This window comes from Artibeus jamaicensis, unplaced genomic scaffold (assembly GCF_021234435.1).
Source record: "Artibeus jamaicensis isolate MK-2021 breed Jamaican fruit bat unplaced genomic scaffold, CSHL_Jam_final scaffold_847, whole genome shotgun sequence".
Lineage (NCBI taxonomy): Eukaryota > Metazoa > Chordata > Mammalia > Chiroptera > Phyllostomidae > Artibeus > Artibeus jamaicensis.
In genome coordinates, this window is record NW_026522057.1 from 17,550,121 (window position 1) to 17,600,828 (window position 50,708).

Genomic DNA, 50,708 nt, shown 5'->3' on the forward strand with positions numbered 1-50,708 from the left:
TTTAAGCTTCTGGGTCTCTCCCTGTTACCACATCCCTCCTAGACTGTTCTTAAATTTATATTCATCATTTTATATTATTTTTACTTAAAGATCCCATCATTTGTGTAACTTTCACACTTCATAATGCAAAACTTGGATCCACCGAGACATCTAGTTCGGTACTGGCACCTAGATGTTCAATAATTTTTGGTTGGTAGGGTCTGAGAAATTTCAGCGTTGCCCGAGTGCAGCTGGAAATGCTGCAGACCATTGCTGGACCTTCTCCACTCCCTCGAGGGGCGGGCTCTGGAGGGTGGGACGTTGGGGTGGCGGTTGGGAAGGACGGCTGTGCCGTAGTGAGATTGGAGGGCCGTGGGATGAAATGGGTTGGGACTGAGGCGAGGACAGGGAACACCACTAGTGAGGGACGGGTACAAGGTGAGAAACAGGTGTAGAGATAATGCGAAATTAGTCTCCGTGGGGAATAAGCCCCTTTCCCAGCATGGAAAAGGCTTCATCAATGTATGTATCTGCCCTACGCTGTAAATACTGTGTCTCCAAACCCTGTGGGAAAAAAAAGTCCCTGCGCTATCATTTGTGTCACATAGCTTTTGAGTGTTCCCATTTGAGTGATTTCTCTCACATTCCGAGACGCTCCTAACGATAAGTGGAAGGGAGCCTGAGTCGGAGGGGCGGTGTTCCAATCGTTCCTAGGGACGATTTTTCAACTCTAAAGACGAGCCCAGTCATCCCAAAATCGTGTTCTAACTAGAGTCCAGACGTGACCGAGAGGGAGGCCCCACCGCCTGGCGGTGGGCGTGCCTGGGGCGAACGCCGGCGGCGGCGGCGCCTCTAAGGGGAATTCGGGACGCTGCGGCATCAGCTAGGGGGTGGGAAGGCCGCGGCGGAGCGGGGTCCGCGCGGACCGTAGGGGGCGGGGTTCCGGAGGTGGCCACGCGGCGCGAGGCCTAGCTTTCCGACCTCGCGTTCGCCGCGGGCAAGAAGGGAGGAGCCTTAGCCCCCCAAGGACTCGGTGCCCCGCTGACTCGCCTTCACCCCGGGCTTCACCATAGACCCCTTTGTGTTCCTGCCCCCGCCCCGGAGGCACCACAGCCAGCGGCGCTGAGTTCCCTCATTGGCTCAACCGGTGGCTTTCTCGATTGGCTCCCGGTTGTTTAGCGTGGTACGGCTTTTCTTGCTCCCATTGGTCGCACAAGCTGCCTCTCAGGCCTTTGCGCGAAGTGATTGCCTGGCCGCTCCAAGTCCCTGGAAGCAGTTCCGGGAAACCCCGCGTGCTGCCGGGATCGCATCTCTGTCCATGACGGGGGGAGGGGGTGGCGCGCGCGCCATTTCTAGTCGTTTTCAAAGCGCCTCGCGCTGATTCTCACGGGCCTGGCCACCGGCCCCTGCTCTTCCCTGGTGAGTCTCGCCCAGGCCCGTGGGGGGAGGGGCCGGGAGCCCCGATTCCACCCGACCCGCGCTCTGCGCCTGGTCCCCAGTTCGTTTTCTCATCGAGGTCCCGGGGTGCGGGTGGGGGTGGGGATGGGCTGGGGGCGGCTGCTGCTTCGTCCAGCAGCACTATAGAGGGCCTGTCCTCGCCGAGGCGCCTCCTCGCCCTTACTCATTTACCCCCTCCCCGGTCCGCGGTGAGGTCCGCCGGGCGCTCTCCCCGCGGCCTGTAGCGGTTGGCAGTGCTTTTCCCGCCTCCGTCCGCTGCTCCACGCGGCCGGCCCCAGCCGGCGGCCTAAGGCGCCCGCGGCCCCATCGCTTCTCCCTGTCTGAGCCGCCTCGCTTCCCGTCTCAGCTGGCGTAGCCTCGAGTGGGATGTGCTGATGGTCGGGTCTGGCGTGAGGGGGTGGGGTGGGCAGAGGGCGGGATGTAAACCCCGGGTTATTTGAGCCGGGAGAAAACTTTTGTGGGGGGCAGGAGACGAAGGGCCGACGTGTTTGGAAAGCCTCCCTCCCCCATTTTGCATGCTGCGAGCCGAGATTTGAAGGAAAAAATGACTACTAGAGGCCATGAAACTTAGGCTTCAAGCAGCGCCCGAGACACATAATTCTAAGAATGTCTTAGGCGCACTAACCCGGAAAGGCGACTTAAAAACAAATATGGTAGTGAGCGTATTATTAGCATTTAAAAAACTTACAGCCACGGGGTTCTTGAAAGGTCCCATCCTTTCACACTGCCTGTTTGAGTTTTTCGCTGTCCTGAAGAGGCTGAATTTATGTTTCATGAGTCAGTCGTAGGATAAGGGCTTGACACTCTTAAACCTTGAGATAACCGTTAGTTTTCATGTCGTTGGTTTTTTTTACAACTTGTCTCTTAATGTGAATAATTTGCATAGAGATGTTTAGAAACAGTCAGGAAGGGGCTACTCTGACTTCCAAATCTCCCAGCAGCCCTTTTAAATCTTAATGAAATTTCTACTTTTTGCAAAAATGCTTAGATCGAATGACTCCAGTCATATTAGTATATTTGCTGCATCAGAAATATGGTTTGGCTGTGTGGCATTGTGTTGAATTGACACGAGTTTTAAGTCTCATGTGACCTAAAAGTCTTTTCTTTTTTTTTAAATGAGCACATTGTATTTGGCTTGAAGAGACATTTTTCCTTGATCTGAACGTTTTGTTTTTCTAGGATTTAATTCTTTTACATTTTTTGGTTAAAATTTACAATTAAAAAAATTCAGTATCCAAATCAACTTGCAAAGAGCCTTTGCAATAAAATAGTCATGAATATTTCTATCTTGTTCTTAATATGCAACTTGTCATTTTGCTTTACACATACTTTAAAAAACATACCACCTTGACAGATGTTCATTGAACTTTTCTGTTAAAAATTTGCTTTCTTTCTGTGACTAATAGTTATTTCCAGCTGCAATACTGAAAGGGTCTTGTGATACTGACAACTTTCGACTTCTGATGATCTTATTTGGTCGTATTTTGGGGTGGTGGGAGCTTGGGAAAACAGATCTCTGTGTTAGGAGACTTTGGACTTAGGATGCATCTTTATACAAATAGGTTGTACTAATCAGTAAACATATTCACTGTAAGTAGTTTTTTTGATCAAAAGTGTGCCAGTTACGAATGTTAATCAAAAGATTTAAACAAATTTCCAGTTCATCAGAATTAAGGCTTGCCTTGAAAACATTTATCAATCCAGAGTTTAACTGCAGTCTGTGTCTGTAGACACATTAGTGGACTATCAAGTCTTAATGATTTGTAATTCTAAGAAGTCATGATACTATCTCATTTCAGAGTAATCTTTTCTGCATTTTCCTCTGTTCCTACTCTGTTATCTCCTTCCTCTCAGTTTTTCTCCATTAACTTCAACTAAATATTAGTGGACTTCGAAATGAAAAGAAGTTGTTTTAAGTCAGAAAACTGCTCCTGGTGCATTTGCACAGTGTTTGATAAGCAGTCTGGAAGTGTGGTTATCTTATGGGTTTTAGTGCTTTTTAGGAAACTTGTATTTTCTTTATGGGTGGCTAGGTATCTTGAGTTTCATCAAGAAAGTAGGCTTTTCTTGATCACCTTCATGTCCTTTATTTCAGTATTCGTTGCAATGTCTTTATTCTGTTGCTTATTGTCTTCATTACATTGTAATTTCACCACAGACAAATGCACTTTAATTCTGTCTTTTGAGGAAGGATAGAGACTGGCCTTGTATGGTTTTACTATTTAATCTGTTCAGGGAGTTGGTTCATTTCAATATTATACATACAGGTTGAACATACAAAATGATTTTGTAAAATGATTAGGTTAATCTGAGACAGCTGATCTAAGTTAATCCTAATTAATATTTGCTGAAACTATTTGGAAGAAGTTAGGTGTCCATTTTTTACTGTTTGGTTTTTTTTCCAGCTTTATTTTACTGATGTGAAAAATTCAGTATGTACTCATTTTTTTAAAATGAAGCAACCTCAACTCTAGCTCACTTTTTATTTTATGTGAACTTAAGACAACCTTTTTAACTTTTAAACTTAGTCATTTTTTCTTTTAAATCTGTGAATGGGAATAGCAAAATAATTTTAGAACAAAAAATAATGTCAAGTTTTGATTTTTTTGTTTTGTGTGAGGCGAAGAAAACCTAAACCACCAGTGTGTTAAACTGGAGACAACAGGACATTTATTTCTCACTGATCTTGGATTTGAAGCAGAGTTAGGAAGATTTGAATGTTCTTAAACCTTGGTTAAGTGGACTGTGGGTGTTCATTATGTTTTTAAACCGAACTTTTAAAAATTGTATAAGAATTGAGTGCTGAAGGACTTTTTAGGATTTTCTGGTGATTTGTTTGATATACTCATCAGGACACAACAGCTACTTTTGTTAATCAGCAATTCTACCTTAAGTAAATTCAAGCCTTTATTTGACCTAGTGTACATGAAGTTCCTTAAAGATCTAATGCTTCCATGTACATTTTTTATGGTTTTACAGGATTGTTACTGCAATTTTAGGTCAGATACATCACAAAAGGCATAAAATAATGCTAGAGGTTATTAGCAGCATGTATACAAATTAGTTCAGCTAAATCATGCATTGTCCTACAAACTAGTTATTTTTGGCTTAATGTAATATAGCTCCTGAATTTTTTCCAGCAGCATAATAAAATGGCTAATCAGGTGAATGGTAATGCGGTACAGTTAAAAGAAGAGGAAGAACCAATGGATACTTCCAGTGTAACTCACACAGAACACTACAAGACACTGATAGAGGCAGGCCTCCCACAGAAGGTGGCAGAAAGACTTGATGAAATATTTCAGACAGGTATAATATGCATTTCTTGTTTCTGACTGGTTATGAAAGTGAGGGCGCAAACCACTATAAATTTTATAGATTTTTTAAGGTTAAATAATACTTATTGTTTCTGATCTATGTAGAGCTGAATGTTTGTTACTTTCCCTTCATTGAAGGCATATTGGGTTTGACTTTGATATTCTTTTCTCATTATTTTGAAGCCTTCTTAGTGTTGAATATGCAGTCTTAGTTGTTTCAGAATAGTACATCAATTTGCATTAGGTTTACCACCAATTAAAATGTATGTTTCAGCATACCAAATTTTACTTTTTTCCTTAATCTAAATCAGTCATCATTTTTCTTTTACTTTTCTACTTTTAGCTTCTTAAAGTGATTGTTAAATCAGCTTAGATCTGATTAGGTGGCATAATAAGAGGACTGGTTAGACTGTATCATCTGAAATGATAATAAATGTTAGACTCCTTGAGAGTTTGTGCCTGTCTACTTTCTGTTAGACAGAAATCCACATCTCTCAGTAATATGGAAGTGTTTGGTTTGTAACAGCTGCTTTAAAAAAAAATCTAGAAGTCCCATGGTTAAGTGCTTAAGCAAATTTGAACATCTTAATATGGTTGGTTGTAAGTGGTTTGAAGTTTAAAGAGGGAGAGATATAATTACCCTTAGGGAGTGCTGTTCATAAATAAATGTGTCCTCCCCCTTTGGGACCATGAATGGAAACTTTCTTCCTCAGTGTTTTGTGGGCCTGTCCAGATTTTGGGAGAGAGAATTGAATTATTTCATAAACGTGTCTTAAGTACCATAGTAACATATATTGGTTATTTTGTCCTTAAATTTTTTTAAATTTGAAAAACTCAGGATAATTTCAGATACTAAGATGATGTCTAAAAATGACTCCTAAGTGATGGTCCCATTTGAAAATCAGCCCTTAGGAACTTTGACATTTCTGCCACAGAGAATTGGCAGTGATCTGCTTAGAGATGCTCTCTTGTAGAGTGTTTTTGTTATTTATAAAAGGCTGATGGTTTAAGTGTAGGGTTGGATTGATAGAATGGATTGATAAGTGTCCTGAGTTGTGGCTTTGGGTGGTGGTATGGAATATTCAAGTAAGGAAACTCCAGTTATTTAGACATGCTCATTTTGAGCTTTTAAAACAAATCATGACAGCATTTTTTAAAGGTAACTTTGCAAGTGGCATTACATTTACTGTATGGAATAAAGTTCTTTTGGCTTTACCAAAATGGAGTCACTTTTGATGTTAGTTCATATGGAGTTGGGGGTTTTAATGTGCCAAATATTTCCATTTTATGTAGGATCAATTCTGAAATTCATTTCTTATATACTATATGGAGATAAATATAACACTTAACAGACTTAAGTAATTATATTTTAAACTTAGTAGATGTTCTGTGTGCAGTTAAATATACTACATATATGGAATGCAGTGTATATTTTTTGTATAGTTTACTTGTGAGTCCATAGTAAAGTCCTTAATGCCATTTGAAAAAAATTGCCATTCTTGACAGTGTTGCAAATGCCACCGCATCTTTTAAATCTCAGCTTGACGCTTCAGAAGAACACAAAATGCCTTAAAATACGACTTTCAGAATTGATTGATCAAGCTGCACTTGCATTTGTAAAAAAGTTTAAAATTATGCCTTTCCACATTCTGACTGCAGCAAAGTAGATGCTTCAATAAACACGTATTTCATATTATCTTTGGTGCTAAGGAGGAAAAGCTGTTGACACTTTTTGGAGAGCAGGAAGGATTAAGTTAGTAAAAATAGTTCTCTCTTTTTTCCCCACCACCTATTGTGTGGTTAGCAACAACTGTAACAGTCCATATAATTTGAAGGTTGATCCTTGGGAAATACAGTGTATTTCTTACCACTCTAACATGGTTCTTACCACTCTAACATGAATCAGAAGTTGTTATATTAATGCTTAATCTGTAGTACAGCGTGTTCATCAGATTTAATTGCCAAGATTTAAACCTTTTGAGGAGTGAGAAATGGGGTTAGGATTTTTATGTTTTCTTGTGGGATATGGGGATTGAAATTCATGTTTATAATTATTGACATTTTAGCTTTTATTTTCATATTTGTACTCTTGACCTGTCTATATAGTAATTGTATACCTGTCTGTTGCAAATAGTTAAGTGAAAATGTAGTTTGTTAGTGATAGTACTGAATGTAACTGTTCTAGATTAATCATTGGTAACACAATGTACATTATCCCTTTTGTTGCAATAATGTTACTCCTTTTCAATTTCCTTTGTAGGGTTGGTAGCTTATGTCGATCTTGATGAAAGAGCAATTGATGCTCTCAGGGAATTTAATGAAGAAGGAGCTCTATCTGTACTACAACAGTTCAAGGAAAGTGACTTATCACATGTTCAGGTAAGGCTATTACTCAGAAATGTCTTTGAACAACTAGTGACCTGAAATTAGTTACTATAATTTTTTTCCTGTGGAGAAGTGGTATTTTTTGTTTGTGATTACCTCTACTTCTTTTAGAAAATTAGTTTTAAGGGAAATGAAGATCTGTTATGGCAGAATTTTCAGAACCACAGTATAAAGTAAAAGTCTCCCCCATTCCTTGTATGCAGTAAGTTACTTTCAAAACTTAAAATCATCCCTGACCAGTGTGGCTCAGTTGGTTGAGTATCATCCTGTAAAGTGAAAGATCACCAGTTCAATTCCTGGTCATGGAACATGTACCTGGGTTGTGGATTAGGTCCTGGGACAGGGCATATATGAGAGGCAACCCATAGATTTTTCTCTTTTCACATTGGTGTTTCTTTCCCTCTCTTTTTCCTTCCCTTTCCTCTTTCTAAAAGTAAAAAAAGCTTTTTAAAAAAATTTAAAATCGAAGTTGGCTAATTGTTACTGGTTTTACATGTTTAAATTACTCACATTTTGGGGTCATTTGATTCTTTCTTACTGTCTTGAAGGGAAGTAATGTAGGTGGGAGAAATAGTTCAGAACATGCGGCAAAGATAGCCCAGTCAACAAATGGAAGACTGTCTTGCTGCTTTTGCTCCATTCTCTGGCACATAGTGACCACTCAGCAAATATTGAGTAAATTCATGAGTAAATGTTTTGTTAAAATTCTGTGAATTTATGTATTTGACCCTTCAACGATTCCTGGTAATTCTTTTTCGTTGAATAACTCGCCTGTTCTAGAACAAAAGTGCATTTTTATGTGGAGTTATGAAGACCTACAGGCAAAGGGAGAAACAGGGGAGCAAGGTGCAAGAGTCTACAAAGGGACCCGATGAAGCAAAGATCAAGGTAAAACATGACTTGTAATGAAATTAAATTTAATCAAATGAAATCAGAGTTTATAGTTTCACTTTTTAAAATTAGTGTTTAGAAATGAAATTATTTAGAGAAAATTAGAAGAATTTTGGAGGCGAACATTTAATTCTATATTTGGTGAAAAAACCCAATTTAGACTCTCCCTCATTCCTTGTTCTTCAGGCGGTCAATGAGATCCATTTATTGATGCTTCTTACAACAGTTTTTTGAATTGATCCAGTCATATCTCTGGTTCATTTTCAAGCACTTTGTTTTGTTTTTTCTCTTGGTAAAAAGTGTTTTTATAACTACTTTGCTTTCTTTGAAGTTTTTTTATTTACCTCAGTTTATTTATAAACTGAGAGTAGTAGTAGTGTCTGCCTCATAGGAGTTGTGAGGATTAAAAGAAGATACAGAAAGTGCTTAAAATAATGCCTGGAATGTAGCAAAAACTGTGTAACTATGAACCATTATTGTTACTATTTAGATAAACTTCTCTGAAAGGTAAATATAGGGCATTTAGTGAAAGACTAGTGAGCCTAATTTCTTAGTTAACTGGACATTGCTGTTTGCTACGGTGATACACTTTTCAATTTGAAATACTTTATTTAACATTGCAGTTCATAGTTTTATGTAGATATGAAATATAAATTATAGTTTCTGCCATATAACTAGTTTATGTAGAGCTCTTTTGTACCTTTTCCCCTTATGCGTAAAATGGCATAACCTCATTCTTACATTTAAAAACAAATTAAATTCATGAAAATTCTTTTTGATGTAATGTATGCATGTTTTTTAACTTACTACTATTCACTGAATAGGCCTGTGTTACTTTCCTAAAGCTATTTACTCTTGATAAGATACATGCTATAGATGTAATATGTGTATATTACATTATGCAGGTATCATGTGTAAATATGTAAATGCATATTAATGTATATTTTATGTATTGCATGTATTTTTATGTTTAAAAGTTGAGTCAAAGGTAAAGGAATGGAGGGTCTAAGGTAACTGTGGTATCCAGGGTTCCTCCGAAGATGTTTTTGAAAACCACTGAACTTGGTGGTATCTAAACAAGATAGCTTGTTGCCCTGACATTGTATAATTTTAAAAACCTGAAGTGCCAGACTCCCCTTCTAGGTAGATTGCATTTCTTTTTCTCCCATTGTGTCTTCGTTCTCTAGGCCTTTTATATGAGCACAGACCTTTGAGGACAAGGACATTATCTTTTTTCCTGTAATTCCCCTTCATATCTAATATAGTCTTGTGAGAAAGTTGGAAATTGGGAAATATTTCATTTGGTAATTGCCAAATATTTTGAGTCTGCTGTATGAGAAATTATCTGGTTCTTAAAAAGCTTGTGGTGTAACAGTACAAAACAGAAGGATCAAATAAAACGGTAAAATTATTTGAGTACAATAGAAGGAGTAGGAAGATGTGAGAAATAAAATGAGGGAAAGCTGCATGAGAGGTAGGACTGTTGATTTTTTTAATGATGGCAAACAGTTTATTTGACAAGTGTCACTGGTGGCTATCAGTATGGTATGTAAAGGGAACAAATAAGGAAACTGGTCTAATTGAGGTAGAAGAGGTATAAAATGAGGAGCTGTGGTACATAAGTATGAATTGGTAGCCTCAGATCAGCTTATGTTGAATTTTGAATAATTCTTGCCTCTATTTTGTTTTCATAACAAAAAAGTGGTATGTCTTTAGAGACTTAATTTGACCACGACGTTTCCATTAAATGTATGGAAAGAAGTAAAATAAAGTGGGAGCAATGTCTGAGAGGAACCAGTGTGAATTTTGATTGATTTTACCTAATTATAAACTACATAGCCTAAGAGGTTGGGGTGCCTTTTAGCAAATATTAATATACTGATTTGTGTGTGATATTTAAGTATAAACAGATGTGTAATCACTTTTAGGCCTTGCTTGAGAGGACTGGTTATACTCTGGATGTGACCACAGGACAGAGGAAGTACGGTGGTCCTCCGCCAGATAGTGTGTACTCTGGCACGCAACCTGGAATTGGAACAGAAGTAAGTGTTCTTCGGCTGTTTGCCAAAATCTTTCCAGTTTGTAGATTATTCTATCTATTGCGTGATTAGGAAAAATACTTGATTCTTTTTAGAGTTTCAGTTACTATTTTTTGGATATCCATCTGTGTTTTGTTGCATCGTAAGCAGAGATAGTCATGTGACTGATAGGTGCTGAATACTTGGTAAAGGAATGTAGAATTCTTGGAACTGGTTGCTAAAACGATGCAAGAAGCAATACACCATTTTAGGTGCTTGAGGTGAGGTTATTTATTTATTTATTTTAAAGATTTAATTTATTTAGTCCTGGCTGGTGTAGCTCAAGTGGATTGAATGCCACACAGGCTGAGAACCAGAGGGTAGCCAGTTCGATTCCTGGTCAGGGCATATGCCTGGGTTGTGAACCAGGTCCTCAGTAGGTACGTACAAGAGGCAACCCACACATTGATGTTTTTCTCCCTCTCTTTCTCCTTCCCTCTCCCCTCTCTTTAAAAATAAAATTTAAAAAAACTCTCAAAACAGCCTGCTATAAATTTTATTGGTTGTATATATTTCATAATTAAGGATATGAACTTTTTTAGCCCATTAGATTGGTTTCATTAATGGAGACTTATTTTATCTTTGCTTTCTATAGATAAGAAATGGGTTTGCTAGTACTCTTAAGATTTCACTGGAAGCATTTGATTAATTTAATAGGAAACTATTTTGAGTAGTTAGAAACATGGTTGATATGCTGACTGTAAAACATGTATCATCCTCTTATATTGCATTGCCTCTTTAGGACAAAGTTACTTTTTTCTATATATTAGATATTATTACGTACAGCAGATACTGTTGTAGCAAAGTCCTTTATATGAGATCACCAGCTTAAGCCACTCTTGTCGAGGAATTTGTTACAAGTAAAATCTGCAGTGTAAAGTTTTGGATTCCTCCCATAACTAAATTTCATAAGATTTGGCCTATACTTGTACCAAATTAAAGTTTTGGAAGTTAGAAAAAATAGATTTTTTCAATTGACAGTATTTTATATTAGTTTCCAGTGTATAGCAAGGAAAATAGGTTTTTAATATATTAGGTGGCTAGTAGATTTAATAAATTGGTTTTGTTTGGTGTCGTTTTTGATGTGGTGAGCTCTAGTGCTTTTGTTCTTTTATGTTTCATCGGAGTCATTAAAACTTTTTAGCTCTTGCCCTGCTGGGTAACTCAGTTGGTTAGAGTGTTGTCCTTATATGCCAAAGTTGTGGGTTTGATCCCTGGTCAGGACACGTATAAGAATCAGCCATTGAATACATAAATAAGTGGAACAACAAATTGATGTTTCTCATCTCCCCTGCCATTCCTCTTGCTCTAAAATTGATGTTAATTTTTTTAAAAAACACTTTGAGCTCTTTTGTTTAAAAAGACTTTATTTATTTTTGGAAAAAGGGAGGGAGAAAGAAAGGGAGAGAAGTATCAGTGTGTGGTTGCCTTTCATGTGCCCTCAACTAGGGACCTGGCCTGTAACCCAGGCATGTGTCCTGACTGGGAGTCAAACCAGTGACACCTTGGTTCTCAGGCTGACACTCAGTCCACTGAGCCACATCAGCCAGGGCTAAAAAATTTTAAGCCTTCAATTGAGGAAGTTGAAATTAGGGTCAGTGCCTGAAACTGATGATGTTAAGAACTTCAGTTACGTGAATGAAAGCTATGATGTTTTATCTTTGCATAAAATTACTGTAAATTCTATAAATGAGCACTTATTAACAGATGCTGTTACTAAGCAAGAGAGAGACAGAGAAACATTGATGTGAGAGAAAGATTGATTGGTTGCATCCCATATGCACTGAAACTGGAGATCAAACCCGTAACCTAGGTATGTGCTCTGACCGGGGATGGAACTGACAACCTTTCTTTGTACTAGGCAGCTGCTCCAACCCACTTAGCCACCCAGCCAGAGCTAATTTGGTTTTGAATACTGTTTAGTTTTAGACTTTTAAAGTTCTTTTAATGTCCTAAGGTAAACTGATCTTGAAACAAGGCCACCTCTTATTTCTTATATAAATCATTATTTATGGCCTGTTTCTTTATGGACCCCAATGATTTATAATATTGGGTACCTTATTGACCACAGATTTGTAGATGTTTGTTCTAAAATAAAGCTGCATTGTCTTAGAAAATATGTAAGTTGGACTTCTAAGATTCAAATGGGTACAATGAGCTCATTCTTATGAATCCTTTCTATAAAGTGATTATTCAGTCATTAAATTATATTACTGAAAATACAGGTTTTTCACTTCAGGTATGCTCAGGAGGCAAACTTGTCTGGTTCGAAAAATACAGGTACATGTGTTATATAAATAGTAGTATAATCTGACATTCAGCTTCCTCACTTAGTTGTGTGTCAGATATATTAAATATTTTCATAGTGCCACTGCATGTACTCTTTGTTTGCTTTTGCATGTACTTGTAATGGGTAGGGAGAAAATTTGGTTGGTGAGTAATGTAATTATGAAGCACTATTGGATTATGGTAATAAAACAATATAGAGGTGAATTTACTTCCCAGAATGGTTTTAAAATATTTTCAAATATAAAAATACTTTAACCAAAGTAGGCTAGAGAGCCTAGCCACATTAAAAATGCATTTCAGCCCTGGCTGGTATGGCTCAGTCTATTACCAGCCTGCGAAGCAGAAGGTCACAGGTCAGTTCCTGGTAGGGCACATCCCTAGGTTTGGGCCAAGACTTCAGTTGGGGTTGTGTGAGAGGCAACTGATCAATCTTTTTCTTGCACATGATTCTTTCTCTCTTTTTCCTCTTTCTAGAAATAAATAAAATAAGTAAAAAATGTATTTCAAAGTTAATATCGTTTCTTGTATATTTCTTATCTCAGGATACCTTTTATCAGTAGTTTTTTTCAGTGCTGTGCCTTAAAAAGATTTTAGAGTTGATATGTTTATTGAATGATGATGCATGTTGATATAGCGGAAGCTAGTGAGAAGAGGTCAGACTCTGGATATTTATTGATGGGTTGGACGTAGGGATATGAGAGAAAGGAGCTAAGGATGACTTCAAGGCTTCTGACCCTGAGTACCTGGGAGGATGGAGTGCCATTTACTGAAGTAAGGCTGTATGGAAGAGCAGATTAGCAGGACTGAAATGTAGCAGTAGTGCTGTCCTCGACACATCTCAGATGTTTCAGACCTCTGACTCTGGCTGTTGTGTGATCAGTTGATCATAGGAGTTTGGAATTCAGGGGATAGTTTTGGCTGGAGATTGTAAATATGGGAAGACAAAAGCATCTATGTGGTATTTAAAAACCATGAGTTTGGGTGTGGTCACCAAGAAAGTTGTGCGGAGCTTAGAGAAAAGGTCTAAGGTCCGAGACCTGAGCCCTTCAACGTTTAGAGTTTGGGGAGATGAGGAACTAACAAAGAGGACTGAGAAGAGCAAGCCAGTGACATGAGAGAAAAACCAGGAGTATGATGTCTCAGAAGTCAAGTTAAAGTTTTCACAGAAGGAATGATATATCAAACTTTCCAAGTAAGATGAGGACTGTGAATTGATATTTGATTGTAGTTGACTTTGATAGGAATGGTGGTAAAAGTCAGATTTGGAGAACATTGGAGAAAGTAGGAGATGAGGAATTTGAGATAGCAAGTAGATACAATTTTGTTTTGGGGTTTTTTTGGAGGAATTTTGCTATAGAGGCTAGCAGAGAAATGGGAAAATAGCTGGAAGGCATTTGCAGTCAAGATATACTCGTATTTTTGTTTAAATTTCAAGGGAGAAATTATACTTGTGCTGATGGAAGTGATTGATATATGAAAGGGGAAATTGATAAAATTGTTACTGGTCTGTGTGTCCTTGAGTAGGAAAGAAAGGATGGGATCTAGTTAGTGTAGAAGTTAATGGTATGAGGTAGATGCTCACTCATACATTTGTTCAAAGGTGAGCAACCACTGTGTCCAGTGCTGGGAATAAAATGAAGAACAGGTTATGAGCTCTCCACTGACATACAGATTGAACCCTCTTGCTGGTGTCACTCCCAGATGAGGATATGGAGATTCACTGATTAAGAAACTTGATCAAGGGACTTCCGCCAAGATGGAGGCGTAGGTGGGAACACTTTTCATCCTCACATGACCAAATCTAAAAACAACAAAGTTTTAACAACAATAAACACAACCAAACGAAAATCGAATAACGAGTCTGGAAACAATGAACTACTCAGCTAAACCAGTGAGAGGGGCAAAACCAGCAGCGGAGCCAGTCAGGCAAAAAAGATCCGGGCGGTGCACTGGGCCAGGATCCCAGGTGCGGGCTAGTTACGGGCAGAACCCAGGGAAGAGGCGCTGCTGGCTGTCTGCAGTCAGTTGCGCACTTGCATGCAGATAAACCAGTGAAGACGTGAGCTTTGAGATAGATCTCGCAGGCCCCAGCGACTGACGCAGGGCGGTAGACTCACACATTTGCACTCGGATAAGCAGGTGGGGGCGAGTGGTGAGGTGGACTGGGCCAGCGGAGAGGACCTCCATCGCTCCCTCTCTGACTCCGCCCCCACATACAGTGTCACAAACCTGCAACCTGGGTGGCCCCGCCCCGGTAAATGCCAAGGCGCCTCTACTCCTATGTAACAGGTACGAACAGATCAAAACATGACTCAAGAACAACTCAGAGCCCCAGAGCCGATAAATCTAAGCGATGAAGAAATAGCCAAACTTTCAGATGCACAGTTCAAAACACTGGTGATCAGGATGCTCACACAACTGGTTGATTTTAGTCACAAATTAGAGGAACATATGAAGGCTAAACCAATTGAAATAAATGGAAATGCACAGGAAACCAATAGTAATGGAAAGGAAACTGGGACTCAAATCAAAGGAGTGGACCAGAAGGAGGAAAAAAATGACCAAACAGAAAGGGATGAAGAAACAAGAATTCAAAAAAAGGAGGAGAGGCTTAGGAACCTCCAGGACATCTTTAAACGTTCCAACATCTGAATTATAGGGGTACCAGAAGGGGAAGAGGAACAGCCACCAGTGGAAAACTTATTTGAACAAATAATAAAGGAGAGTTTCCCCAATCTGGCAAAGGAAATAGACTTCCAGGAAATCCAGGAAGCTCAGAGAGTCCCAAAGAAGTTGGACCCAAGAAGGAACACACCAAAGCACATCATAATTACATTAGCCAAGATTAAAATGAAAGAGAGAATCCTAGAAGCAGCAAGAGATAAGGGGACTGTCACCTACAAAGGAGTGCCCATCAGACTGTCAGCAGATGTCTCAAAAGAGACCTTACAGGCAAGAAGGGGCTGGAAAGAAGTATTCCAAGTCATGAAAACCAAAGACCTACAACCAAGATTGCTTTATCCAGCGAAGTTTTCATTAGAATAGAAGGACAGATAAAATGCTTCTCAGATAAGATCAAATTCAAGGAGTTCATCATCACCAAGCCCTTATTATATGAAATGTTAAAGGGACTTACCTAAGAAAAAGAAGTTAAAAAATATGAGCAGTGAAAGGACAGCAAACTCACAGTTATTAAGAACCACACCTAAAACAAAAGCAAACTAAGAGGACAGCTAGATCAGGAGTGAACCATAGAAATGGAGATCACATGGAGGGTTAGCAACAGGGGAGTGGGAGAAGGAGAAAGGGGGAGAAGGTACAGAAAATAAGTAGCATAGACAGTAGATAGAAAATAAGGGGGAGGGTAAAAATAGTAGGGGAAATATAGAATCTAAAGAACTTGAGACACGTGTTCATGAACTAAAGGGGGGAGAATGGTGGGGGAGGGGTGTGCAGGGTGGAGGGGAACGGAGGAGGGGAAATAGAACAACTGTAATGGCATAATCAATAAAAAAGTTAAAAAAAAAGGAACTTGATCAAGGGAACGAAAATGTAGGTTTTGAAATCAATGTAATTTGAAACTCACTGTTGCCCTGTTAGCTGGGCCAGTCAGCCTGTTTTTCTCTGTACAATCCATTTTCTACTGAGTTACCAGAATATTCCTTATAGAACATAAGTCATACCTAGTCACTTGTCTGCTGAAAACTCTGATATATTTCCAACACATTTGGAATAAAACTCAAACTCTTAACCATGGTTTAACTTAATCTGGATCCTGTTCTCTCTTTCTCAATACTGTGTCCTATGTGGACGTTGGATTCCAGTCACTGGCTTGTTTGCTATGATTCAGTTGTGGTGGTTGTACTCTACCATCTTTTTGTACTTGTTCCCTCACTCTGGAATGTTCTCTCCTCAGATTTTTACTTGATTTTCTCTCTTAAGAGAAATTTAACCATCTGTTAAAATTTAACCATCTTAGGGAGGCCCTCCTAATTTAAAATACAATCTCTTCCTCATCATTTTTACCCCCTTCTGTTGCTTTTATTTTGTTAGCCTTTAACACCTAAAATCATAGTGTTTATATTTTTATTTTCATTGGTGATATAAGCTTCATGAATACCTGGGTCTTTGTTCACTGTATCTCTAGAACTTAGAAAAATACTAGGCACATGGGTCCAAGGTACATGCGTTTCCATGTCTTATGCAGGGTTTGTTGATTAGAGAAAGCCAGTTGTCTGTATAGGTTAGGCACGCATTAGAGCGACTTGAAGCTGATAGTTAAAAAACATTAATTGGATATGAATGGGAATGAGATTCAAAGTATTCGAAATTTTTTTGTTTATGAGAGTAATGTTTTCTCAGTAAATTGTATCTTTATTGTAGAATATGTAGAAACTATAACAAGGAAAAAGAATAAAATTAAGAGCACGTTTTTCATGTATTGATAACTACTATTAGTATTATTCTAATAGTCATTCTTATCTATACATACATCTATAGTCAACAAACAAAAGTTGGCACCGCTAGCCTTATTGGTGATTTGAGGTAAAATCAGGACAATCAAGAGGAAATTTTTAATTCTTACCTGAGGACATTTTTTTCCCCATTGCTCTTTGTTTTTGGATGAGGGGAGAGAGAAAAACATCAATCAGTTGCCTTCTCTTCTGTGCCTCAATCCAGGATCAAATGTGCAACCTGAGTATGTGCCTGATGGGTAATCAAACCTATGACCTTTTGGTCCACAGGATAATGAAGTTGAAACCAACTGAGTCATATGGGCCAGGGCAAGAGGAAGTGATTAAAACTAGGCAATTGGGCCCTGGCTGGTGTAGGTCAGTGGACTGAACGTGGGCCTTGGAACCAAAGGATAGTGGTTTGACTCCCAGTCAGGGCATATGCCTGGGTTGCAAGCCAGTTCCCAGCAGGGGACACACAAGAGGCAGCCATACATTGATATTTATCTCGCTTTCTCCCCTTCCCCTCTAAAGATAAATAAATAAGACCTTAAAAAAAAAGTAGGCAGTTGGAGATACAGAATTCCGTTTGGGATAGGGATCTGACAGATGACTATAGAGTTGTAGGTTTGGGGGTGGAGAAAATACAGTGAAGAATAGTAGAGCCATAATTTTGGGAAACACAGATTATTGTTGGTGGATAGAAGAATCACCATGGAAAGGATAGGAAAATAATTAAAGGTAAGAAGACCAGGTTAGTGGAGGGTTCTAAAGGCGTAAGAGGATTTTCAGAAGGTAGCATCACCACTGCTCATGCTTGTTGAGAAGGCAAGGATGATGAGACTGAGGAAAGAAAATCTGGTCATTAGAAGTTAGTGACATTTGGGCATATGGTTTAGTGTTAGAGGAAGAAGTCAATTTTAGAGAGAGTATAGGTGCCCAGGGTTTTTCGCAGTGGGTTTTCATTAGAAAGATGGGTCTGTAGGGATACTATTCAGATGATGCCTTAAATGTCTTATTTTTACTTCTCTGTAGCTGCATATTACTAAGCATACAGATGTGTTGAAAAGAAAAACGGCATGAGTAAAACAAAAGATGAGGCATATGTTCAGAGCACATACCATATTTCGCTGTGTATGGTCACACTTTTTAGCACCAATTTTTGAGGGAAAAATAAAGGCATGCATTATACATGCATATATAAGGATTACATGCCATGGGTATAACAGTGGGTAGAATAATCCTGTGTATAATGTGCACGAACACATTAGCGTGCATCATACACGGCAAAATACAGTAAATATGAAAGGAAAGATATATAAGCTAAGGTAAAGGATTTTTGTTTGTATTTTTGTTTTGTCGTGGGAGATTTAGCTAGTTTGAAGACAGGAAGGAACCAGTTGACAGGAAGGGATGTACTGAGCAAAATACAAGAGTTTAAGAAATAAAGGTTTGTGATTATTTCCAAAAGAAATTGGTGAACCAAAAAATGTGTGTATGTATTAGTGTTAAGAAGTTAACCTTGAGCCCTGACTGGTGTGACTCAGTGGGCTGGGCGCAGTTCTGCAAACTGAAAGGTTCCTGGTTCGTCGATTCCCAGTCAGGGCACATGTCGGGGTTGCAGGCCAGGTCCCCAGTACGAGGGGTGTGAGAGGCATCTGATGTTTCTCCCTCATAGATGCTTCTCTCTCTTTCTCCCTCCCTTCCTCTCTCACTAAAAGTAAGTAAATAAAGTATTTTCCTAAAAAAAGTTAACCTTGGAAAGGAAATAAATCTCTTTCTCTGAGGTATAAGGAAAGAAGTGAATATAGATATTGAGAAAGGTTGTTAAGGTTCAGAGGAAAAAATATGAGGAAACCAGCAGCTTTCCCAGATGACCTTAAAATAACATTTAGTGAACAAGAATTGGAGGCTTCAAGGAGGTGGAAGATTTGAAATGCTAGAGATTCAGTACACCTCAAGTTTTATCTGACAGCAGTGAAGGGGAATCTGAGGTTTTTTTTGTTTTTTTTTTAAGATTTTATGTATTTACTTCTAGAGAGAGAGGGAGAGAGAGAGAGAAACATCGATGTGTGAGAGATACTTCAATCTGTTGAAGTATCCAACCAGGATACTTGGTCACTAACCAGGAACTTTGCCCACAACCCAGGCGTGTGCACTGACTAGGAATAGAACCTGCAACCTCTCGGTTTGCAGGGCAGCACTCAATCCACTGAGCCACACCAGCCAGGGTGAATCTTGAGTTTTTTGAAAAGGAACTGTTGTAGAGCTCAACATCAGAAACTTATCACCTGGTATAACTTTGACATCTTTTGGATTACTATTATTAATTAATCATGTCATTTTTCAGAATATGAGGTGTTGATGTAGAAGAATTTCACTAGAAAATTCGCGTTATACAAATGCTAGTTTACTGTTTAAGACTGTGTGGATTGCAAATGTCTTAACAAAAGAATGTTTTTAATGCTGCTGACATGGAAACTTGAAGGAAATTGTGGTATGAAATGCTGAGGGTTTCTGGTTATTCTAATTTGTTATGGTGTATTATAATTGAATTCTAGTATATAATTTTAATTAAAATAGAACACTCAATCTTCATATGGTGAAGCATTTTTTCATTCCTTAAAATGTAATTTAAAAAAAAGATTTGTATTTACTTATTATTTAAAGGTGAAGGGAGGGAGAAAGAGAGGAAGAGAAACATGAGTGTGTGGTTGCCTCTCACATGGCCCCCATGGGGACCTGGCCCACAACACAGGAATGTGCCCTGACTGGGAATTGGACTGGCGATCCTTTGGTTAGCAGCCGGCGCTCAGTCCACTCAGCCAGGGCACACCAGACAGGGCAAAAATGTAATATTTTGATAGGGATCGATTGACACCCTAGAGTTAGAGTTAAGAAGACTTGAGGAAGACCATATTAATCTTGTATTCAATTATTGTTTTATAAAAATGCAGACATATTTCCATGAAGATACATATGTGTCCTTTATTCCATTTCTTACAAAATGGAATACAGATTATAAATATTCAAATTTTAGTACAAAATTTGCACACTTCTTAAAAAATTTTTACTTATTTTTTAGAGAGGGGAGGGGAGGGAGAAAGGAAGAAAAACATCAATCATTTTCCTCTCTTGTGCTCCCAACTGGGGACCTGACCTGCAGCCCAGACATGTACCCTGACTGGGAATCAAACAGACAACCCTTTGATTCTCAGGCCAGCACTCAATTCACTGAGCCACATCAGGTAGGGCCAAAATTTGCACTCTTATTAATATATTAATCAGTTTCCATATTTCAGTACAGAATATTGTTTTATGTTGATGACTCTTAAGTCATTGTTATAAAAATTAGGGTTAGTTTCATAAGATTCATATTGTCCCCATTCCTGCTTAACCACCTTTTGGTCTCTACTCCCTTAAAGAAAAGGCACTTAGCCCTGACTGGGGTTGCTCAGTTTTGTCCCCAGAAAACAAAAGGTTGACAGTTAGATTCTGGTGAGGGCATGAGCCTGGGGTTGCTGGTTTGGTTCCTGATGAACAGATCAATGTTTCTCTCTTTCTCCCTCTCTTCCCCTCTCTCCAAATAAATAAATAAATAAAACTTTTTTTTTAAGGCAGTTAGGCTTTATAGCTCTAAAATCAAATGTTTACATTGGATTCTAATATGGAGGTTTTCTTTCAGGTCTTTGTAGGTAAAATACCAAGAGATTTATATGAGGATGAGTTGGTGCCCCTTTTTGAGAAGGCTGGTCCCATTTGGGATCTACGTCTTATGATGGATCCACTGTCTGGTCAGAACAGAGGGTATGCGTTTATCACCTTCTGTGGAAAGGAAGCTGCACAGGAAGCTGTTAAACTGGTATGTGATAACAAACATATCTACTGTGTAGCAAGTTGTTAGTCGAGAGAATTACATCAATTAAAAATGTTGGCAGTTAACATTGTTTCATTTTCCTTAGTTTTTGCTTTGAATGTTTTTATATTGACTGAGTTGGTATGTGGCCTTTGCTCTAACAAATAACCAAGAATTGCTATGCTTGAGAAAGTCTCCCATTATTTAAAAAAATTATTAGAGTGATTAGTATCTATATTTCATTTGAATATTTGTCTTCTGCAGCTCTCTTTTGATTTTAGACAAAAAAGGGTGTCAGTTCTTGCCGTCAGACTTGATGATAGGATTCTTAAAGTAATGAAGGCTTAGGACACTGTTGCCAATTCAGGAAATGGTTCTGAATCTGTTTTGTTTTTTGTCATAGCCTAATCATGCAATTTATTTACTTTCTAAGTGTATTCTTGTTTTTTATAGTTTTGTTTCCAGGTCATTTAGTCTTCTCTGTCTTTAATCTTTCACTTTTTTACTATTTTATAACAAATATTCCGTTAATTTCTTTTTATAGGGCCTTTTACTCTTTGTATTTATGAGTTGTAATAGTAACATTACTGCAAATTAAATATATCTTTACTCCTACTGAAGTAAGATACTACCATCTCTATAACTTTAAATAACAGTATCATTGTTTTTTTGACATAATCTTTTGCCAGACATCTATCTAAAGGCGTCATTTAGATTCTAGTCCTAGAACAGTAGCCCCTTTCACCAAGGTTTTTGTTCCATTGGTTGCCTTTATATTAGTTCCACCTCTAGCTTGAAGTTTTTAAAGCTTTATTTCCATTTTCTAGCAACATATGGATGATTTCATGTAATAATAACATGTCTTTTAGTAAATAAATGGGTAGGTAATGTTAAAACACGAGAAGCTAAAGTTTATTGAGGAAACCATATAGTGATTTAAATAAAACATTTTTTATGTCTATCATTTTATATAACTTTGAAAGTATTGTGTTTGGTAAGCAGTTTAAAACCTTGTATGTATGTATATGTAGAATTCTGTGTTTTGTGTAGAATGTGAAGTTCTAAAATACTTTTGCATTAATTAAACATAGTTGTTACTCTTTATATATACAATTATTTTGCCAATGGCTTGTTGATATCTAACTTTATCCCCAAGGTACTTTTTATGAAATATCTCTGGAAAAAAATTTTAGATAAAGTTGAAATATGAAATAAGATAATTTAAAAAATATAGTGAGAGTAGCTTTTGGTCATTTATAATATGGAGGAACAGTGAAGGTTAACAAAACCAAACTGAAATGAGAGACTGACTATGACAAATTTAAGAATACATGTTTACATTGTGGCAAGCCTGAGGGAACTCGTGAGTTCATGAAGCCTGGAGTGTTTGACCTTAAAGTGTTGAATTGTTTAAGTTAAGATCACTTGTCCTGAGTTTGGGGTGGTTGTGGGGTGTCTGGTTCTTTTCTTCCTTGCAGTGTGACAGCTATGAAATTCGTCCTGGAAAACACCTCGGAGTGTGCATTTCTGTGGCAAACAACAGGCTGTTTGTTGGATCAATTCCGAAGAATAAGACTAAAGAAAACATTCTGGAAGAATTCAGTAAAGTCACAGGTAAAACAAAAATGTATTTAGAAGTTAATTTGGGGAAATCTGTGGTAGTGTTTATAAGTACAAAAAAAGGAGGTGTCAGTTTAAGAGTTCAGATGTGTGTCCGCTGTCACAGTTGCCTCCTTTCTGCTTTATAGTGGTTTTGACTAAGCAAGTTCCCTCATCTTCTTAATATCTTAGAATGTCCCCTTTACTTCTTTACCTTTATTGAAGTTTAGCTTTGTACCAGAGCTTTTGCCCTGTGCTCCTCAGGTGTGAGGGCTCTTTCCCCTCCAACATTCAGTGAAGAGCCTAACATTGATTTAAGGCCAAGGGGATGAGAGTTCTTGTCCTCTTCCTGTTGCCTATCTAGATCATATTTTTCAAAATTTCCAATTCTAAACTCATGGAATTGATTGAGAAGTACCTTTTATTCACAGGTCTGTATACATTTATATATAACTGAAATAAAATTCAATGAAACCATATTTTCACTATTACTCGTGATTTAGTCAGATAGTTCCTATTCCATTTCATTTTTTTAAAGTGCTATTGGAGATCTACTAAATGCCAGCTGTGATTCTAAAAACACTGTTTTAGACTATTACTTTGTACCCTTAAAAAATAGACCACTATTCCTTTACATTTTTGTCATCCAGTTATACTGTCTTTCCCCTTCCCTCATGCTGTCATGTATTGTTCTTCGGGTTTCAATTTCAGTCTTTTATTAATGGAAGATTTGCTATTGGCTCACAGTCATCCTTTTCCGCCCTAAATTGACTTACTCTTAGTCCTTTTTATACATGTACATGGTCGAACCATCCAAAGCCTAGCGTCCGAGTTTTATGACCATCTCATCTCCTGTCCTTTAGCTCCTCAACATCCAGCTCACATTCTGGATCTTGTTGCCACAAATTCTAACCACTCTGGAATTTTGGACTTCTAGCACCCCGTGTTGTAATCCCTGTCCCTATTCACCATAATTGTGTGGATCTAATACCCCTACTGGTGCTGTTTTTTTTACCTCATCAGTTTATTACCTGCCAGCTTATTTCTGGCTTTATGTCCATTTATTCATTCATTCAAAGTGTTTATCTAGTGCCTATTAAGTTCTGGTATTGTACTACTTGCTAGGGTACAGTGGTGAGTAAGAGAGAACTATTCTCTGCCCTTGTAGAGTTTCATTCTGGGAAAGGAGAGAAGACTAAAAAAATACCTTTACACATTATAGTAAGCACCGTGTGTAAAGAGAGAAATAAAGGATATTTTATTAGAAAATAGCTACTATCCTGGTTTTGCTGGTTATGGAAGGCTTTTCAGATAGAGACATTTCATCTACAACATTAACAATAAGGAGAATGTATTAGTGTGCAAAGAGCCAAGGGATGTCATTCTGAGACTGCAGCACATGTCAGTATTCTAAGGCAAGAAAGAACTTGGGTATAGTAAAGTAAAAGAAGGCCATTGTTTTTATTTTTTATTCTTTTAAAGATTTTATTTATTTATTTTTAGAGAGGGGAAGGGAGGGAGAAAGAGAGGGAGAGGAAAATAATCAGTGTGTGATTGCTTCTCATGTGCCCCCTACCAGGGACCCAGCCTGTAACCCAGGCATGTGCCCTGACTGGGAATAACTGGTGGCCTTTTGGTTTGCAGGCCAGCACTCCATCCACTGAGCCACACCAGCCAGGGCAAAGGCCATTGTTTTTACAAAGTAGAATTATATGAAATGAAATAGGCAGGGCTTTTGTACACCATGTAAGGAGTTTGGATTAGTGTATGTACAAAGTCTGTCCAGCATGTATCCAACCATGTAATATGAAAAAGACATTTCTTGAAGAAGGCACAAGAAACATTATACATAGTACAGTGGTACCTCAGTCCCCTTCAAAGTAGGCACCTTAGGACCTCACACAGTTCTCCTAGTCGCCATCAGCTGCCCTGTTGTATTTTCCTGAATCTCATTGACAGTCTGAAATCTCTTCCCTTTCAAAGGTGATTTTGGTTTTTCAAATCTGGGGTGTAGGGTGGCTGAGTCACCTGGTTGATTTGATGTTTTCTCAAAAAAAATTGCAGGAGATACAATGCATGAGCAGGAGCATTGTCTGTCTTTTTTTTTTTAAGTATATTAATTGGATAGACTTTTAAAATATTTTATTTATTTTTAGAGGGAGGGGAAGGGAGGGAGAAAGACAGGGAGAAAAACATCAGTGTGTGGTTGCCTCTCACTTGGCCTCCTACTGGGGACCTGGCCTGCAACCCAGGCACGTGCCCTGACTGGGAATTGAACTGGTGACCCTTTGGTTTGCAGCCTGTACTCAATCCACTGAGCTATACCAGCCAGGACAAACATTGTCTTGAAGAAGCTACCAATCACTAGTTGTCTATAGCTGCAGCCTTCTGAACCATTGGAATAGTTTCTGTGGAGGAATGTGCAACCTTAACACAAAAGTAAATACAGATTTGTTGCCATACTTGCTCGGTCACTTTGAATGTGATGCCACACACTACATATGCTCACTCAAGGGCATCTACCGCCCCCAGTGACTGGTACAGTGAAGTCATCATTGGGCATGTGCATTCCAGTCCACTCTCCTTGGCTGCCAGGTTACACTGATGTGCAAACCATTCTTGTTATGTTAACAATGGTTGGACTTTTCCTGGACAGACCTCTTATAATGAGAAGTATTTGAAGGTCGTAACTAGGGAATAACATCTGTTTTATGTTTATAGATTATTATTATTTCTACTGCTATATGGATAATGGCTTAGAGGAGGTAAAGAGTAGAAAGCTTTCATAGTGTTCTGGTTGAAGGTTGAGCAATGGAGATGTAAAAAATAGATTGGCTTGGAATTGGAAAGGGAAGGTGAAGTAAAGGAGGAAATCAAGCATGAGTCTCTAATTTCTGGCTTGAGAAACCCAGGAGATGGTACTGTTTATTAAATAGGGAAGTCTAGAAAAGAAACCACTGGGAGTGGTGGTGCAGTTTTGGACATGTTAAATTTAAATGTCTTTAAGTCTGGGCTAGAAATAAAATCTAGACATTCTTAAGAATATAGATAGTATTTTTATTTTTTAAAGATTTTATTTACTTTTAGAGAGAGGGGAAGGGAAGGTAGAAAGGAGAGAAACATAAGTGTGTGAGAGATACATTGATCGGCTGCCTCTCACGGGTGTCCAGCTGGGGACCTGGCCTGAAACCCAAGCATGTGCCCTGACCAGAAATCAAACCAGCGACCTTTTGGTTCACAGGCCGGCGGCACTCAGCCCACCAAGCCACACCAGCCAGGCCAAGGATAAGGATACTATTTAAGAGTAGAAATTAGCTGGTGTTACCAAGAAAGAACATAAATGGAAAGATGAGGGTATAGAACTAAGACCAGAAAAATCTATATTTAGCAGTTATTTTCATTCTTGGTAAAACAAACTTTTAAGTTACCTCCAAGGAAACTTTTTGTTCATGATTATTAGTCTAATGTTAGCTTTCTTGCATTTATATCAATAATTTGATTTTTTAAGTTCCTTGGTAGTGTTTTCATAAATCATAAGGTTATGTCAAACACTGAAACACTGTAGAATGTTATGTCAAAATGCAGTAGTTATACCTGTTTATTTATGGTTGTATCTTTACAACCCCTAAAATTAACAGGGAACATTAAAATACTGTCTTAAACCTCATATCTAATAATGCTGATTTAATTGTCTTAGGTAATTAAAGAATCATTTGGAAGCTTCCTCAGTTATTTATTTATTTATTTATTTTGGGCCTTTTGGCAAGTGGGTTTAGGTCTGCCTAATCACTAGATGTGTGGTGGATGCTTTTGGCTTATATATCTGGCTGTTGGTTTAACAGAGGGTTTGGTGGACGTTATTCTCTATCATCAACCCGATGACAAAAAGAAGAATCGGGGGTTCTGCTTCCTTGAATATGAGGATCACAAGTCAGCAGCACAAGCCAGACGCCGGCTGATGAGCGGAAAAGTAAAAGTGTGGGGAAATGTAGTTACAGTTGAATGGGCTGACCCTGTGGAAGAACCAGATCCAGAAGTCATGGCTAAGGTAAATGCAACTGCTTGGGGGTAGGGGTGTGGTCATCATTCAAATTATATACTCAGAATGAAGCTGAAAGTTTTGAGTTTCATAATATAAATTATAGCCTTGGATCTTAACTATTTAGGCAAAGACTTGCTTGAACACCAAATTTACATCCTGTCTTGGTATTCAGGAACTTCCATTAACCATTAACTGAAATGAAATCTCTTCCATTAAGTATTTTTATACACACTGAGAATTTGTTTAGTGCTGGGCATTAGGAGGAGTACAGAGGTTTAAAAAGAAAAAAAGACAAGGTCTTACTAAAGAGAGGTAAAGTTTTAGAGATTATTAATTAAAATCTTCATTGACCCTAGCATGACTTATTAAGTGACCATTTATTAATATAAATAAACGGTCATGCCTGTTTGTTTATATTTATAGCTATTTTTTTTCTCTTATTTAAAAAAAGTTTTTTTTCCTTAAATTATCAAGCTTCCTTTCGGTATTTATCCCTATGAAGAAAGGCAAAGCATTATCATGTTTGCTGTTAAATGGTAATGACAAAATGCACATAGCAAGTCCTGCAGAGGAACCTCGTTTTCCTCTGTGCCCTGTGCTTGCATTGCCAAGATCTTTGTCTGGTAACTGATGGAGCCATGAATCCTCATTCTCAGGGTTTTCTTCGGTTGAGCCCTGAGATTGAAGGGACACATCAGAGTTACATTTCCGCTGCCTTTACCGAGTATTTTGAGTGTTTTGGAATATGTCTTTTCTCAGGGAGGCAGCTCCTCTATGGATGGTCATAAATTAGTGATTGAATTCTTCTGGGTGACAAGTCTTTTCCTCTGGGTTCTGACCTCACTCTGATTAATTTGGAGGAGAGCCCCAGTTTATATTAGTATGGTGAAATCTTTGTAGGCACAAATATCTTGTATTAAGCAGGGAAGATCCATTGAGAACAAACCAGAAGTTCTCGGATGTGTTACGTAGTATCTTTTTAACATATCCCTTGAATAGATGGTGTCAGGAAAGAGGCTGGGAATTTAAATAGCCCTGATTTCTTTATTTTTGTTTTTTACTAGCTTGATTTCAGTTTCACATGTTCTTCTAATCCAGTTGTGACTTTGGACAAACTTTTTGAATTTGAATTTCATCTATTTTATTAGGATTGCATAAATATCTTTGGATCTCTTACAACTTTGAATCTTCCTTGTAGAAACTGGGTGTATCCTGCAGTGCTTATCCTATAAAGATATTTTAAAAGTAGCATAGATGTATTACACATTATAAGAGGGGAACCAAATCCCCAGAAAATCTAAAAGCTACTAATTTGCTTATCAAGCACTTTCCATATATCTCCAGTAACCTTACAAATTGAAATTTATCCTAAATCTTTTTACAAGGTTAGAAAAATCTCAAGACTTTTATTTTAGTAACTATTCTTCTGCATCAGAAACAAGTTTCAGAGTGAATACACAGCCTCTATAAACTTGAACAACACTGATTGAATAAACTTAATTGGATAACAGACTCCTTTATTGTTTTAAAATGAGAGGGGAGTTTACACAGTAGAATAAAGCTTCTGCTGTACCTTCACTCTATCACTGTTAAAGTTTATTGAAGATCTTTTGCCAAATTAAGTCAGTTGAAAGTCAGACAGAATCTAAGGGCCTAAATGTATTTTTCTTAAAACAAATTTTTTAAAAAGATTTTGTTTTTAGAGAGAGGAGAAAGAGAGGGAAACATCAGTGTGTGGTTGCCTCTCATGCAGCCCCCACTGGGGACCTGCCCTGCAAGCGAGGCATGTGCCCTGATAAGGAATTGAACCAGTGACTTTGGTTTTCAAATCAGCACTCAATCCACTGAGCCATACTAGCCAGGGCTCTTAACACAATTTTAACAAGTAATTTTTATATAGTATGTTATGGTTTTATCTAATAAATAAATAAATAAATAAATAGTCTATGTTGAGTTAAAAAAAATCAGTAGACGCTTGTCTAATGTAGCTGTACTTCAGTATTGACCACACTGAGAAAAATAAGGGGGTAGAGGTAGAGGTGGGAAATGTTAATTTTTTTCACCCATTGAATTAAATAAAGATCTTCCCCCCAAAATTCTTTTTATTCATATAGCTCTTAACCCGAGGCAGCAATTTGTTCAGTGGATATGTTCTTTTTTTTTTTGTTTGAATAGGTAATGTATTTCCTTAGCTCAGAAATCAAAATTGTGTAGAAAGGTATAGATAGAGAAATCCCACCTCCCAGCCCCATCTGCCATATCCCCCTTGGTCCTTGTAGGCATCCAGTTTTAGTACTCTCTCATATACCCCTTAGTGTTTCCTTGGGCAAATACAGGAAATATAAGTATAAATTCTTTTTTTCTGTGCTTTTTACCCAAGTGGTTCCTGGTAATTCAACTTTTTCACTGATTTATATTTGTTTTATTTACCATTCTATTTCATAAAACTCTAATGAAGGTATTTTCATTATATATACCATTAAGAAATTATAAAATATTGCCAATTAAACTATGACATAGTGCTTGCCTGTCACGTTGCCTGTAAGTTGGATTCCTATTTCTGAGATGAAAAAAAATGTATTACCAACTTGTGTCCTGGCAATTTCTTCATGTCGGCTCTTAGATCTCCTCCTCATGTTTTGTGATTACATAACATTCCATTCTGTGGATATATCATAGTATATTCAAGCAGCTATACATTGGGTGGTTTGTAATCTTTTGGTTATTTCTGTAATGAATAAACTTGTGTCATGTCAGTTGATAACAAGTGCAGACATATCTGTAAGGTAGATTCCTAGGGATAGAATTGTGTGTCAAAGGATAAATGTATTGGTTATTACTAATATTACCATATTCTTCCCTACTTTGGGAGGTGGACAGTTTTACCCTCTGACCAGCAAAAAAATACAAGAGGCCTATTTTTTCTCATCCTTCTCAAAATAATGAGCAAATGGTTAAACTTTTGGACTTTGCCAGTTTGATAACATAATGGTATCTCAAAGTCATTAAGACTTTTCTTCCCTACTGTGCATGAGTTTTAAGTTTTTATTATGTTTAAGGGCCATTTGTGGTATAACTCCTTCGTTTCGGTCACAAAGCCTTCCCTAGTAGCATTTATAAAACATATTCTTCTAATACTTTTCAGTTTTCCCCTTCCCCACCATCTTTTTTTTTTTTTCCAGTCTATTTGGAGTTTATCCTGGTTTATGGTTTGTTACATCTGGTAGGGCTTGTCTCTAAATTTCATTCTTATCTTTTTCCAGGCTGTTCTTGTTTATTGATTGATTGATTGATTGATTATAAATCAGCCTCTCCAATTCTAGGAGATAAACAAAAGATACTTTAATGATAGGACAGGAGAAAATCAATATTTATATAAATTGGTAACTACTCAGAATCATTTTGTTGGCAGTTTTATACTTTCTGTGATAGTACTTTTAGCACTCAGTGTTTCAGAGGGAAAAAGCTTATGCCATGAAGATAGGAAGAAGATCTTTAATGTAAAACCAGCTAAAATTGACTAGCTAATGCCAGTTTTGTATATTGTTTTAGGTGAAAGTTTTATTTGTGAGAAACTTGGCTACCACAGTGACAGAAGAAATACTGGAAAAGTCATTTTCTGAATTCGGAAAACTTGAAAGGGTGAAGAAGTTGAAAGATTATGCATTTGTTCATTTTGAAGACCGAGGAGCAGCTGTTAAGGTAGACATTTTGAATTTTGCTAATATTGATATTTGAATTCTGTGGTTAAAACTTGATAATCATATAAAGTGACTTTAAAAACTGAAATAAAATTGGTTTTCAGCTTTGCCAAACACTGGAACTTTTCTATAATAATCTTTGTGAAGTGGTGGTAGTAAAACTGGGAAGACTCCCTTTTTCAAAGCCTGATTATTACTGCTCTGACCAGTCTGGCTAAGTCTAAGCTTTGATAGCATAATGCTTAGACTATTACAAGGAATAGTGATTAGCTGCTATAAGTACTAAACAGGTAATTAATGTACTATAGCTACTTTGTTTACTTTGGTTGGTGGACCTTTGAAAGAATTTGAGTAGTATATGTGACTTTTCATACAGTAACTGCATATTTAATTCAGTAGCTGTGTTCTGAGGGAATGGTTAGTTCTTCATGGTTTTGCCTACCTGTAGTCATTATAGCATTCTAATTGCATTGAGTGTGTTTTTGCGGGTTTGATCATTGTTAGAGAGATTTCTTGCACAAAGTAGTTGATAAATTCTTTGATTACAGGAATGAGAAAAGTATGTTCTGCTGCTTTCTCTTAGTAATGGATCAGCACCATTTTTGATGGGTGAAGTTTCCAGTTTCTTTTCCTTCTGTTCTCTCCCCTTTGCCAGTAGTGTGGGAGTGGGGGCGGGTAGTGACACTAATTAGAGCACTTTTTTTAAAAATTGGGGAGATGGATCCAAATCAGTGGCTAAGGCTTGGTTCTTTTTCTACATGTTCTGTTGGTGGAATGGTGCCATTTCTTGGTTGAGCAGTTTTTTTCTTACCCAGGGTACTGGTTTTAAATTTGCCTTATAGAAGAATCCTTGACTAGTTAGAATTAATTGGTTTGCTTTTTGATAGCAGCTATTAATTAGACAGTATTGCTTATACAATTCACAGCTTAGTACAGAATTTAATGTATGCTTTCTGAAATTGCCAGTGGTATGAACACTGATAATTAATAACTTCTAAATAGTCCTTTAATTTGGTTGGTATTGATAACTGGTTGTATAAGAACTGGTAGGGTGGTCTGTCAAAGACGACTATGAAATTATAAAATTATCAGCTTAGTAACTAGGAATCATATTCTTTAGTATGGCCAGGTAAGAGTAGATGCTCTATTCTTTTGTTTATACCAGGAAGCTTCTGTAGCCTCTTAGTTTCTTCAGTGAAAGTAGCCAGAAGTTAAAGTGGTAAAGGGAGAAAATTAGTGTCTAGAAAAGGATGGACTTACTCTTTTTCTGGATACTTGTAAATCACTAAATGTTCTTTACAGATGAGCACTTATGTATGCCCAGAGAAGGAATGGTTGTAAAGGGAAATAGAAAAGCAGTGGCGAGGAGGTAATATTTTGTTGCTAAGTTATCTGAACCTTGAAGTATGGCAGAGGCTGTTAGGTGGCACAGTGAAAACAAAGGACTGAACATTGTATGCTTTTGATTACTGTCTTTTAGGTGAGTACTTGAGGAGCTCATTAGGCCAGGCCTTTTCTGGGCTCATGCTTTTAACTTTTTAGGCAAAGCATGTTCAAGGTTAAGTGTTACGAAGAAAACCTACTGTGGTTTTTTATTTTTTGTTTTGTATGTATGTGGGGGTGTTTTGTTTTATTTTTTTGGTCAATTTCATGTTGCGTTTCACTGCTAACCTCATTCAGTACTTTCATTTGTGTTTCAAATTCTTAACATTTTTATGGAAGAACAGTGTAAGACTTATGTGTTGAATACCATATGTTTATTTGAAAATGTAAATCCTAAAAAGTTTGTGATAATGGCAGGTTTCACATGTGTAGATTTGCTTCTTTGATATGGCTTGAAGTTAGTAATTTGATTAAGGAGCAGCAATAGGCAGCTCTTTTACCTATTTAAATATAATAGTAGAGCATCAGTTTTGTTCTTAGTGTAGTTTTGATATGAGAGAGAGAGAGAGAGAGAGAGAGAAGAAAGGGGATGGGGGAGAGAGAGAAGAAAACATTGATTTGTTCCACTTATTTATGCATTCATTGGTTGTCTCTTATATGTGCCCTGACTGGGAATCAGAACTGCAGCATCGACGTATAAAGAGGACGTTCTAACCAACTGAGCTCCCCAGCTAGGGCCACAAGTACTGTCTTTGTGGTTTTTTACTTTCTTGCTAGGTTCATCTTTTGCTAATTAAAATATTTAAGTAAATTGTTTATTAGTGTATAAATTGGCGCAGATATTTTTATGTAGTTATGTTTTAAAGTTTTGTTAATTGTAAGGTAAATTTATTTTTCTAATTTTGTATAGGCCATGGATGAAATGAATGGCAAAGAAATAGAAGGGGAAGAAATTGAAATAGTCTTAGCCAAGCCACCAGACAAGAAAAGGAAAGAACGCCAAGCTGCTAGACAGGCCTCCAGAAGCACTGCGTGAGTCTGCATTTTAATAAATACATCTTTGAACAGAAAATAATTTGATAGCAGAGAACAGGTTAATAAAACAAAAGCAGGACTAGTCTTAAAGTAAACTAATTTGATTTTTTCTCTTTTCCCTCCATCATTAGGTATGAAGATTATTACTATCACCCTCCTCCTCGAATGCCACCTCCAATTAGAGGTCGAGGTCGTGGTGGGGGGAGAGGTGGATATGGCTACCCTCCAGATTACTATGGCTATGAAGATTACTATGATGATTACTATGGTTATGATTATCACGACTATCGTGGAGGCTATGAAGATCCCTACTACGGCTATGATGATGGCTATGCAGTAAGAGGAAGAGGAGGAGGAAGGGGAGGGCGAGGTGCTCCACCACCACCAAGGGGGCGGGGAGCACCACCTCCAAGAGGTAGAGCTGGCTATTCACAGAGGGGGGCACCTTTGGGACCACCAAGAGGCTCTAGGGGTGGCAGAGGGGGTCCTGCACAACAGCAGAGAGGCCGTGGTTCCCGTGGATCTCGGGGCAATCGTGGGGGCAATGTAGGAGGCAAGAGAAAGGCAGATGGGTACAACCAGCCTGATTCCAAGCGCCGTCAGACCAACAACCAACAGAACTGGGGTTCCCAACCCATCGCTCAGCAGCCGCTTCAGCAAGGTGGTGACTATTCCGGTAACTATGGTTACAATAATGACAACCAGGAATTTTATCAGGATACTTATGGGCAACAGTGGAAATAGACAAGTGAGGGCTTGAAAATGATATTGGCAAGACACGATTGATTGGCTCTAGATCTACTACATTCTTCAAAAAAATTGGCTTAACTGTTTCATCTTTAAGTAGCAATTTGCTGCCATTTGTATTGGGCTGAAGAAATCACTATTGTGTATATATATTCAAGTCTTTTTATTTTTTTCCTCTTTTCATAAATGCTCTTGGACATTATTGGGCTTGCAGAGTTCCCTTATTCTGGGGATTACAATGCTTTTATCGTTTCAGGCTTCATTTTAGCTTCAAAACAAGCTGAGCACACTGTTAAATCATGATTTTGCAGAACCTTTGGTTTTGGACAGTTCATTTTTTGGATTTGAGATAGATTACATAGGAGTATGGAGTATGCTGTAAATAAAAATAAAAGCTAGTGCTTTGTCTTAGTAGTTTTAAGAAATTAAAGCAAACAAATTTAAGTTTTCTTGTATTGAAAATAACCTATGATTGTATGTTTTGCATTCTTAGAAGTAGGTTAACTGTGTTTTTAAATTGTTATAACTTCACACCTTTTTGAAATCTGCCCTACAAAATTTGTTTGGCTTAAACGTCAAAGCCGTGACAATTTGTTCTTTGATGTGATTGTATTTCCAATTTCTTGTTCATGTAAGATTTCAATAAAACTCAAAAATCTATTCAAAACATCACCTATTTCAAATTCAATTGTGTCCTAAAACATTATTTTATTCGTAATCCTTGCAAGGAATACTGTTTTCAAACTATAACTGCCTATGTGAGTGATCAAATTCATGCAAAATTTCTTGTCTATTCCAATATGTATTGTGGCTGTCAGACTGAGGAATAGTCTAAATTCTAGTATTTATTCCAAATAGCACTTTATTGATTGGTGTTCTTTCATAGTCTCATCTAATTTTGAAATTTTATCCTTTATTTTTTATAAAACAGGTTCAAAGGCTTTTGAACATTCTTGGCAGGCATTGGATAATATGCGTTAAATACAGTGGGCTTAAGGAAGCAGACTGCAATTTATTTTGACCCACATTCTTTCTGTAAAGGATAATTTGTTGTCTGAAGACATTATTTGCTGGAAAAAATGTATGTAAACAGGAAAAAATGTTAGTACTGTGGCGTCAATTGCACTGCAGACTAAACTCAGTTTTAGTGTACATGATCGGGACTACCACTTTAGTTACTGGTTTAGGAATATAATTTTCTATTGCTGTGTAAATTTGCTTTGAGAAACACACATGCCTTATTAGAGAGGATTAAAAATATCTAGTAAAACATACTTCTGACTTTCTGTTAACACTTTTTTTTTTACTATCTCTAATGGCTAAAGTTTTTGTTGGCCAAGTCATAACATCTCTTTCCCTGTTTTCCTTTAGAAATTCTGAGTTATGGTAATGACCTTTTTACTTGAGAATAAGAGGAACAAAGAATCCAAACTTCACAGTGCAGAAAAGTCTGGATCATTTTTCAAATTACTGCCAAATTTTCCCTTTCATTTTGTTCTTAGGTGGGTCTAAATGTTTTTAAATTATAAGAAGCCATTGGGAAATAGTTAAAAACAACACACCTCTGTGTCTTGTTCCTTTTTGGTGTCTATTATAACAGCAATATTAGTTTTCAAAATCACAAGGCACTTAATTGTGTGAGAGTTTGATTAGATCATATTTTGGATTTCATGGCTTCTTGATTTTGAGTAAGAAAATCTATTTACTGATGAAAGTCAGTATATCTTTTTAAAAGTGCACTTCTTACATACTGCAGCCAGTTAACTGACCTTATTAATAGTTCTATTTTGTTTTTATAAACTAATAAAGGAATTATATAGTCCATCTTACAGTAGTATCAGGTCAACATGGGTATCTTATTTGGTAAGGCTTAGATCCAGTTGTTGTTTTAATGCCCATGTATAAAAATAAAGACACCAAACATTCATTAAGTACTGCTTTTAAACTTTGAAAATACAACTTGAGGCTATAATTTTAAATCTAAATTAGACTTGAAGAAAACCCTGATTTTTCTTGGAAAGAAGAAAGGGTGTCTACAGATAAAATTTGAGTTGTTTATATTTCTTAAAAATTATATGGTACTAGCCATAAAATTGTCATGAAGAAAATTAGGACTTAGAAGTGATTCTGAAAGTAACTTACTGTGCTTTCCCCACTCATTTTAAAATATAAGCCCTGGCAAAAATATAAGAACAAAATTTGCGTTCCATATTTAAATTCTTTAATTGCAAATTATGCTTTATTCTTACCAACTAACTATATTTATAGAAATGTTCCTCTAATACTGCTTGATAGGTTTTTTTTGTGTCTATTTTACTTAGTAGTAAAACATAACTTTATAAACATTAAATCTCACTTGAGAGTTTTCCCTTTGTTGATATCTTCTAAACGCTGTGGCAGCATTCAGAAAAAAATAGATTCAGAGCTTAACTTTTCACAAAAATGTAATTAATGTAAATCTGAAAAATGTCAACTGAGGGAGGTCTTTATTCTAGGTTTGCATTGGGTTTGTTTTTTGTTTTTTTAAATTAGCACAAATTATGAGTTCTGGGAAATCTGATTTTCTGCACTCCTGCCATCTTTTTTTCCCTCCAAACTTAATTCATTTGGTTTAATTTATTAGCCTGCTATAATAATATATGTTAGGAAATATTTACTTTATATTGAGATAGACTTCTTTGTAGGTACCCTCCTGAGATTGGCATAAATATACCCCTTCCCCATAATGGAATGCTAATTTTTATTTGATCACTCATTTATAGCAGTTGCTTAAATGTATGTATTTATATGACGGTGTTTTAATTTTTAAAAAGCAAAAATGTTCTAATAAGTTGCCAGATTTCTAATAAATTCAAGTTTATTTGGTCAATTGATATGGAAATGAAGTTACTATGGTTCTGTAGTTAGTTTTTTTAAACAAAAGAGTTCAGCATAATTAGTTTTTAGTTTTCATAGTTACTGAGGTTATTCTGCATAAGAAAGCCCAATGCTTTCTGTTAGTAAATAATTTTTCTCTCATTTGACTTTGAAATCTGACTTAGACCAACCCTCTTTTTTAAAAAGGTCAGCATGCATCAAAACAAAGTATACATATTTTAAATTCTAAGAGAAGGGATATAAAATTTCATTCTTAGCATAAAGTCATATAATATTCTTGAAACTCATTACATCATTTGCCTCCTGCCCATTTAGATAATCATACCTACATTTTATTAATTGTGTATTATTTGTAAAACCAAACACTTCCAGTAAATACTTGCTATAAGGCTCTTACTTGTCAATTATAAAGACTTCTAATTATGTTAAAATATGCTGTTTTGATTTTCCAAAGATAATTTTATTACACTGAGCTATCCAGTAATCTTAAAGAAAACCAATCAAAGTATGTGGAAGAAATGTTAATATTAGTGATGTCCTTTATTATGTGGAGTCTCTTAAGTAAGGAGCCGTGAAAAAGCCTTATAGAAAGAGTGCACTGGATTTATAAGTGTGTTTATGTTTCTCTACAAATGAGAGCTTCTGTTAACTTAGTTGTTCTGAGTAAGCCACGATTGGGTGACTGCCTAGAGAATCCAGAATGACAAATACATTAACCATACATGTTTACTTTTGCATTAGAAGTTTGCCGATTAGTTTTTATTTTTCAAATGTAAATATCAAGCTTTAAAAATACTGCTTACATAATGTTTGGGTCAGTAATTTAAATGTAAATATTTAATTTGAAGTAGTTACTGTTAATCTTTGTAGAAGTTTTTTTTATTTTAAGATGTACATACATATATATATGTATATATATATTTATTTAGAGGTTACCAGAAGCTCTGGGTTTTTTGTTTTGTTTTTGTTTTTTAATCATTTTCAGATGTTATCCAGAAATCTGCAAGTGTACTTTTCCTGTTTTAACTCCTTCCTTTTATCACCTGACTATCAGGGAAGCGAGGTTGAGGCTGCCCTGACCTGACATGTCATGATGTCGACTTGCTAGGTGGGGTTCGCTGGGGACGATAACCAGTGGAATTGTTGGTAAGAACTTTTTTTTTCCTATTTTTTTTTTTTTCCTGATCAGTAGTGGGGCGTTAAGTGGGAGAAAGCCCATATCCTATAAGGGGGCATTTATGTTGGCCTTATAGAAAAATAAGACTTTAATTCTGTTCTTAATAGGAACATATAATAAGTGCTTGCTCTTTATTCTCAGATTGGTAGACGAACAGGAAAGGCCTACACGTATGAAGTAATGAAATACTCAGGGTATATTTTATGTGGCCAGGATAGACAATTTGCAAGATAGACTAAATAATGTCTCTTGGGGAGACAGTAAATTTGCTTACTTTACTGCGAGTTCAATCCCTCTAGTATCCTCATTATATTTACATTTTTATTTGGGTATATTAACATATAATGCATCTTAAGAGATGTTTACTGCACATTAACATTAGCAAAAGTAGGAAAATGTTGAGAGAGTGTAGGGTTTAAACATTAGGAGAAATTATTTTTTTAAATTTCCAAAAGCAATCTGTTTTTAACATTGTAAAATGAACCCTTAAAAGTTTTAGCAATTTGAAAAATAGTTGATTCAGTATAAAGATCCATTTGATACAATGTAACACGGGGAAGAGGAAAATACGTAGGTGAAATATTAGGACCTTGAACATAGCAGAAACACAATTTAATCAACAACTTGTGTTTCATCTGAAGCCCAGGACAGCTGATGGGATTAGTAGATATTGGTAGAAGTGAGCCAATTTTTAGATTATTATTAAAGATCTTTCAAACTCAGTAGGGGATTCCATGATGGTAAAGTATAAATTGAGGTAATTAAATTTAATCACTAGGCATTTCTTACCATACCATATAAAAATATAACATAAGCACTGATTAAAAATAGTTTTGGATTTTCATGTCTGAAGAACCTCCTCAGTATTCTTATTCTTTCTTTGTTGGTTGGGTGTATCAGTCCAGGCAGAATCTCCTCCCTAGGTGTTAAGACATATGCTCATTGGTGTCAAGAATGTAAACCCTTGTCTGTAAGCTTGCTGTAGAGTAGCTGAACATCACTTCGGTGAAATACTTTAAGAATTTTAGTGATTGTGTCATTATGTTAAGGTACTTGTTCTCTTTTGACATGTTTTATGCATGTATTAGTAATAGGAAGGCCAGAGTATAGAACTGAAAAGATTGCACTTAATGATGTGCTCCTTGGAAGTTTTATAGTAAGTAGTAGGGAAACTCTAGTAGTTCTGAGCAGTTGATACAAGTTAAGGAAAATGAAGTACTAATTTGTTGGGCTTTTATACACTAACAATAAAATACATTTCATGGGGCCAGAAAAGAAGGAGGCATTGTGGGAGAAAACTTAACATTCCTTAAATATAAGTAAGGGCTTTCATTTTGTGTAGTAACTTTGTCAGGGTCCCCTGAACATTGTTTATCTTGATTTCTCATATATGCTGGTTAGACAGAAGGGACTTCTGTAGTCTGTTCAATAACATAGGTAGAAATGTACTTTGATGACTCTTATTATGATGTTTCATACTACGTTACAAGGCTATTTCTATAATTTATCTGAAAGCTCCTGCAACCATTACATTGCTGATGTGCATATAGTAACATGAGAATATTAAAATCAGCAGTTTAATAAAAATCATGCTTTTGGTACAGCGTTCAGGTAACATAACTGTATTGGAATATTTGTATAATGTTAAATATTTTTAATAAAATTTAACATGTTCAAAATGTTGTGTTGGTGATTTTGGGTGGGGTGTGATGGGTTCATTTGTACAAATCAGATTCAGTGGCTCTGTAGTTGAGACTTATGTAGTCAAACGGAGTTCTTGTCCTCAAAGTTAGTACTTGATTGGGCACCTGTTCAAGGGAAGGTAGTAAAACAGTAGGATAGTAGAAAATAAAAGGACTGAACTCAAGGGGGTTTATTAAATGTCAGGAAGTAGCTTTACTGGAGTTTAGAGCTGGGTCTACAGATAAGGGTTTTGGCTTTGGCATAACAGGCTGCTGATAAAGTTATTCTGATGAAATTGTGGCATATTTACATTACAAATGCTCCTAGAAAACATGCAGAGGTGGGCAAAGGGGAAACACTTGTGTGATGCTTTCAGTAAGCATTTTATTGCCCCAGTGTCTTTGACCAGTCGACATGACATGCCTGTAAGTGTAGAAGGGATGAAGGAATATTTGAGGAGTGCTCGTGTTTAGATGCACCACCAGATAATAGCTTCAGTGTACAAGACGTACCTTATATAGAGAGCCCCCTCCTTGTTTCTGACAGTAAACTTTAAAGGTTTCTCTTCATACGGATCCTATTCTCTTAAACATAACCCTAATACAGTAGATTTTCTTTTGACTTCTTTTCCTTGGGGGTGTTCTTAGTTCCTTTAGTCAAAAGCAAAGAAATCCTGCAACTCAGAATGGAAATTTACTTGAAGTGATGCACTCATGCCTCTGCAGACTACCATTAATAACAAAGATTAAGGAGGTAAGTGACAGGGACCTAATGATTGTAAACAAATGATGAAACTCTTCATAAGGAGTAGTAACATAGTCTGCCTTATCTTTCTCTCTCTGTCTCTTTAAAAAAATATATTGTAATGGGATCCACACAAGAGGAAGCGAAGGGTAGGGAACATGCAGGGGACACTGGAACACAATGCCATGGCCAGGGCCACAGCTTCTATCTTGGAGGAGAGGGATGAAAAGGCCAGGGCTGGAGTTGGGGGAAGAAGAAAAGGGGAGACTCTGCAGTTGCCTTCCCCCCAACCCTGCTTTGTCTCTTTTGAATGAAGACTTAAATAAATTAGGCTACAGAGAAGAAAAAGTGATTATTGTTTTAAGATAAGGAGTAGACAAAATACACATCCGCTAGGCCAGTATTTTCCAGACAGTTTATGGCATCTGTTTTTCTATTGTCTTAAAATTAAAGGTCACTCGCTGAGATAGGAGGGAATGTACCAACAGCAAGCAGTCTCTAAACCTGGGCATGTTTAAATGTTAGCTGAGCTGGAGATGGGGTGGGAGAGCTCACATATATAGTGTATTTTTTTCCAAGAATATAGGGAAAAATACACTGTATGACAAAGATTTTAAACTTAAGCTTTATTGGTGTTTTTTTGCTCTACCTGAGCCCTGAAATTATTTAATTTTAGAAATAACAAGGTCTTTTTTTTTTTTTTAAGATTGTACTTTTTATTAAGAGAGGGAGAAAGGGAAGGTGAAGGAAGGGGCGAGAAATATCAGTGTACAAGAGAAACATTGATCAGTGGCCTCTCCCAGTCCCTCAACCGGGGACCTGGACCACAACCTTGAGCCAGTGACCTTTCGTTTCGCACGCAGCCCAGCTTTCAAATCCACTGAGTCATACCAGCCAGGGCAACAAGGTTTTATTAGGTATTTACTATGGGATGTATTCACATAGGGGAATATCTTTTTTCTATAGCTATGAAAAACCCATTTCTGTTAACTTAGACTTCAATTTGTGACTGAAATCATGATCATATATAGACATTTTCTTAACAAACTAATATAAAGCAAGAGTAGCGTTTATTTACTTAAAATTCTTAAAGGTTGCTTTTTAGGTCTACCCATTTGTTTATTAAGCAGTCAAGAGGTGAAATTAGTCAAAACCACACAACTTACTCATGCCTTTTAAAATACCATGAAGTCACTTAAAAATTCTCCACTGGGGTAAAGGAAAAGATCAGTACTATCAAGTGTATAGTAACTGGCAAAAAGGGAGCTCACCTTCCGTTTGTAAACATGTACAGGGGGAAGCATCTTCTTAAATGTGAAAATTTTACATTATTGATCTCATACTATCATCAAGCACTTTTTTTTAAAGATTTTATTTATTTAATTTTAGAGGGGAAGGGAAGGAGAGAGGGAGAGAAACATCAACGTGTGGTTGCCTCTCATGCCTCTGCTGCTGGGAACTGGCCTGCAACCCAGGCATGTGCCCCGACTGAGAATCGAACCGAGACTGTTTGGTTCGAAGGCCCTCGATCAATCCACTGAGCCACACCAGCCAGGGCAATCAAGTACTTTGTAATAGAATTTGGAGACAGGCTTCTTATGCAGGTATTCTAAGGGATTAATCTCATCAGACAGGCTTCTTATGCAGGTAACAGAGTCACAGGTTGATTGTCTCACACATAGGGGAATTTTACTGAGTAGACCTTAGTAAAAAAGATACCAGCAATAGACATTGGCAGTGATTTGCAGGATCAAAGTGTTCAAGTTGGATCTAGTTGGAGGTTAATACTTTGGTAAAGCCCACACACCCCAAAAGCTAATAGTGTATTGGATCCCAAGGAAAGGTTAGGAGCATAGTTGGCAAAAAAAATGAAATGAATTTAGAAAAACAGGCTTTAATAGTTTTAGGGAATTGGTAAAAAAAAAAAAAAAAAAAACCAGGAAGAAAAAAGCTTTTTAAAAAAATCAGATTGCTGAGGAAATGGCATATTTATTTAGGCAATAGTTCAGAAAACAGGTTACAACAAAAGCCATAGAAAATGAAAATAATTTCTGAAAGCCCAGAAAGGGAAGGTTACTAAAAATACCCATGTGGGAGTTTTTTTTTTTTAATCTGCAACCCAGGCATGTGCCCTGACTGCAAAAAAAAATTCATTCATTAGATCAAAGTAAATCTTGGGTGGTGAAAAGGTGAAGGAGATTAAGGAGGAACAGGATTAGATGATTTAAAAATAACATGGATTAAGATAAACAGATGGGGAATGGCAGGTGTATTCATTTTTATATAAAGGAGCTAGAAGGTAGTTCCTGGTAACTGAAATCTTATTTTCATCTATAAAACTTTAATTTGAAAAATAAAAATAGATGGAAGTATGGAAAACAAATACTTTGCTTTTCTCCAATGGTAGGTTAATAATATCTACTAACTATGGTGTACTATGTACCAGGCACTGTGCTAAGGAATTGCTTTGCATTCTGTGTATTATGTAGTGATCAACTCTGTAAAGTAGGTGGCATTATTCCAACTTTACATGTGAAGAACGTAGAGATTGAGTTAAGTCACTTGTTATATAATGTGTATAATGTGGCAAAGCCAGGATTTAAGCCCTGTTCTGCCCAACTCCAGTATATACTCTCAACTACTAGATCAGAAATAGGCCTAATAATGTGAGGTTAGAGTTAAAGATTAAGTTTTATGTTTACTTTAGACCTCTTAGGTTATGCCTGAAACAAAGCCAGCCTAATTCAAATTAAAAATAATTTAATTCTAGATTAAAGTGTATTGCCAAAGTGGTTTTGTGTGTGTGTGTGTGTGTGTGTGTGATGTTGATGGTTTATCATTTGTTTTGTTTTTTTTCTACCATTCATTTATAAAAATTTATGGCCAAATGTCATTGGATTTTAGTCCCTTAAGACAGCTGTTTTTTACCTAGGTAAGTTTATACTTGATTTAGAAAGGAGTGCCACTTTCCAAATGAATTAAAAATTTTAAATGTTAATATTTTATTCACAAAACCCAAACTTACCTTCATTTGTGAATTCTATCTGTATTAGTGTTTAAGCATTTTTAAAGTGTTTGTTAAGCTATCTCCATCATTTAATATTTGATTTTAGCCCTTCTAAATGTTTCAAGGACATAGTGGAAAAATGCCAAAGGGCTTTGCTTCTCAGACCTGACTGTGTGTACATGGAGGATGATGTGTTACACATGAAGAAGACAGTATGCTCAGCCCTAAAATTGGTGCTGTAGAGAACCTACTTTTCTTATGCACTCTTACAGGAAATGTTATTTTCTGAAATGGGAAGAAAGGTGGTCTTTAAAACATTTTTTTCTATTAAAAAAAAATAAGCCCTGGCTGGTGTTGCTCAATGGATTGAGCATAGGCCTGTGAACCAAAGGGTCACTGGTTTGATACCTAGTCAGGGCACATGCTTGGGTTGTGGGTCAGGTCCCTAGTAGAGGATGCACGAGAAGCAACGGCACATTGATGTTTCCCTCCTCTTTCGCCTTCCCTTCCTCTTTCTCTAAAAATAAGTAAACAAAATCTTTTCTTAAAAAATAAAATAGCCCTGGCTGGTGTGGCTCAGTGGATTGAGCGCGGGCCTGTGAACCAAACAGCCACACTTCGATTCCCAGTCAGGGCACATGCCTGGGTTGCGCAGCTGGTTCCCAGTGGGGGGCGCACGAGAAGCAACTACGTACTGATATTTCTCTCCCTCTCTCCTTCCCTTCCCCTCTAAAGATAAATAAAATCTTAAAATAAAATAATGCTGTAGGTTATGCAGGGTATTTTCTATTTTATGAAAATCAGAGCTATCCAGTAAAAAATATATAGATCAACAGCAATATTTTTGTTAAAATCCTATTTTTGAGCCCTGGCATCTTGTGGCTTAGTGGATCGAGTGCCCGCCTGCTAACCAAAGGGTTGCTGGTTCAATTCCCAGTCAGGGCACATGCCTGAGTTGCAGGCCAGGTCCCCAATAGAGGGTTTGGGAGAGGCAACCATACATTGATGTTTCTCTCCCTCTCTTCCCTTTTATAAAAATAAATTAAAAAACAAAAAATACCCTCACTTTTAAGGACTGTAATATTTTGCTGCTTGAGTTCTGTGTACTTTGGTCCATTACTTAAAGCAATGGGTTATTTCAAAATAGAATTGGGGATTCTCAGTGCTCACCAGTCCTGAATTTGAGGTCATTGTAACAGTAACGTGACACTGTATTCAGGAAGAGCAGGCGGCTTATTGTTTACCATGCTTAATCTCTCAAGTAATTTCTTTGAGTCTATAACTGATCAGTTGATCTGACCTCTAAGAAAACTAGCCCTCAATAAAGTTTTCACTAGGTTTGTTTTGTTCGGTGTAGACTAAATGTTTTCATTCGGGAGGGAGATTATTAATGATGTGAGATAGGAGATTAGCCAGTACTTTCTAAAAAGTCACTATTATTGCTCTTTCAAAAATAACATTTGTATAACAGTTTCAGTGTTTATATTTTAATCTGTTAAATGGGTCAAAGCAGTGATAAATGTTTATGACACTTATTAGCTTATTTTTCCACAGTGTGAGCTTTCAATATGATTGTAGAAATGACCATACATTCCCATCCTAGATTTTGTGCTTGAGAAGTATGACAAAAGTAATTAACTTTGTTTCTTTTTAGAAAGTACAGTAACATCTTGATCAACCTGTGGATACTTAGAAAGGGAATCATTCAGAGGGTTGATCTTGTCTGTCATTAACTAAATATAGATAGCCAAAAAGCTATTTATTGAAGAGGTCAGTACCTAACACCAGTAATCCATACATCATTTGTTAATTTCATAACCATGGAGTGATTTTTGTTTCAGTAAGGAATACAAAATCAGTAACTCATGATCATTATACTTACAGAATTTAGAGAATATTTCATAAGGCAATAATAGATTTATAAATAGTAATGAGAAGCATCAAAACCAATTTCCAGAAACACCATTGTAAGTTTGAGAGGTGTTCTGGTTCCTAATAAAATACTCTGTTTATAATTGGAATACAAGACTAATGTGTATGATTAGATTTCTTCTAAAGAGCATAAGAGTTTATAAAACATATCCTTTATTTTAGCTAACTAAAATTAAGTTTAGTGTCCACTGGATATACAGTGAGGTCTGTCCAGAAGAGACCCAGTCACATAATGTGAAAAATAGAGACATTTATTCAGGATACGAGAAACATTGTACATAGGACAAATTACACTTCAGTCCCCTTAAGAGTAAGACACCTTGGGACCTCACACAGTTCTCCCAGTCACCGTCAGCCTCCCTGTTGTATTTTCCTGACTCTCATTGGCTGTCTGAAATCTCTTCTCTTTCAAAGGTGATTTTAGTTTTGTGTAAAGCCAGAAGTCTCAGCCAAATCTGGGCTGTAGAGGGGGGTTGAGTTATCTGATGTTCTGCAAAAAAAACTGCAGGAGATGGGATACATGAGCATGCATGCTGTCCTGATGAAGCTGCCAGTCACCAGTTGCCCGTAGCTGCAGCTTTCTGAATCATCTGAATAGTTTCTGTGGAGGAACGTTCAGACTTAATACAAAGTTTGATTCAGGTTCATTGCTCTACTTGCTCAGTCATTTAGAATGTGATGGCCACAGTGCACATGCTCAGTCAGCAGTGTCTACTGTCCCTACTGACTGGTGCAGTGAAGTTCACTGCTAGGCTGCCAGGTTACATGAAAGTTGTGCAGACTGTTCTCGTATTAATGGCTAGACCTTTTCCAGACAGACTTAAAAAAAAATTATACATATAAAAAATTTGATTTTAGTAATTTTCACATACAGTTCAAATTTTAATTAAAGAAAATACAAAAATAAAGGTTGGCTGACTGAATCTGAAAGAACAAATGTGATGGTAGGTTTTCTTATATTTTTATGTATTTTTTTCATTACTGAAAACTGGAACCCTTTAGGTGAGAAATTCCTGGTCAAGATTGGATTAGTGAGCAGTTTCTTTGAAACATTGCTTCCCTGCTCTTACATACAGATGCTGCCTCACTCAGGCAGAATCAGTCTACTAGATCTAACTGCTCTCTCCATTCCGTGACTCATAAAAATCCCCTACAAGGTCAACCTGTTTCGTACTCCATTACGTCTTACAAAACTTATTCGTGTCTGATATCAGGTTAACACATTAGACTGGTTATAATTTCAGTCAAAGACAAATTTGGTGGAAGAACTAATACTGAATGTTTCCAGTGGGGTGTCATTGTGTTAAATTCTTTAACTTAATTACTTACCCTAAAGTAAGTGAAAATGTGGAAACCAAAGCAGAGTTCGGTTCAAGGCCTCCTAACCAGAAGAGGCAAATGTGATACCAGAGCTCACGTTTAGCCACCACTTTGCACTGTCTTCTGGATTTTACTTGCTCTGTGCAGCCTTATCAGGTACATGATATTAGGGTTCTTTGAAATATTGGGATATTACTAATTGGTTGCTTAGACTAGTGATTTCCAGAGTTTACAACTATGGGTGGGCCAAGGACTAGTTTTAGAGAAATAAGAGCAGAAGGATTCTTTTGTGTTGTAGTAAGACTAGTGATAGCCTCTGAATAACTCAGACTTCCCTTTTAGAAATGTGTTGTCATTGTAGCCTCTAGGATTGAATAGTGCCCCTCCTTAAACCTGTTTTTTGGGGTGGTTTTTTTTTTTTAGATTTTATTTTTAGACAGAAGAAGAGAGGGAGAGAAACATCAATGTGTGGTTGCCCCACTGGGGACCTGGCCTACAACCCAGGCATGTGCCCCTACTGGGAATCAAACCGGCGACCCTTCGGTTCGCAGGCCATTGCTCAGTCCATTGAACCACACCAGCCAGAGTTCCTTAAACCTGTTTAGTTTATCAAACTACTCTTTTTTTGTACTTGTAATTTTTGTTACAAGCTTACTAAATGTCCTTTTACCAGTTTTAAAAACATCTAATTAGTGTGTTTCAGGATTTGTTTTAATTGACTTTTAATAAAATGGAGGTGGGCTGTGTTATTTTATCTGTAACCATTAGGATTTTTCATGGAATTCAACTTCATCATCTAATTTTCTTTCCAGATTGGAATTCTTACTCTTCAAAGGTAAAAGCCATGTTATTTCTGTAAACACTTCTTAAGTTGCCCTGTTTTGTACTTCCCTGGCTTTCTTTTGTTTTTGAAGTGGCTAATGGAAGGTCATGAAGTATGCTGGGTGCATAGGTAACCATGGCTTTGTGTAGTGTTGATTTATCTTTAGAAGTGGGGTGTTGCTGTTTCTATTTCACTTCATTACATGAGTTACTTAGGCAACCATCACAAAATAAAGGCAGACAGGGCAGAACCAGAATTTGCATCCTGGTAGTTTTTCACTAACTTTGATTCCTGGAGAAAGAAACATAGTATGCATATGCAAACTTGAATGGCAAACTGATGGCCTGTTAACCCTGGGGAAGTGTTCTCTGATATTACGTGTGTGTGCGCACGTGCATGCATGAGCACACAGCTGGTGAATAAGCAGTTAATATCAGAATAGACATCTGACCAGTCAGGTTGCTGTGGGGTTCCATGTAGCTGTTTTCCGCGTAGGAGATTCTTAATTATAGAGTATTTTGATTACCATTCAGTTAAAGCTAGTGTTAATGGCAGCAATGGTCTTCAGGTCATTTGGATTGCCTTTTTTCTCCTGATTGTTGCCCTTGATCATTTTGTTACTTTTGACACAATTGAGTAAACCTTCAAAGCTTTTCTAGTTTTCCTGACTGATTCACAGTTTTTCCTATTGTTCCTTTGATGCCCCCTTCCCATATCTTATTACTCTTTTTGGAGTTTAAACCGCTGTTAGGGGTGCAGCGTTTTATATCCTCCCCAGTCATCTCTCTGACTGTAATCTTTGCTGTCTAATCTCATGTGTCTCCAGATCACATGAAACTTGATAGTATTGAAAAACAGTGACCAGCATGTGTTCATTTAACATTTAATGTTTATGTATATTCCTGGCACTGGGGATACAATACCTTACAGACATAGCTATGAAAGAATTAGGTCTTTGGAAGCACTGAAGTCTCAGAATTTCTGCTGGATTTTCTGTTAAGTCGTGATTCTCCTGTGATGTCTTTTCTTTAATTCTCTAGTCTTAAGTGGCAGTTCCTGATCATCACAGAATGACTTGGAACCAGTGTAGAACAGCTGCATTTTAGTACTTTCATTGATTGACAAACTTACATGAAAAGATTCTAGAAATTCAGCAATACTTTTTTTTATTACAACAACATTTGCATTCAGAAGTAGACAATTTTAGCTTTATGCTAGATAATGTTTTAGGTACTAAAATTACAGCAGTGGTGATAAGATAATCTTTTATGGAACTAATGTTCCATTAAGAGAGAGAATTCAGCCCTGGCTAGTGTATCTTCAGAGTGTGGGCCTGTGAACCAAAGGATTGTGGTTCGATTCCCAGTCAGGGCACATGCCTGGGTTGCAGGCCAGTTTCCAGCAGGGGACTCACCAGAGGCAACTGTACATTGGTATTTCTCTCCCTCTCCCCTTCCCTTCCCCTCCAAAGATAAATTTTAAAAAAAAATTCACATTTGGCCTGCTTGATGTACAGGCGCCCCCCCCCCCCCCAACCCAAGACTTATAGGTCAGGAAGCATTGCTGTGTGCCTTACAAGTTAACTCCTAGGTTATTACAACTCTTCCAATTTTCCTACCTGATTCCCTTCTACTGTATTTGCCCTACACAATTGCCATACTAATTACCACACAAACACCAACATTCTTATTAAATCTTGACTTCAGATCTAAATTCTTGAAATTGGAGACATCATATACTTCCCTGGCATCTTCCAAACCTTTTCTTTTCCAATCTGACTGTGATGGTATTTAACCCTTTACTGTTAGGCTTTGAAGAGTTACACTGTCTTTATCCACCTTCAACCCATTACTTCCTAGCAGTTACTTTGGAAAATTATTCCATTTTCCTAAGAGAAATGGTTGGAATGTCACATGAAATAACAGGAATATATAGGATCTGGCACAAATTAACACCTTTTTTATTACAAAGTATTTTATTACAAAATCATAAGCATGTAATTGTGTAGCATAAGTATCACATTCAAGTACACCATAAGACATTTGAGGTAAAAATGTTCAAATTAGAGCTATAAGTTATTACACCCATACATATTATTACCCTACCAACTACACTCAAGCAAGCCTTTTGCTGGACCATGTATATACAGTTGAGCTACCAAAATTGCCGTTTACAGCCCTGGCTGGTATGGCTCTGGATTAACCTCCAGGCTGCGAACCTAAGGGTTGCCGGTTCAGTTCCCAGTCAGAGCACATGCCTGGGTTTAGGGTGAGGTCTCCAGTTGGGGGTGTGCGAGAGGCAACCACACATTGATGTTTCTCTCTCCCACCCCCTGCTCTGTGAAAATAACACCTTTTAAAAAAAAGCTGGGGGGAAATTGCCATATACAAAGTGATTTCTAGATTTTAATCAGTGGCCCACTTCAAGGAGCATTTAGAATCACTTAAGTGGTACTTTGAGGACGAAATGTGGGTAGAAGGGATAAAAGAAGTTGTTTTTATATCTGTAAGTATAACCTGGCCACTTTGATTATTCCCACAGCAAACCCGAATATTCAAGTCACCTAACATTTAGCACGCAGATACACTTTATATGGGATGGGGGCAAAAGTTAGGGTTACAGTTGTGAGTATGTGAATCACAAATGAGTTTGTTCTTACATTGTGTTTTCCATATGATCCACTGTAAACCTTCTTTTGCCCCCCCCCATATATAAGGGCATACTGCCCTTCTATATGACTCTTAATATTAATAGTAATATTCCAGACAAGAAGTGCTACCTTATATTTGGGTCAGTTAATGTCTACAGAAAGAGCATTTCAAAGAATTTCTCTGAAGCTGTTCTGAGGGTCAAGTGTCCTTAGATGTGCTGTCATCATGTGGACTCAGATTTCAGCCAGTCAGCATACCCATCACAAACATGGTTGCTTTTGCCCTTACAAAAATAATAATAGCCAGTGAAAAATATTTAAGTGAATATGTCATATGCTAATAGCTACTGGCATTTGTTAGTACCTTATTATGTTGAGCGATGTTTAAAGTGCTTTTTGTAAGTTCTTTAGTCTTCACAACTTCATTGTACAGATAAAGATGCTGAGATGCAGCAACACTTAGGAGCTGAGCCACAATTCGAATACTGAGCAACGTGTTCAGAAAAAGAGCCCCAGAGTATTGTAGAGAAAGGGGTTTTATTTGATTTTGGTTTTTGTTTTAATTTTGGGGATTTCTCTATTCCCTCTATGCTATGTTCTGTGCTGGATTTCCCCTCCCATACTTAAACTTTGTTTATTCATTTGTTTGTTTTTTAATTATTTCTTTCCAAAGGATTTCCCTGTCCTTAGAAGCAGAAAACAGCCCTGGTTGGTGTGGCTAAGTGGATTGAGTGCCGGCCTGTGAACTTAAGGATCACTGGTTCAATTCCCAGTTGGGACACATGCCTGGGTTGGGGGCCAGGTCCCCAGGAAGGGGGAGTGTGAGAGGCAACCACGCATTCATGTGTCTTTCCCTTTCTCCCTCTTTTACTGTCTCTCTAAAAAAACAATAAATAAATAAAATCTAAAACAAAACTATTAAAAAAAACAAAAGGAGCAGAAAACTTCAGGTTTGCTCATATGTTTAGAAATTTTATTAAATGTCAAAATATTTATACTTCATTGGACCTATGTCTTGCCTTAAATTTTTTATTTTGAATTATGTTATGTAGGGGGAGGGCTATTAAAGTGTTTTCTCTGCTGATTTATGATACATTATACATCTCCCACATTTCCCCTGGGTTTTTATCAGGAGAGTTTGGTAAGTAATACAGTTTGATTTTGTATGTCCCCAGGGTTTCTCGTTCAGTCACGTATTGGAGGCTTTTCTTTTTTTATTCTGGCCTTTTTTCCTGGCGATTCTGTTTGCGGTATTAACGGAAAATCCTTGTGCTAATGCTA

General features: G+C 37.2%; 1 protein-coding gene across 3 annotated transcripts; it reads left to right on the forward strand.

Annotated features, from left to right (window-relative positions):
• Positions 1-1,261: 1,261 nt before the first annotated feature.
• HNRNPR (heterogeneous nuclear ribonucleoprotein R) lies at positions 1,262-33,886 on the forward strand. 3 transcript variants are annotated; one of them, XM_053660272.1, is made up of 11 exons: positions 1,262-1,398; positions 4,578-4,746; positions 7,015-7,133; positions 7,920-8,027; positions 9,959-10,072; positions 20,537-20,713; positions 22,186-22,321; positions 26,149-26,354; positions 29,901-30,050; positions 32,343-32,464; positions 32,599-33,886. In XM_053660272.1, the coding sequence occupies exons 2-11, from the start codon at positions 4,590-4,592 to the stop codon at positions 33,209-33,211; spliced, it is 1,902 nt and encodes a 633-aa protein (XP_053516247.1). In that variant the 5' UTR covers positions 1,262-1,398; positions 4,578-4,589; the 3' UTR covers positions 33,212-33,886. The 3 variants fall into 3 exon arrangements, with proteins under 3 accessions (XP_053516247.1, XP_053516246.1, XP_053516248.1); XM_053660271.1 differs by having other exon boundaries at positions 4,581-4,746; XM_053660273.1 differs by lacking the exon at positions 4,578-4,746 and having other exon boundaries at positions 1,305-1,398.
• The last annotated feature ends 16,822 nt before the right edge of the window (positions 33,887-50,708 follow it).

Coding starts and splice junctions, on each gene's coding strand:
- HNRNPR (XM_053660272.1), top strand. CDS start 4,590: ATGGCTAATCAGGTGAATGGTAATGCGGTACAGTTAAAAGAAGAGGAA. Junction 4,747..7,014: donor TGATGAAATATTTCAGACAG/GTATAATATGCA, acceptor TTTCCTTTGTAG/GGTTGGTAGCTTATGTCGAT. Junction 32,465..32,598: donor CAGGCCTCCAGAAGCACTGC/GTGAGTCTGCAT, acceptor CTCCATCATTAG/GTATGAAGATTATTACTATC.